At 49.1% G+C, this 71,564-nt stretch overlaps 3 long non-coding RNA genes across 3 annotated transcripts; 1 reads left to right on the forward strand and 2 right to left on the reverse strand.

The window, feature by feature from the left end:
• Window positions 1-10,502: 10,502 nt before the first annotated feature.
• LOC311598315 lies at window positions 10,503-16,324 on the reverse strand. The gene is made up of 3 exons (XR_014779528.1): window positions 16,179-16,324; window positions 11,914-12,078; window positions 10,503-10,650 (listed from the first exon to the last, which is right to left on the reverse strand). It is a non-coding gene; the product is annotated as an uncharacterized lncRNA (long non-coding RNA).
• An 11,650-nt stretch (window positions 16,325-27,974) lies between these two features.
• On the forward strand, window positions 27,975-33,559 carry LOC311597770. The gene is made up of 3 exons (XR_014779346.1): window positions 27,975-29,299; window positions 31,537-31,665; window positions 32,797-33,559. It is a non-coding gene; the product is annotated as an uncharacterized lncRNA (long non-coding RNA).
• Window positions 33,560-45,692: 12,133 nt separating this feature from the next.
• On the reverse strand, window positions 45,693-46,535 carry LOC311597632. Its single transcript, XR_014779288.1, has 2 exons — window positions 46,268-46,535; window positions 45,693-45,955 (listed from the first exon to the last, which is right to left on the reverse strand). It is a non-coding gene; the product is annotated as an uncharacterized lncRNA (long non-coding RNA).
• Window positions 46,536-71,564: the final 25,029 nt, after the last annotated feature.

Raw genomic sequence — 71,564 nt, forward strand, 5'->3', positions numbered from 1 at the left:
TGGGGCAGAGTGCTTAATGACAAGTGGCTCCATCCTCTGAGGCATGTCACCATCCCCACAAAGTTTCCAATTGAAGATATCTCATGTGACTATTTTTCCTTTATGGCTTGTGCTAAAAACAAAGAAAAGACAAGCCTCTGACAAAGGTCATATAAATTAGTGCCAAAATTGAAGAGAGGAAAAACTATTTTCTTCAAAGAGTTTCGTAGTTTTATCTCTTACATTGGTTCCATCAGTTTGGGTTGACTTTTGTACGCGGTGTGAGGAATTGATCCGGTGCCACCACAGTGCATGTGGCTGTCCAGCTGCATCTGTTGGAGAGGCCGTTCTTCCGCGATTGAGTGGTTCGACATCCTTACGGTAAAATCAAACGACCTTAAAAGTAAGGTCCAATTTATGGATTCTCAATTTGATCCCATTGATCTGCATGTTCTTCTTCTGTGTTCAGCTTCTCTAGACCGCAGCTAGGACTTCCCTTCACATCGCTGGCCCCTGTTGGGGTCTGGGTCCATAGGGAGATGCTAGGATTTTAGTCCACTGGGGCAGGTACCACACAGTGCAATAGACTGGGTGGCTCAGAAGGCTGATGTTATTTCTCTCACAACCCTGATGATCAGAAGTCCAAGACTAACACCCACCACTAACTGGGGTGTTTTGTGTGGACTGTCTCCTCATCTAACCAACAGCTGGCTGCCTTCTCCCCATATCCCAACAGGCCACTGGATATTTGCTCTAGACGTGGATGGGGCAGGTGTAACAGGCCAGGCCCAGAGGAAGCACACTTCCAGGAAATGAGAGCTGGTGGAGGAAAAACAGCAACGTCTCTCTGTTGCTCTCCTGGGTTCTCGTGAGCTCTCTCCATTGTCTACGCTCTGTTCTGCATGGTCTGCGGAAGCAGGGCTCTGAGCAAGTATCTCCCTGAGAAACTGCTCCACCCTCCTCACCCTGGAGACCCTCAATGCTACGCCAGCTTATCACCTGGGTTTCTCAAGAGCTGGGCGCGGGGGATGGAAAGGAAGAGTGCCGTTGAGCTAAAGGGAACTCTGACAGAAGGAGACAGGGTGAAACAGGTCTTGCAGCAGGAGCCACCAGCACCTCCCAAAGCACAGCCTGAGTGTGTCATGACGCTGGGTGCAAGCTTACTGTGAGGCTGTCAGAGGACCCAGCGGTTAGCACTCATAATGCTCTTCGTGGCCCAGGGCCTTAACTTGCTCACTGGGTGGAGGGAGTTCAGGTCAGGAGTGGGAACAGGTGCGCAGGAGGGAGAGCTGGGGACATGACTGTGAAGCCCTACGCTTCCCTCCTTCCCAGGAGCAGAACAGACAGGCAGCAGAGCTTGTGTGGACACCAAAGCCACTTGCCATCCTCCGAGTTCAGAGGAGACCGTTAATGTCACCCACTGTGGACTGTGGAGGCGGTTAGAGTCCCAAAGGCAAGTCCTGAGAGGCTGGGGTTCCTATCTTCCACCTCCTCAGAGGAGATGAGAGCTTTTTCTGACTTATTTCTTTCCCCCACAGGATGGGCCTCTGTGATGAGACATCGGCAGGTCTCAGCTGTTGAAGGCCATTCCATATGCTTGGATCCTTCTTCATCTCCTCATCTTCTTAATGCTTAGGAGGTTTTGTTTTATTTTGCTTTGTGGGGTCTGTGTGTGTGTGTGTATGGGGCTGGTACTGACCAGGCCTTTCAGACAATGCCCGTACAACTTTCAACCTTCCACCGAATGTAGCATCTCCTTAGGCCATGAGCAAACCTGAGGTGAGATGTGGAGAGGCTACAAGTCTTCACAACAGACAAGGCTGGGAGCACCAGAACCCAGGGGTCTCGGTGCTTGGTGCTTGATGTCTGTGCTCAGTGTTTCTCACTCCCTAAATATGGAACACTCCACTAACTTACAATAGTCTCTCCTTCATCTCCTTCCACAAGCTATGACATCTAGTAGGGATTTTTAAGAACAGCGGGAGGGAAATGCATCTTGAAAGTATTCTTTGTGAATCTGTCCCTGGGATCCTGGAATTAAAATAGGGCAGCTCTGTCTTGGGGAGGCGGGCATTGAAAAGACTAATGGATGCAACTGATTATAAAACATTGAGCAATAACTAGCCATCAGACCAGAGCGATAGATAAGTGAGAGATGGATAGACAGGAAGATAATAACTGCCTGAGTTGGAGAGAGGAGAGGGAGAGAGAAAGAGAGAGGGAAACTCATTTATCACCAGTGGAGGTGACTATTGAACCAATTCCTTATTCAGAAAATTAGTAATTGAAAAGGAAGAATTAGCATTTATCCATCTTTTGTAAGAGGAATTGTGGTTAATTCCTGTTGATGAGGGAAAATTCCTTTTTGTGAAAAACACTAGCCAATAAATATGTAAAGAATGGTAGAATTAGAAAAATCATCCTCTTTCAATATTCAAAGAAATAATCTATTCAGGCAAACACAATCAATAGAAGCCAAGACACCAGGTAAAATTGGTTGAAAAACAAGATCTTTCAGGTGGAAATGCTTTGCCCCCCAGTGCCTTGTCAGAGACAAGATAAACCTTCTTACTGGCTGGATCTGTCAGGGGACACCTTAATCAAGTGATGAAAATTAGTGGGCCAGCTTAATGCTATATGCTCCTTCTGATGTTTGTAATATGAATTTCACAGCATCGCCTATGACGTTGTGTTGTTTACTCAGGCTGGCACAACAGCCCACAAGGACAGGCTGTCATACATAATTCCCTAGGCCGAGAAGGCACAGATCAAGATGCATGCCAACAGTTTCTCTCTTCTGGGTGGGCTGTCTTCCTGGCTCCAGACAGCCCACTTAAGGCTGTGTTCTCACATAGGGATGGAGGAAGCATGCTTCTCCTCTGTTAGGCCACCACCCAAGCACTTAAACCTTCTCTAGCCATATTGCTTCCGTGTAAGATCCTACCCCAAATATGGCTGCACTTGGCCTTAAGACTTCAACATATGAATTTGACGGTGAGAGGGACTTGTGGAGAGCACGCAATTCAGTCTGTAGTCTACATAGCAAATACCAAGCAGCTTAAAGCAACAATCATTTATGGCGGCAGTGTTTCTGGGAGTCAAGAATCTAGGCTGCAAGAGTCACCCCCATATCTTCCCAGGAGCCTACCCTATCGTAGGTCTCCAGCTTGTACAGAGGTGTCCCTCCACCCATGGTTTCTCTTCTCTATGGTTTTTCTTCTCTATGGTTTCTCTTCTCTCTGCACGACCTCTGTCCTCCCAGCCCCTGCTTTTCCCACATTGATCTACCTCTTCCTGTTCCTTCTCATCAACTACTTCCGCTGTCTGTTCTATTTCCCCTTCTCAGTGAGGTTTAAGCATCCTCCCTTGGGTCCTCCGTGTTACTTATCTTCTTTGGATCTGTGGATTGTAGTATGGTTATCCTGCACTATATGGCTAAAATCTGCTTGTAAATGAGTACATATCATGTGTGTCTTTCTGGGTCTGGGTTAACTCACTCAGGATGATATTTTCTTTCTTTTTTTTTTCAATGTTGTCACTTCTTTGAGTCTAGCCTGGGCAAACAAACAAAAACATCATCATCATCATCATCATCATCATCATCATCATCATCAAGAACAACAACAAAACCCAAATAAATAATTAGTCAAGTATGGCTGTGCACCCCTTTAATTTCAATGCTCCAGAGCAGAAGCTAGCCAATCTGTGCTCAGGGCCATTGTTGTCTACATAGTGAGTTCTAACCCAGTCCATGTCACATGAAAAGACCCTGTAACAATAATTATTTTGGGGGCTGGAGAGATGCCTAGGGGGTTAAGAGCACAGAATGCTCTATCAGAGGAATCCCAGCATCCATGTCACCTGTATGCAACTCCATAGCCCAAGGGATCCAACTCCTCTGGCCTCTGTGGGGATTTTCATTCCTATGAATGTGGCCAGTAAACAAAAAAGTGGGCCAGTTTCTCATCTCTGCATGAGCCACAGCATGAAATATTCATTTTAAGAACTGAGATGGTTAGACATGAAGGTATATTCAGGAACTACCTTCAGTGGCTGACTTACTCCTGTTGCTGGATCTTTCCCCAGACCAAGCCAGGGGAGAGCCAACATCATCTTTGTTTCAGCCCATGCTTCCCAGAAGTGATGCTGGGCATCCTGCAAATTCAGCCCTTCAAGTTTCCACCTCTTAGGCCGAACCTTCTGTTTACTCAGCAAATCCACTCCATCCAGCACAGTCTGGAAGTTATCATCTTGGAAGTTCTTTATCAGGGCACCAACAGAGAGGCAGGGGTAGGGGAAGCTGCTACCATAGCCTTCACGACCTGTCCGTGTCACTTAATGAAGGCCTCCTTGAACACTGGTGGGAAGAGCACTGCGGACATGTCTCCCAGATCAGAAATGGCCACATCTTCACCACTCAGCAGCCCCTGCACTGCCAGCTGCTGCAGTGTGGGCCTGTCCTGCAAGCTCATCCTGAGAGATTCAGATAGAGGGATGCAGACACAGGCACTGGCGACTGGTCCCTTATGCTAGCAGGGTCAGGAGGTGACTCCATGACTCCAAGTGTCTTCTTACCAGGATGATATTTTCTAGACTCCTAGTAACAGGGTTACTAACTGATGGCAGGCCCAATCTGAGACCCACCTCATGGGAGAGAGAGGGAGAGAGAGAAAGAGAGAGAGAGAGAGAGAGAGAGAGAGAGAGAGAGAGAGAGAGAGAGAGAGAGAACCCAGTGTCCAGTGTGGCTCTCTCTTCCGTGTCTGCCATGCTCCCCATCGTGACAATAATGGTCTAAACCTCTAACACTGCAAGCCAGGCCCAATTGAATGCTTTCCTTTATCAGAGTAGTTGTGGTCATGGTATCTCTTCATAGCAATAGAAACCCTAAGTAAGACAACCATCAGCTCTAGTTCTTCAAAAAAGCCAGTATCATGACCAATGAGATGGTAAACATTGAAGACAGAAGAGGCTCACCCAAATCACAACCAGATCAACTGTACTTCTGATTGGGATCTATTAAAAAAAAGCAGCTCAAATGGAGACATCTGCGATAAGCACAGACATCTGGAGATGTCCAGTCTATGGCCTGTGAGCTACACACAGCTTAGGATAGATGGCTGCATTGCGATGGTTTAAAAAAAAAAATAAACGTAGGCACACACTTGAAACCTGCCAGCTTGGGTTCTTCTGTGATGTGACCCAAGACAACTCTTTGTCCAGAGAAGCCAGAAGTCTGGAGACCCTTGGGAGCGATTTCTTGGGTATAATAATGGTGTTTGGAGTTAGTAGCATGTCCTTATTTTGTTTTTAAAGAAACTAGGCTGAAATATTGAGGGGTTCATTGATTTGATGGTTGCAACTTATACTCAAAGGCTTAGAAAGACACAGAGCCGAAGCAAGTGTTGCGCAATGCTTATTTTGAGCACGTGGGCTATTCATTGAGCTTCCCTGCATGTTTTGAAAAAATATTTTTGAGGCAACGCTTACTCTGTAGCCCAGGCTAGCCTGATACTCTTGATCCATCTGTGTCAGCCCTTTGGGTTTTCTAGGCATGTGCCACTACACCTGATTTTATTTTCTTCCTTCCTTCCTTCCTTCCTTTTTTTCTTTTTCTTTGTGACAGGGTCTTATTATGTATCCTTTTCTCCAACTGGCCTGGAACTTGCTATGAGACTAGCCTGGCCTCAGATACACAGAGATCTGCTTGCCTCTGCCTCCCTAAGTGCTAGAATTAAAGATATACACCACCATACTCCAGCTAGCTGTAATACGCCTTTAAAATAATCTTTTTAAAAAATCTTATTTGTATGTGTTTTTTGCCTGCATGAACATGTATGCACCCTATGCAGGCAGTGCCTGTGGAGATGAGAGGAAGGTATTGTGTCTTCCGGAACTGGAGTTTCAGGGTAGCTGTAAGCTGCCACATGTGTGCTGGGAACTGAACCTGGATCCTCTGCGAGAGCAGCAGGTACTCTTAGCCACAGAGCCACCTCTCCAGCCTGAAATACACTAGAAATGTTGTTTATTTGTGTATGTTAGTATGGACGTGAACGCGTGGCCATGCACATGTATTGAGATCTGCAGATGACTTGTAGGAGTCAATTCTCTCCTGCACTCTGTCAGTTTTCAGGTCATCAGGTGTGAACATTTTTTTCTCCTCTGAACTTGCTGGTTCTGAAATACACTTTTGTGGTAAAAAGCTGAGAGGAGGCCCCAAGCCCCACAGCCTGGGGTGGCCAAAGACACCCAAACACCCACCTTAGCCCTGTGTCAGGTGCCATTACGTGAGTAAATATGTGATGGAGAGATGGGAAAGATGGAGTGCATGGTGGAATGAGGGGAGAGAAAGTGAAGCTGATCCGTTCGAGCACCGTAGAAGGAAGTGGAAATGGAACTATGAAAGTAGCAAGGAACAGGTAGATATGAGAAGCCTCTGCAATCACCTGAGGCCGTGGTGACATCTGGGCCCAGGCTGCCACCGAGGGCCGTGTCTGAGTCTATGGCTCTATGACAGCCAAAGTCTGTATTGATGTCTGTGGCCTGTGTTGCCACCGAAGTCCATACAGATGGCAGTGATCTGGGCTGCTGTTTGAGACCATGTTGATATCCAGGGGCTGTGCTGATGCTGGGGGTCAAACTGGTCTGCATGACCTATACTGCCACCTGAGGCCATGGTGACATCTGGGTCCATGTTGCTGCCAGAAGCCATGTCTGGGTCCATGGTCCTATTACAGCTGGGGTCTGGGTTGATGTCCAAGGTCCATGTTACCACCAAAGTAAAGGCTGCTGCCTGGGGCTATGTTGATGTCTGAGAACTATGCTGAGCTGGTGAGAGCTGGTTCCACTCCTCAATAGACACCAAACTCGGGAGAGCTGGCCCTGCCCTTCCTGGCATGGGTGTGGGAAATCTGGCTCTACCTCTGGCCTGGGCAGTGTAGGTGCAGGAAAGCTGGCCCTAGGGTTGTATGCATGGGAGAGCTGGTCTTGCTGCTTTCCTGGGCACTGCAGTAGAACTGGCAGGCTGACCAACTCAACTACCACCCAGGCCCAAATCCTGGGCTTTGAGCTGGCCCACCTTAACATCTACTCCATCTATGAGCAGCTGGAGTTCGTGAAAGGGCCGGGACTACAGAAACAAAGCTGCAGGATCTCCATGACTCAGGGCAACAGCAGGATATCCAAGAGGAGTCCCAGTGAGGATGTAGTATTGATAGTGTTGCAGAAGTCAGAGACCTTGAACCAGACCAACGACTCACTGCAATGAGCATTTGCAAGCGAGCTGTTTGGACAAACGAGTGCACTGTGACATGTGACCCACCTTTTGCAGGGGAGGTTACAAGAGTGGAGGGTAAATATGGAAGGACCAGGAAATGAGTGGCATTGAGGTACATGATGTGAAATTCACAAAGAATCAATAAAAAGAAAAAAGAAAAAAAATTACGACCGAGACAGCCCCCTCCAAATAAAACAACATAAAAGCTCCCCTCCAAAAGCTGAGAGGCTATGAAAAGCCAGGTTTCAGACCAGAACTGTTTAAACCTCAGAACAGAACTTCAATACATTTCTCGAGCTTAATGGAAAATGTCCCCAATTTTTCAGTGAGTGTCTATTTTCCAGCCTAGTCTTGTTCTAGAAAAGATTTAAAGGGACTCCTTCCCTCCCCTGCTATGGCTTGTAGGGCCTGGAGAGGACAGGAGTTGCCCCATAACTAGCTACTCAGCTCACTCCCAGAGCTGGCCTTGCACAGATGTCTGTCACATGAGGCAGATGAACAGGTAGACAAACTCAGATTTGATTCCTGGCTCTGCTGCTTGCCTAATCTAGATCAGACCTTAACTGTTCTGGGTATCATGAGTCTAAGAGACATAGTGGAGGGAGGGCTGAAAGCCATTATGGGAGTTCTTGGAGGATGCTGGCTGGGTATTATTTATATATGGAGATGCATGGTGATCTTGGTTAGATGTTGGGCAGGACAGGAAGGCTCTAAAGACTCCCTGAAAAACAGAGGGGCCTCTCTTAGGGACACTGAGGGTATTGGAATGCGTGGATAATCAATAGGAACTTCTTCCAGGTACCATAGGGCTGTGGACCACATCGATTGTGCGTCACTCACAGGACAGTACACCAGCCCAGGGATGTGCCTTAGAGAACGTTTCCCAGGTCTCTCACCCAGCCTAGCCTGGGATCACAGCACACACTCTCTCCTATGCCTGCCCCTCTCTGTGATGCTGTCGGTCACAGCTTAGTCTCTACCCCACCCCTCAGCTCATCTCTAGTGACAGGAAGCTCTGTAGCTAGGTAATGGCTGCTAGAAGGAGGGATCTGGAGAGGAGGAACAACTGACTCCCTCAGCTCATATGTTAAGGACGTTTGCTGCTTGAAGAGTGGGCCGGGATGGAGAAGCCCCAGCAGGATGCAGGCAGGGAATACATGAGTAAAAAGAACTGTCAGCTTCCTTCTCTTTTTCCAAATTGAAAAACCTACAAACAGGAATCCCAAATGAGTGCAGCCTGGGGCTTGGCGCTTAGCTGACAGGAGGCGGGCTGAGAAGCTAAGTCCAGGCATCAGGGAGCCTCTGTGAACATGGAGAGAAGCAAAGAGACCCAACGTCCATCACAGAGCCACGGAAGGGTCTCAGAGCTCATCTGAAATGGCTAGGAGGCAAGACTAGGAGAAAGCCTTCCTGGAGCCCTTAGGACATAGGCACAGATGGCTTGAGAAGGGTCAGGAAGAGTCCCAGGGCCACAAGTGCCTAAAACTCCATTAACAGGGTCTGCCTTTGAGCTAGGCATCTCCCCTAAAAGTCAACACATACTATGAGAAATAGGCAACGACGTCATTAACTCAGGCCCTCCCTAGAGTCCACCGACAAACACTTCCCAACTCCCTGGTTCGACCAGGCCAGTGCCAGGCTCTGAGGATACCACAGGAAGAGCAATAGCTCCTTTCTCTGCCTGCCAGCCCAGTGGGTAAACAAGCCATGGCAATGCTGATGTCATAGCCTGGCCCTGATGTGTTCTGCAGAAGCCTGAGGCTAAAGGCCAGTGGGGGAGAGGGAGTTGGGTCGGGAGGAGGAAGGAGAGAGAACTGGGGGAAAGGAGGCACAGAAAGTAGAGGGCACAGGAGGCCTAGCCATCATCTTTGTTTAAATTCTCCCCCCAAAGCCTGCCAGGAGTAAGCTGGTGAGGAGGAGGCTTGACTTGCTGATGTGATCGAGGAGTCAAGAACCACACCATCTACTCTTTAACTACATGTGACTTCAAGGAGAAGGGAAAGTCCCTTCTCCTAGACCTTTGATCAGTTTCACGAAACAAAGAACCTGCTGAAGTGACTTTCATGGGCCTGCCAAAACCAAGGTCTCAATTTTGGGACCTTTCAGAGTCTTCTGGGGTTGCTTGGCCAGTCCAGAGTTACCCACGTCCTGTCAGGAGGGTTGGAGTCTCCCTGTCAATTACTCAAATATCTCCCCAAGTGACCTGGCTGAGGTAGGGTTGAGGCCCGAGGTTCAGCATTGAGGAAAGTGGCAGAGATGAGAAATGGGGAGGGGACACAAGGAAAACAGAGGACATCTTCAAAGCTTTGAAATCTCAGGACTTCTTTGTGTGACTACCCAGAATCCAAAGGAGTCCCCTGAGGGAATTCAGAACCTCCTACTGGTGGATTGAATAAGAAAATGCCTCCAAGTGTGGCACATTTACACTGAGCTCAGTAAATATGCATCTTCCTTACTCCAGTACATCCTAGCTGAATGGCTTGGGGGCCGGGGAGATCAGCACAGAAATATTTAAAAAACAAAACAAAACAAAACACCTTCCAGAATCTTCCAGGAGGGACTGGGAGGGAATGGCAGCAATCGCAAAAACCCTTTCTGAGCTCTCTAGGCAACTTTAAGTTCAAGACCAGTGGCAACAGGTTCACTGAGAGGAGACTCTGGGTGAACTCCCCATTATCTGAAAGGTGGGAAAGGCATCAAAGACTCCAGAATTCTACTGGAGCTCTGGGGAGGGATGAGGACAGGGAGAGAAAGAGCTTTAGATTTCCGAAGAACTTGGGAGTCCTGACAAGGAGGCAGCATCTGCTTAGGGTTCTGAGGAGGACTATCACTCAGTCCCAGCTTGCCCCTGTTCTTAGAGCTGAGGCTCCCTGGAGAGAAAAATCTCCCAGCATCCATTCTGTTGCAGACCAGCTTAATCACAGTAGGGGTTCAGTAGATTCCAGGTAGGAATCAGGAAAGCTGCTCTCGGGAGGGCTTTATAGGTAGGGGCGACTCACCCATTTTACAAATAAGGAAACAGACACAGAAGTAGTGGCTTTAATGCCCTGCCCCCGACCCCAAACCTGAACCGTAGCAACAAATTTCTATTCTTCTGAAGATGACTCCCCAAAATTCCTCAGGCACTGGGATCTGGAAGCTGAACTCGGGGTTAGACTTTCCTTGGGGGTTCTGTCTCCTTTACTTATACCTCCCATCTCTTTCAGTATACTCCTCATGTTGGAGTTTGTCCCCTGTGTAACTGATCTATCACTCACGCTGGAATCATCTGGGCATTAACATCAAATATTTATTTAAAAATTTTTCTCTCATGTCACCGTTTTCAACTGTAGGCGGTTGGAATCATGTGCGCTTCTGTCTCTTTGACAACACGTCGAGCAGATTCGATAACTTCTTCTCTGTTAATAAATAAATCAAGTTTCAGATTCTGGAATCATGAAGGATTGTAGCTCAGCCTTTTGTAGACTGAACAGCCTAGGCCCTGGGGTCCAGCCTTCCCTAGGAGTGAAGAGAGAGAGGGGAGATGGGGAGTGTGTATGTGTGTAGGGGCAGCTTCTATCTGGCATGACCTGTTACTTCACCATCAGAGGTCCCCTGTATGTGAGAGGAGGGAGCGTGACAGGTGTGTCACATGTGTGCTGACAGACAGACAGTGGGTACTTCTGTGTCTCAGGCTCATGCTTTCTCCACAAGCTCTCCAAAAGAGTTCCAGGCCAGCTCAATGTGCTCTAACCCTATGATCTCCTGGCCTCTTCCTTAGGACAGGATCCCTTGCCTCACAGGTTACCTTCGTGGGTTGGCGACCACAGTAGTGACTACCAGCCACTACCTCCTGCTGTGTTCCTAGCCTAGGAAAACTCATCTGTCCTTGTCATATCAATGGCATGGCCAGCCACTCCATTCTCCCACTTGTAATCTTCTGTCTCCTGTGCAGGTGAAACATAAGAAACTCAGCCAGTATGTTGCTTAAGCACATGCTCTGCCTAGATGAGGGTCCCCAATTTCTTTCTTGCAGCTCCACCCATCTCTAATGCATCTCTGAGAGCTGCAGCCAACACGACATCCGGTGAGTGAAACATGGCCCCTCTATTATACCTTCTCTCACAGAAAGGGAGGGTCAATCCTTGTACTACCTCAGCCTGGATACTTTCATTTTGACAGCACACCAGGGCCAGGGGTCAGGACACAAGGCAGCTTCTGGTTGCTCTGAAGAGCAAGATGCATCCATTTATTTGAAGACACCAGGCTCTTACTGCTCTGGTTTGTAGCCTTGGGTTTCAGCTGCCCACTCTAGGGTAGCAGAAGGCGGCAGACTTAAAACTCAAGTATCCAAGACTACTGCCCCAGGGAAGTTGGACACTTGGGGACAGGCTGGCTCCTCATAGCTCAGGGATGATGACACTGGCTCACCTTTGACTGGACTCAGTGCTTCGGCTGAGGGAACACTTCCTGCCATGTCCTGTGAGCATCTCTAAGAGATAGATCAGGTACTGAAACAGACCCTTCTGGTGTGGGTCCTAAGCCCATCACGCACATCCACATCATCCTTCATCTGGCTCTTTCTCTCCTCTCTGCCTGGGCCTTATGCTTCCCTTATGGGCCCTTCTGTATCTTTTTCGAGGTGGCCTCCCACAATGTCCCTCCCACCCTTCAATGTGCACCTCCATCGCTTCCAAGTAGCTGTGCTGCTTCCTGCCTGCTCTTCCTCTTTCTGTTGCTCTGGCTCCTACAGGTAGGATGAGCAGGTCAACCTTGGTGGAGCTGGCTCCACTTCTGGAGAGAGATGCTCTATGGTTGCTTAATTGTTCCATTTTGGAGGCTCAAGCCTGTGGAATCAAGAAGCGAGGGGGAGAGAGATTGTCTAGTGATTGTGCCTCCTGGCCTGGAGCTCACTCTGGGTCCCACTGGGGTGAGCAGTTCCTTCCTTGAACCTGCCAAAGGTGCGGACACATCCTAGTGGCCTGCTGGTGCTGGATCTTCCATGTTCTCCTTCAGGGAGGGAGGGAGGGAGAGATAGAGAGGAGGGGAGGATGGCAGGCGCCAGGAAGCAGTACAGTGTGCTGGAATGTTGTAGACAGAGGAAAATGATAAGGTTCATTTAGAAAGCAGTAAAGTGGAGATTTCAATTTCCTTTGAAAATCACAGCACAGTTACTCTTCCATGGCACTTCTCAGGAGCAGTGGGGGCCTGCTCTGCCTGTACCCGCTCAGGGGGAAGCTAACAGGGCGGGGGGGGGATGGGCCAGGGTCAGGGGTGTCCCACAAATGTGAGGGTGACTTTCTGGAGGTCAGGGTGGTTCATAAAAAAATGGCCGATGTCAGGGACTTGCTTGCACACTTTCTGCCCCAGAACTGGAGCATGTGTGTAAGTGTGCGTGTGCGCCACACCGTTACAGACTAGAAGGTCTGTGCGTGTGGATCTTCATTTGGACAGCGTGCTGGAAGTGTTCGGTGCTGACTTGGTTGGGGGATGGACACGTACTTCATCCGCTTTATGGCCATCCCCTCCTTTCTACATTCTCCCCCACCCCCGGCTCTGTGTGTGCTAAAAGCAAACATGGAAACTGTATCTGGGAAAGCAAAGACAGCAGGCCAAGCAAACATCTGTCCATGAGCAAATGAAGAGGGCAGAGGCTTTGAGGTTGTTCTAATTAGAGGAAATTGACTCAAACACTTCTGGACTCTGAAGGGAAAAGCTGGGCTGACAGAGTTGGTGACGTTGGAAGGAGACTGATCACAGTGTCAGATGACCTTGGGTTTGGACACCCCCCCCCCCACCCCAGTACCTGCTGAAGTTTAGCTGTGTGACCTTGGGTAAACCACTGGGCTTCTCTGGGCCTCCATAAAATGGTAACAAACATAGAGCTGTCCTGAGTTTTTCATGAGATACTGTGAGGACTCTTGATCTAGATGTTAGGTTGGAGAAATGGCTTTGGGCTACTTGTGGACCCTTTTTTTTTAAAGTTCAGAATTATTTATTATTAATATTCTCTCTGTGTGTATATGTATATGAGCATGTATGCCTGAACCTGTGTGTAGAGGTCAAAGGACAACTTTGTAGAGTTGGTTCTCTGCATCCACCCTTATGTGGCTTACAGGATTTGAACTCAGGTCACCAAGTGTATGTAGCAAAAGTCCTTAGCACAGAAGCATCCTCCCAGCCCGACCTGTGGGCCGCTTGAAAGAGTGCCTATGCACATGGAGGCATTCCCCAAAGCAGTTTTTGCTGTTGATGATATTAGAACTGGGCTACTCTTGTCTCTGGCTCCTGGGGGTCAGTTGTCAGAGGACCTGCTGGCTTCAGGCCCTTGGAATAGGTGAGACTTCTGTTAGCGCCTTCTCACTGAGCAGCAGAAAAATATCCAGCCCCTTTACACGCACCTAGGCCATCCGCTCTGTGTCAATAAGCTTAGTGGCTTGTGACATGACTGATAGGGAACTCAGCTCTATATAATCCATCTGTCGAGCAGGCAATGGTGGCAGCGTGTCAGGTTCCAGGAAAAATCAGCGACACAGTTGCTGGTGCCCTGGACTTGGGGGTTGGAGAGTGGGAGAGCAGTAGATTCTAGCAAGGTTTACCCCAGCATCCAGCCTAGAGCAGACTGGAGAGATAGAGCCAAGGGGAGTCAGGAGCACTCCCTCCTCTCTCTGCGATGCTTCCTCTGTGGGGCTTAGGGCAAACCATTAGCCTCTCTGTGGCTTTTGTTTCTGTCTTGAACATCACTGTACCTCTGTATTGACTTCTGCTTCTTTATGCCCTGGGCTTGTGGCTCCACATATAGCCCTTGGCACATTGTTCTAGGGCATCCGAAACCCTGCAGCTTGGCAGCTGGGACTTTACTATAGATCTTCCTTTGGCCGCAGTTCTTGGCACAAAGCTCCCTTTCCAAGGTGACCTGTGGGAACGCGAATGTCCCACCCTCAAGGTGGTGCATAGAAGCATTGGTCTTTCCCATCTTTCTGTGCTAGAACCAGCCACAGAGAGATTCTTCAGGGCTAGAGAGACCCTCAGGGCTTAAGAGCACCTGTTCTTACAGAAGACCTGCGTTCAATTCCCAGTACTCACATGGCAGCTCACAACTGTCCATAACTCTGGTTCTAGGAGGTCTGATGTCCTCTTTTGATCTCTGTCTTTAACAGGCATTCACTTGGTGTATATGCAGGCAAAACACTCAAACACATGAAATAAATAAATCTTAAAAAAAAAAAGCCAGCCAAGGTCAAGATGATAGATACTGAAAAAGAAGAGAGAAAGAAAGAAAGGAAAGGAAATCCCAATCTGCTCTTGTCAAAAGGAGAGACCATCATAGGCATTTTCTCAACACAGAGGGGTCACACAGTCTGCCTGTGACCCCTGTCCCACATTTATGCCTGTGAAATACAGGCTCTGTATAAACGCTCATGGATAATGTGCTTTAGGGAGCTTCCAGGTGTCGGGGTTCCTGGAAGGTGCTGAGACTACAGGAGACATGGAAGCTCACACCCTTCCCCCCTACCTTACTCTTCCCTTTCTGTGTCTTTCATCATGAGAGGCTAAGAGAGGTTCCCTGAGTCCTGTGAGCACTTTAACAAACAGTAGAGATAGGAGGCATTTGTAGAACCCATATTTTTGGCAGAAGCCCAGGCAAAAAACAACCCGAGGAGGGTTCAGGGGAACTGAACCCCAGTCTGTGGGATCTGAGCTGATACAAGGGTAGACATTGTTAGGACTGACTAAAATTCTGGGACCATCCCATCCCACACCCACTGGGTTTGCTTGGTGGGTTTAGACAGAGGTCTTCTGTATTGACTTCTGTGTGACGGTAGAGGGAGAAATCAAGCCATTTTGTTTACCTCTGCAAATCCTACCAGGGAGATGTGGTCCCTTCATCTGCACCAGTCGATACTGGAAAGGGAGTAAAAAGCCTTTACTTTAATGGGCTTGAGTCAAGATAGGAGGGGAAACATCAAACCTACATGATGTTTGCCCTTTAGGGCTCTGTATAAGATCTGCCTAAGGTGGGACTCTCCAAAATCAGCCTTTTGAGGCTGCCTCTCCCTGCTAACTGTCCCTACCTGCCTCGGTCCCCTCAGGTGGTGTTCCACTACTAAATTCCTCAGCCATTTAATTTCCTCCCAGGGTCTGCTTCATGGGAACTCAGAATATGACAATACAGAAAAGGGTCACGACTAGTGACAGCTTCTGTTTCTGTCAGCTCATAGTGTGACAAGCTCCCGTAGTGTCCCATGACCAGCGGACCCTGGGAATAGAGTTCCAAGCCTGGTTCTGGGAGGCTTAAAAACAATTTCACAACACATAGTAATTGTACATATTTCCGGGGATGCAGTGTGACATCTCAGTACACGTGTACAGTGTGTCATAATCAGAACAGCTAATTGGCAGATCCGTCACCTCAAACATTAATTTGTTCTCTGTGATGGGAACATTCAGAATCCTCTCTGCTGATCTGAAATATTCAATTAATTGTCGTCAGCCTTAGTTACTCCACTGCGCTGCGGGAATACTGGGAGTTACTCCCTTGCGCACCTGTGCCTGTTAACTCCCTTCTCCCCATCAACCCCAGCTCCACCTTTCCCTGGGAGGATTTCTACGGCTCCTGGCAGCCCTTGCTGGGTTTGCTTTCTTTGTGTACTATGCTCAGTTATCAAGTGAGCTAGCATTCCCTGGCAAGCACTGGGCAGCCAGAGTATAGGTCAGCTTGTTGAATGAAGGGACTGTCAGAATAGAATCCTCTGGGGGAACGAACAGGGGGACTCCGGCCTCAACTTAAACACCCGATATGGACAATTGAGAGAGGATTCACCACATACGGTCAGTTGAGAATTCATTTTAAATACAGGCTGGTTTTCTCAGTCGCGACTTTCCAGAGCACTTCTCCCCTCCCTCCCCCCCCCCGCCCCCCGCCCCCCCAGGGAGAGCAGCTCACTTGTCCCGTTGCATAATCAATACTTGTTGGGCATCCAAGTGCAGAGTCCTGTTGCTGCCACTCTTCCCTCATCCTGCATGAGGCAGCCAACTCCCAGTTTCTCTCTCTGAAAAAGATTCCTTTCTTTGCCTAGTTTCTTTTAGATAGCGTTGGCTCCACCTCCAAGCAGACACGTGATCAGGCCTGACCAATGAAAGCACTGTATCTCCATTGTACTGTACAGATAATCCTTGACCTAGGATGGGGTTAGGAACAGATAAATCCACTCTTAGATGAAGATAGTGTAAGTAAAAATTCATCAAGTGCACCTGGCAACATCAGAACACCCTCCTTAGCAGTACTGTGTACTACAATGCACAGGTGGTTTGTTCTGGCCGTCTTGGGCTGACCGGTTGCTTCTGCTCACTGGCACAGGGCAGCCTCAGGAGAGAGGACTGCCCCACCTTTTTTGAGCCCAGAACTCAAAACATGCTTTGTACCAAATGAATATCACTAGCACATTCACACTGTCGTACGGTAGAAAGATTGTAAGCAAAGCCATTGTGACCTGGGTCGGGTGTAATTCACTGAAGGGTGGGTATGTGACAAACGCAGATCACTGAAAGTGGATTTTGATGGTGTTTTGTTTTTCTTTTGTCTGTCACAGAAGAACTTTGACTTCAATTTGCTAGATGTGAGTTGAGATCAGGACATGTGTAAGTCTCTTTGGGCACATGAGTGGCCAGGTCCCGCCTCCAGGCTACTCTTAACTACTCTTCCCAGGCAGCCAAGCGCCACCCTACAGTGGGGGGTGAGGGGGTGGGGGAGGTGAGAGGGAGTAGGGTGGGGTGGAGGGGGGTAGGAGGTATGGGGCAGAACCCAAGATTAGGCCACAGAACTCACCAATCCCTGAGCTTGCCTCAAGATCAGACCACAGAATCCCACCAATCCCCGAACTTGTCTCAAGATCAGGCCTACAGAATCCCACCAATCCCTGAGCTTGCCTCAAGATCAGACCACAGAATCCCACCAATCCCCGAACTTGTCTCAAGATCAGGCCTACAGAATCCCACCAATACCTAAGTTTTCCTCAAGATCAGACCACAAATCCCATCAATCTCAGGCCACCCTGGAAAGCTCCACTTCCCCCTCCCTCCAAGCAACTCTATAACGCCTGCCTCCTGCTCAGTTTTTTATTGCTTCTCTCCTGAGACCACTTGGGTCTCTCCCAGTAGATCTCTTGTGTGAAGTTTGCTGTGCCATATGACTTCGTGGTCTTCCTCGGCCCTTGACTGCCAGGATACATTCTCCCCAGAACTGTAACATGATATGTGTCTGGGATTGTGGGCCAACTCCGGGTAACTGGGTGGTGGGGAAACATGGAAGACAGTATAGGGAACCTCAGAGTTGGCTCAAGACACTCCAAGACCAAGTTCTCAAGGAGGTTTATTTGCCCCAGAGGGACAAAGTACAGGAAATAGGTGCATAACCTGGACTGGATGAACAGTGGTGAATGTATGAGTGGTGGTGAAGGGTGGTAAATGAAAGAGCAGTGGTGATGGGCAGTGAATGGATGAGTGGGTGGTGAATGAAAAAGCAGTGGTGATGGATGGTGAACGGGTGAGTGGTGGTGATGGGTGTTGAGGACCCACAGACCCTGGCATGGAAATCTGGAGTCCTTGTTAAACAGAGGTGACCTTCTGCAAGTTTCTCTGGGAAGTAGTAAGCACAGGTTGAAATGGGCTTGCTCGCAAACACATGACATTTACTTTAGGCTTTGCTGCGAGAACCACTTTCTGTCTGTGACCTGCAATCTATGACAGCTGGGGATCGGAGATGTGGAGGCTTGCAAGGGTAGAAAGCTGAGTGAAGACCACAGCCTGGAAACACTCAGCTTCCCAGGCTATGCCCAGATGTCCACGATGAGCTCCCTTGTCTAGTAAAAAAGGACCCAGTTGGGGTCAAAGGGCTCAGTCATCTCCTCCCATCATTCTAGATCAGTATTCCTAGTGTCTTTGGGGAACTGGGGTGGGATGGAGTGATCTGCTGGCTGGGAACATGGCTGAGTGCTGGCCAGGTTGTGAGCTTAAAGCCTATGGGCTACTGAGAGGTGGGGCTTGGTATTAACCCAAGGAGCAGACAGAATCAGAGCCCACAGTTTACTGGAGATCTGAGAGAATTCTAGAGGAGAGCACCATCTCTGGTCTTCTGTCTACTGCAGACACTCATCTCACAAGGCCCACAGTGGCCCACAGGTCTCCACTATCGCATCAACATTGGACAGAGGACTGGTCCACACGTGGCCTTCAAAGACAGTGGACAAGGGAGGTCTCTTAGAAGTCACTGTAGTGAAAAAGACCCTTGCTGTCTACCAGGTGCCTTTGGGAATGGTGTGTGCAGTGAGCTTGGGGTTGGCAGTGCTATTCTTTGTTGACATCTCCTCACTCTAGCACTGTTGAAATCACAGGTGGTAGTAATTGTATCATAGACATGTCCTTCTCTAAGAGGCCACACCTGCAGCTGACAGAGGAAAAGGCACAGCACGCGAGCCAGAGTGACAGCATTAATGTCCTCCCCCTCACATCTGTTGGCTCACAGCTGGTTATCTCAAGCAAGATTCCTCACATCTTCCTGCCTCTGTTTCCTCACTTGTGAAAGGGGTTAAACCTTGAGACATATTTGTACTCTGGATCACGTCTCTTTGGCTGCCATCCTGTTACCACTTGGGCACCACAAGGAAGTCAAGCATGGAGGAGAAGTGGGGTGATACCAGGTATGCCCAGCATTGTGTGAGCTCCAGGCTCACACCTGAACCAAGCCTGTGGCTCCCTGGTCACTTAGAATGGAAATACATTTACTGTGTACTGACGAGAACTGAAGGGACTTCCCCATCCCCCTCGCTTTCAATCAAGGCCTGCCAGCTGATATACCTATGTGTGTGTTAGCTACTGAATTCACAGCGTGGCTCTCAGAAGCCTTCAGGCTGAAGGAGGATGCCATAGGGTTTTGCAGTGGAGAGAGAGACCTGAGATAAGGGAAGTCTGAGGTGGGGAGTGAGGGGTATCCAGGATAGAGACGGGGGTAGGGTCACGACAAGCTTGCGGAACATCTTGGCTGAGTCCTGGAGGAGCCTTGTGGCTAACTGCAGTGTGGTGAGGGAAAGAGAGCCAGTCCTGAAGGCATGGCTGGTTTCATGCTTGCCAGGGATTTCAAGGATGGGATGGCATGACTTTCTGAGGATGTAGAACACAGGCTTTCCGCTTGACTAGAAGGCTAAACTGAATAGTTAAAGCAGAGAATATGGCCCCCCAGACACCACCAGGGCCACTGCACATGGGCTATCACTCTCTCCAGCATTGTCACAGCCTCATGACGCCTCAGTGCTTTGGCTAGGCCCGTGTTTTGTTGGGCCCGTGTTGCCTTTTCAAAATGGTTTTGTAATTGCTGTTACTTTTAATGTTACTAAGATCTAAAATTGAGGGTGCTCCCGTGAAAGGCTAAATTGGGGTCTTCTTTTTTTTTTTTTTAAATCTCAGTGCCTAGTAGTACCAGCCCTACATTCCTACAGGCCAGTGGTGGACTGGCTCTGAAGCCCAGCGCTGCTCTGACACAGGACTTGCATGAATTTGAGCCCACTACAGTTCTCACCGTGTCCTCTGGTCTCACAGTGGCCCACCTCACCCGGGTCTTTACGATCTCATAACAGACATGTGAGGCCTGCTTTGGAGGAAGCACTCAGTAGATGTAGATTGGGCTGCGATAGGCTGATAGCCTATCAAAGGAGCCCGTGGGAACCAATGTCCCCTTCTGGTTTCTGAGCTGGGTGGAGGGATGTGTCTTAGGAGGGAAGGGCAGCTGCTGGGACTGGGGTTTGGGCACTAGGAGCAGGAGCAGGCATGAGGGCATCTTTAGTTTACCCTTTCAAGGCCCCCCTAACTTAGCAAATGGAACCTTTCATAGAGCCCAGTCTAGCTAACTGAAACTCAGAGTGGGTTTGGGGACACATGAGGCTGGTGGAGACAAAAATTCACTTCTTGCCTTGTTTGCTCTTCGTGTTATCATGTTATACAATAGGTCATATTTGTCTTGCTGTGTCGCCCAGACTGGCCTCAGACTCACAAGAATCCTCACACACATCTTAGGTTTCAATTCTTGAAATTATAGGCATGGGCTACCATGCCCAGTACAGCCTGTATCTTTGTTTTGGTTTGGTTGGAGACAGGGCCTCACTATGTCGCTTTGACTGTCCTGGAACTCACCATGTAGACTAGGCTGGCCTTGAGCTCACAGAGATCCGTTGCCTCCCAAGGACAGCCCATCTTTTGACGGGACTCCCTGAAGGTGCTATTCAGGTGTTTCTGGGTCACCAGCAAAGAGTCTATTATAATGGCTTCTTTGTGTATACATGTGAGCACATGCATGTGCATGTTAGAGACATGCATGAGTGTAGTGTGTAATTCTTCTTTGAGCATTCATCTGACACTTGTTTAAACCTTATTAATGTAAACCCACCCTCCTCCCCTCCCCTTACCTCCCCCCCACCCCCCTTTAAATCCAAAGTGAAGGCCGTTTGTGATGACCTCACCCACAGCCTCTCTCCATCTCTGCGGAGGTGTAATTTATGGGCCTATTTGAAGCATGGTGAACGCGGTGGGGTTTGATGAATGAAGCCCTCACAAAACCAGCACCACAATCAAGATACCCACTTTCCCATCACCCCCGAGTGTCCCCCCGTACTCTTTCCTCCTCAATCTCCGCATCGCTCCGGGTCCCAGGCAATCACCGATCTGCCTTCTTGCCACAAGAGATTAGGTTTCTCTCCTCTAGAGGTTCAGATAAATGGAATCATACAGGGCACGCTTCTTTATGTCTGTCTCCTTTCACTTGCTGTATTTTTGGCACCCATCCATTGTGTTGTGTTTAATATCGCTCCCTTTTTTTTTTCCAGAACAATGTTCCTTTGGTTACATAGCTACAGTTGGATTTGTTTATCCATTCCTTGGCTGAGGGTGGGCATTTGGGTTGCTTCCAGTTTGAGGTGTTAGAAATAAAGTCATTAAAACGTGCGTATACTGGTCTTCATATAGTTCACAGCTTTTTCCTTTCTTTTTTTGAGACAAGATCTCAAACTCACAGAGATCTGCCTCGCTTTCCAAAGTGCTGTGACTTTCAATATCTATCTATCTATCTATCTATCTATCTATCTATCTATCTATCTATCTATCTGTTATCTAGTTGTCTGTCTGTCTTGAGTCAAGGTCTCTTTATGTATCTCTGTCTGGCCTGAAACTTGCTCTGTAGACCAGGCTGGCCTGGAAATCGCAGACATCTGCCTGCCCTGCTCCCCGAGTGCTGGGATTAAAGGCTTCCTCCACTGTGTCTGACTTGCTTATAGCATATTTATCTTGGTGCTACCCATTTTCACTTATGTAAAAACAAAATGAAGCAAAACAAAACTGGGGCTGGAGAGATGGCTCAGTGGTTAAGGGCACTGTATGCTCTTCCAAAGGACCTGGGTTCAATTCCCAGCATCCACATGGCAGCTCACAACTATCTGTAACTTCAGTTTCAAGGGATCTGACACCATCACACCAAAGCACATAAAATAAAATGAAGTAAATTATTTTTTAAAAACTGGGAGCAGTGAAAGATTTTTGAACGGGCAACAACTAAATATTAGTTCAAAATCAAGTATGAGGTGAATCTGAGGTGTTGCTGGCAGCACTGGCTCATCCTGCATCTCACGAGCTCCCTGGAGCCTTGCCTCTGGACTCAGTGTGCACACAAAGGTCATCAAACCACAGAGCACCACAGAACACTGCCCGACGCCCCTCAGGCAGCCATGACGCTGCTGTATGGTGTGAGCTGCCGTGTTTCCACTGGGCACCCACAGCTTTCTGCTCTCACAGAAATGTGGTGGCTTTCTTACGGGAAACAAACAATTGAAATATTTTCTTACCTTCATCCCTCAGCATTGCATCCAATCAGTACACCTTTGGATTGGATTGTGTTTGATTTTTAAAATTGTTGTTTAAGTTGCGGAGGTGAGTCTCATAAAAAAGGAAAATTCCCTAAGTGAATTTTGGCTTGAGGTTAAGGCAAGATTCCTAACAATGTCTGAAGCTGCCAAGGCCTATAAGTGTATTTCTGCAATTTGGGTTTATGGGAAGCAGGATTTTCATCATTAACAATTGTAAATGCAAAAGAGCAATCCACTCTCAAACATTTTGAATAAGTGTGTGTGTGTGTGTGTGTGTGTGTGTGTGTGTGTGTGTGTGTGTGTGTGTAGATGTGGGGTTCAGAGGACAACTTGTAGGAGTCTGTTCTCTCACCCACCTTGCGGGTCCTGTGGGGCGAGCACAGACTTACGCTCTGCCGACACTTAACAATTTCGTTCTTCATGCTGCAGCCACTCTACTGAGTGTGCAGTGGCATCTCATTGTGCTTTCATTTGCATTTCCCTGGTGACTAGCAACACTGAACATCTTTTCATGTACTTACAGACCATTTGTGTGTCTTTTTGAGCCTAATAGCATCTCAATGCCAACTCTTTCAACCCCTAATCGAGGCAATAGAAGATTATGCAGATAATTGGCACACAGTGCAGTAAGTCCGCCTGATGAAAAGAACTGATCAGCCACAGGAGAGGGAGCATCCACTTGATCTCTGAGCTGTGGCTAGAATGCTGGGACTACGTGGCTAGGGCAAGTGATAGGCAGGGTCCTCAGACCTGCTCTGGTCATGGGGATGATACAGAACTTGATTGATGCTCTGGTGGGCAACCCTGCTGGGCAGGTATCTGTGGGCAGAGTGCTGATAGATAGAGCAGCAGGCAGCAGCTCCAGAGAGTTTTGATTAGATTTCCTTGTTCCTGGTCAGAAGGTCTGAGCCGGCCTGGACTTCCCAAGTCTCTGAAGCTAGCTTTGTCCTTGGCTGCAGAGTCAATACAGCATTGGCTCTGATCCTGTCTCTTCACTGAGGTCCCAGTATGCCTGGCTATCTGCGTTTGCTATGGCTCATGCACTGGAAACAGGGGCTGCTACACTCTGATGGCTGAGCTGAATTCTGCAAGTTATATCCATAGCTGTGTGTGTGCGGACATAACCCAGACACCACTCTGCAGTCAGCACCAGCGCTTGCCCCTGGCCTGGATGAATGACTGACTTGAACTAGTCAGGCGTGCATCAACTGACTAGTGTGATCAGTTGGAAAACTGCTTTGATTGATTTTTCTCCCCTCTCCTTGACTAGGACTGCTGTCTGCTGGCCCCGGAGTATCCTAGTGTCTGTGTCCACCCTGCTTATCTCAGATTGCAAGGACTCCCAGAACTGGCATGTGCAGCAAAGCGCTTGAGTTTTCTGTGCTGCCAACAGGTTTTGTTATTAACGTTATCTAGTGCAGGAGGTCCTGGTTCTAGAATGCACTAGAATCTGGGTTTAGTCAAAGCTGTGTCACTTAATAGCTATACCACTAAGACCTTTGGCTGAGTCACTCCTAAGACCCTGGTCTTCTCTCCATCAGGAGCAGTGACAGTTACCTCCAGATGTTCTGAGGATTAATGGGGACAGTGCACCCCATGTTCTTGGGTTCTGGGCCTAAGGCCTCCACCTCTAACAGATAGACTAGTTCCACGCACCTGCAGTGTACGTTATATTGGTAAATTGTGTATTTTTAAGCTTGTCTAAAGTGCTCTTTGGGATTGAGGAGGAACCTCCTGTCTCAAGACTCGGTATGTTTATTTCAAGTGTTCTCCAAAACATCTTCCTTGGGCAAGCTGGCTCCCTAACTCTGTGCCAACAAGAAGGAAAACAACAACTAGTTAAGAGTGTCGAAAACACTGTGTCCTTACCAACAGCTAGGAGGCAGCTTATTTCCAACAGAAGTTACTAGCACTTATCCCATGATATGAAGAGGCCCGCAGTGCGATCTGGAAGCTAGAAGTTCAGTTATGGGAAAGTTATCAGTGGAGAAAAGACCTTCCACCTGGGACTCTGTCCACCTGCAACACAGGCTGGCTGCCTCAGCTTCCTCAGTTTCTGTTGGCTGTTTATAAGATCCAATTTGATGGTATTGTCTACCTATCTGTCACTTCTCTATAGCTCTACTGCTACTTTTTCACTTTTGCTTGTGACAGACTTAATAAACTTGCCCGTTCAAAGCAAATACATGGCTACGGTAGCTCACTGTCTAGACCGTAGGGAACAGTGCCTTTGCTGTATGTCTAGGGAACAGAGGGAGAGGTACTTTTATATAGAGCACAAAGTAACCCGTCCTCACAGCATATTAAGCAAAATCTCAAGAGAGAAGGACACAGTGTGATAGGTGACAAAACAACAACAACAACAAAAAAACCAAAACCAAAAACAAACAAACAAAAAACCCTGTATAAATAAGGGAACCCTGAACCTTAGTGACAGCTAATTTGATAGCCACAAAGTACTAGCCCTGAGCTAAACTGCTTTTTCCCTCAGGCCATGACCCCGTTCAGTGGACTCCCACACTTGAACAAGTACTCAACAGTGCCAAAGCCAAGTCTTCAACTCAGTGGTTTTCTCTTTCACAGACTTGGAGGCATACCCCATGCTGCCTCAGTTTCCCTTTAATCTCAGGAGTTCTATCTATGGTAGAACATTCTTTCCAGGGTCACAAAGCTGTAGTTATTCTCTCAAATGCCCTCCAAAGTCCTCAAGTGGGAGCTGACAGAATGAGCAGCAAGAATTATTATTAATTAGTGAAAATATGTATAATGGCATAATTGGAGTGCATAATTGATGCTTCACTGCTGTAGGCAGAAATGAAAGCTGTAGAGATGAAAGCCCAGGAAAAGGAGGTGGCCACGGGTCCCAGCTACTGAAAAGGCAGGAGAATGTGGAGGGGTTGGCATTGTAGGTTCTCTGCAATGCGTATATTGAATAAAGGTCATGAGCTGGGAGCCAAGAAACACACACACACACACACACACACACACACACACACACACACATACGCACGCACACACATGCACACACGCGCATACACGCACACACATGCACACACACATACGCACATGCACACACACATACGCACATGCACACACATGCACCCACACATATATATACATACGCATACCACATACACACGCACATGCACACACAAAAATGCACATGCACATGCACACACACCACACACACATATATATACACATACACCCATACCCACATATCCACATATACACACACACACACATGCGCACACGTACACACACATGCGCACACATACATGCACACACATACACCACACACACACATATATAAGCATACATACACTCCACACACATACACATACATACATGCATGCACCCCCTCCACAATGTGCATATACACATGTACTTGGACACCCCCATACACACATACACACCTACACCCACATACACCCCCACACATACATATACTTATACATACATGTGTATGTACACACATACTCACACACATGTACACACACACACACACACACACACACACACACACACACACACACACCTTTCCTAGGAGCTCATTGGACGCCCACAGCTTGAAGCTTCTGTGTATTTCTGCTGTTGTTTCTAGCAGCACCAGATTCCCATGCAAGGGCTTACTTAATTGATTGCCACAGTCAGGGGAGAAAAGATGGTCCCTAGCCTTGGGGCCGACCTCTTGGCTCTCCTCCTCGTTTGGTCTTTGAGTCCTCAATGCACCATCAACATCTGAGCAGAGCTCCCTACCCTGCCTGCCCTCCACAGGAGATTCCTTATCTGGGCTCTATTTGTTTCCGGGTTCATTTGCTGAAGGAGAAGCAAGCACGTAGAAACTGAAGTGTTTTCTCAATAATGCACTGAGGTTGCCTTTTGCTTGAAGGAAGGACTGTGGCTGGGGACAGGAAGTGAGTGTAGGTGATCTTGGAAGGGCATCATCACGAGACTACCAAGAATAAAGACCAATGAGATGGCTCAGTGTAAAGGCACAGGCCTCGAATCCTGATGATCTGAGGTCAATCGCTGGAACCCACAGGTGAAAGTGAGAAGAAACAAGCACCCAAGCTCATCTTCTGAGCATCACATGTGCACCATATCACTGGAAGGTACACACACACACACCCCACATACGCACATGCACACACACCCACACACCACACACACACATACATACACACCACACACACATGCGCACACACATACAGTATATTTAAATTTTTTTAAAAATCCAGTAGCAACTGGTGCCATATTGTGTCATGTATGCTGAGTTAGTACATGGTGTCACATCACACGAGAATGTGGGTGCTGTAATCATCCCCACTTCATAGTAAAGTGAATGGAAACAAGGGAAGGGAAGCCAATTGCCCAAGGTTGCCCAGCTGGTTAGTGATGGAGCCAGGACTCCAGCACAGGTCCTACTCCAAAGCCATCTCTAGAACACCACCTGCTCTGCTCCCCTGGCACCTGAAACCATCAGAGCCGACGCTGCCCGCCAGCACCTCCTCTTCCCGTCATTCCATTTCCTGCACCAGCTCCCACCAACCCCACAGGCTTGTTGGCAAGATGGAGCCTGATACTTAGTAATAAGTTCTTAGAACAGTGGCTGGGCATCTGGAAGCGGGCAGCCCTTATGAGGCATTGTTCTTTCTTCTTGTGTGCTCTTACGATTTCTCTGTGCTAGAGACACAGCACTGAGTGCTTCTGAATTAGAAAGATGAGTCCCTCCTCTCCTTGGGCTTGGCCATTAGAAATAAAAGGCAGAAGCTGCTGGATGCCACCACGTGGCTCACACAGGAAAGGCAATCCAAGTCTAGAGTGAGGAGCCAGGACCTACCTTGCTTGGGTTGAAGAGGAGTTGAGATATGACCTAAGACTGAAGAGAGGGCTGGAAATTTCAAAGTTCAAGATAGAACGCATGAGACCAAAGCGTTCAGATGGGAATAGGAACAAGGATGTCAGTGTCCCCCCACCCCCCGCCCCCGCCCCAAGAACAGGGGCTGGGGGCAGGGTGTGAGGTTTTGGTTGGCTTTGTGTCTGTGACATCTCCAGTGCCTAGACAGGGCTAGCTTTAGTGTCAGGACACATGGTTTGAAAGGATGCCTGAGAAAAGAGAAGATGGGTGGGGAGTCGTATATGTCTGGGTGAGGTCTACAGATCAATTGGCCAGTAGGAAGTGGGTGCTGGGAGAGAGCATGCCGAGACAGGGTTTACATGGAGCTTAATACATAGCCAGGGAGGGATGACAGAGCGTGAGGCTTTGAACAAATGCCTGGAGAACAAGTGGAAAAGTCCACCATGCGCCAACCTGGCAGCGTTTCCCACCCTCGACACCTGGAACCGATGAGGGGAAACGGGAACCGAAGCCTCCCTCAGAGAGGTGTGGCTCGCGGGCACGCTCGGCACACAGACACCTGCTTCTATCACCCGATCAGTGCGCATGTCCCCCATCATAACCTACAGCGCACGACACTCATCTGCTTGGCTTTATGCAGCATCTTCACAGTTGCCAAAGGCAGTTTCTGCCGACTCTCCAAGGGCCTGCTTGGCAGCTGCTCAGCGGATTCCATGTTCCCCCTTCCCAGCAGCTGCTTAGGGACAGCTCTGTACATCTCTCATCCAGTGCGAAGACTGAACTGCTCATGTGCAGATGCGGTTCCCTGGTTAAACCTTTGCACGGGGGTTGGGGGGGCGGGTGTGGGTTCTACATTACCTTTTCTTGGGAAGATACTTTAAAAAAAAAAAGTCTACCCCTCCCAGATAAAGTACTAGTGACAAACCAAAGTAACCAAGCTACTCAAGTCAGCAAAGCAACGCGTTTATTAGGCTTACATGCAGAGCATGAGTAGGAGGTTATATGAGCCTAGATGATCCCGGAGCAGCCACAACACCACAAAGTCTCAGCCCAGGATGGATGACAGCTTCTCCATAGCTGTTTAAATGGAGCCTCCCTTCCAGCTAATCTTCCATACTTTATATATACTCTATTACCTAAGACCCCAGGCCAGGTGCGGCTGGGGCAGAAATACAGACCAGAGGAGAGAGGTGCAGGAAGGGAAGGCAAGAGCCTCCCTTCTCTCCCTACAAAAGGACATGAATAGGCTTGATCCTGAGGGTCTCTTGTTGGCAGTCACAGCTGTTCCGATGAAGACGGCAGGAGGACAGCACTCCACAACACTCAGCATCTGTTTCCTGTGTGCCTTCTGCTTGCGTTGAAGTTAGTGATACTGAACCTCTGATTTGGGGAATCCATCATGTTGGACCCAAGGTAAGGCTTCTGGTGGTCGTATGGGTAGCCAGAGAGTGGGCTAGCCCAGAGCAGAGCAAATCTATTAGCCCATTTCAGCAACCCATAGAGAGGATGGCATGTTGGGGTGGGGAGTGGCAAAAGTGGAAGACATAATGACATGGTCCTGTTATTTTCCCAGATGAGACTCTCTCAGATGGTTGTATGGGGCCAGGAGAAAGAGAAATCTTAGATGCTGACAGATCTGAGTTCAGTCTCTGCTGCTTACAAGTTGATTGATTCCTGGAAAATTCCTTTAACAAAGCAGTTTTCGATGGTGTGTGTGTGTTAATTCCCCCCTCCTCCCCTCCCCGCTGAGCACATTCAGTAATATCTGGATACATTGTTGCTGCTGCTGTGGCCACAGTCCTCCGGAGGAAGAGAGCTTCCTTCCTACTATATCAGCATCAGAGGCCAGGGCTGCTACTGGGCTTTTCATATAGCATAGCTAGGACAGTGCTCACGTTCCCCAGAGGAAGGAGCATCCATCTGTCCACAGTGTCATGAGGACCAGGGAAACTATCAACCCTGCTTATCTGTCCAGCGGGGGTAAGGAGCAGCTGGGAACAAAGAGCAGTCCCTGCACACAGTAGGCCCTCAGTGCAGTTCTCTCTGTTTCTCCCGCACGTCCCTCCTTTGTTCTAGGCGTGGAGAAGCTGGAGAGAATTCAGAGGTGTTGCCAAGCTAATTACAGGCCAGGGAGTTACATTTTGAAGGCACATGAAAGGACCTGAAGTTATTTAGCCTGGAGAAGAAAGGTGCCTCAAAGGTGACTTAATGATGGTGTTAAAGCCTTGGCGAGGAGGCCATGAGCTCATGAAGTCAATCCATTTCTTCCCATCTTCGCTGGGGAGTGAAAATGAGCTCCAGGTAGGCTGGAATGGGGCTGGATGTGGAGCAGAATTGTATTTCTACGAAGGTTATTGGGAAAGAGAGCCGTCTGCGGTGTCTCATACCTGATCTCAGGATGACCGGCGTTTGTTGGTGACGTCAGCGTGTAGGAGGAGCTATGGGTATGGAGGGCTGCGTGGGCAGAGTGGTCTCTGCCTTACAGAACTTACAGATGGGGAGTGAGCCAACACAACTGGTGAGCCTTAAGTGATGGCTCCTCAGAAGACGTCAAAGATCGGAGGATACAGGAGAGGCTAGGACAGCACTTGAAATGGACTTAGCGGATCCAGCAGCAGCTGGAAGATAACGAATAGAGCATGGGAAGATGGGAAGTGGGCGGGGCTGGTGGACGAGGGATGGAGGAGGTGGCAGTATGGAGGCGAGGGAGTGGAAGGGCATACTCTGGAGTCTGGAGCATACCTGGCCCAGGTAGGAGCAGTAGGGGGTCAGCTGAGGACTACGGCTTGAGGACTCAGGTCAGGGCTGAGGTAAGAAGAGGGTTGGCACCTGGGGGAGGTCCCAGGTCCTTCTTAAATCTCACTTGCTGGGTGTGTCTCTGGTCTCTCACAGAGAAGACAGGTTGGTTCCAAGCTGGGCCACCTGGTGATCTCATCCCTGGAAGCCATCCCAGGCTGGATCCTTTCCTCCCCACTTTGGAAAGCTGGCACATGTGTAGGTGCCCCCAGCTGCCACCCAGCTCCACTGCTGTACGGGCCTCTGAGCTCCTCTGCTCGTGGGAGGGCCAGAGGCGCCCTCAGACTGATTGGGGGAACCTGCTCTCCCTAGCTGCCATCCTTTGTGTGCCCTGTTGCTCCCTGTATGGTCCCTGGACCAGTTGGGCTATACTCCTTGGTGATGGTATAGGCAGGAATGTGCAAGTAAATGGGCCCGGGGTCGGGGTGGAGGGGTGGAGCCAGGCTCACAGAACCGTCAAGGCCTTGGAGGGCTGCTGGCAAAGATGTCCGTCCTGGCCCACTGTGCAGCTATCAGTAAATATCCGCAAAACATGTAGGTTGTGCCAGGTCACTCCCAGGGCCACTCCTGCCATCTGGGGCCACTGACTAAACACGTGGCTTCAGAGGTGGCTCCTGCTGCCTGAGGTCCCATGTAAGAAGCAGTATCATTGGTGCAACTTGGCAGCTCGTCTGCCCAGGACAGGATGGCCTTAGAGTGTTTCTCAAGACTAGGGTATGAGGGGAGGGCTTTGCAATAGAAGGCATAAAGATCAGGGTAGACCTAAGGGAGGATGTCCTGGTTCTATAAAGTGGATGCTCCAAGCTATGCTATCACTGCTACATGATGCCTGGGAAATAGCTAGAGAGCTTGGTAAAGACAGACTGAGGTCCCGGTCACAGTGGTCCAGTTAAAATGGGGGTGGGGTGGGGTGTTGTGAAGAAATTGTTCCTTTCCCGTCTAGAGTGGTGGGCTCCTGTCCCTGCAGAGAGCCACCTCTTCTATGCCCCTTTATCAACCTTGGCCGGGCAATAGCACTCTTTGCTGGGGCCATTAGCTGTCATAGTGAGCAGGACTCATATTAGGAAGATGTGGGGTTTGATTCTGGCCCTCTGGTATTTGTCCTGGGACCACGCACACAGTACAGAACTGTACCAAGCTTGGTTTCATCCTGCGTAATCAATGAGGGTGTCAGTTCCCATTCTATTGGATTACTGTGAGGATAAATGAAACATCAGAATGCCTCTACCTTGTTGGTCCTCAATAATTAATATTCCTTCCTTTTCTGTCCTTGGGGGCCAGTGCTGGAATGAGCCAACCGGGCTCAGTTAAAGAATATTCCCGAGGCTTGAATCCCAGGGATCCACCACCACAGGAGCCCAGGAGAATGCCCCTCCTTTTTTAAAATTTTGCATATTGAGGCCTCTCTTGCTTACCTTGGTCCCAGGCCCCGCTCTGCCTGCAAGCGATTTGTAATCTCCAGCACAGATTTAAAGGTTGACTAAAGCTCTGGAGGATCCTGCGGGGAGGGAAAGGGGGGGGAGGACTCTTAGAATGTAGCAGGTGAATGGACAGACATACCTGTGCAGTGTAGAAATTAGAGGAGGAGATGAGACCACAGCGGCAGGGACCAGGGGTGACATCTGATTTTGGAGGGACCAGCCGAGATGGAGAGCGTCACAGCGGATGTTAACTGGCATCACAAACATCCCTGCGATCAATCTGATCCCAGTCCAGTTCTCCGCTTCTCCCTTCCTCACCAGGAGGAGGACACATTAGCTCTGCCCATTCTGCAATCCTGATGGCCGTGCCTGCAGCTTGCCGACCACCTGCGCTGAGTGAAAAGCTCACCAGATCCTTCCAACCACCAGAGGCTGGCGTGGCAGAGGCAGGTACTGGCTAGTGTTAGCCAGCATGTGGCAGCCCCAGAGGGGGTGGGGGTGGGGGTCTGGAAACACACCTGGCTCAGGCTGCGACTCCCACAGCCTGCCTTACAGTGAGACCACTGGCTCCTTGCTCCTGGGAAGCAAAGATACTACAGGTTGAGCCACACCACTTCCCAGTTGTTTTGAAAGGAAGCTTCCTTGATGAAGGAGGATCGCAGAGCAGCTGCAGCACTGGGAAACCATGCCCAACCTCCTCCCAGCCGCCACTCTCCCCTCCTCCTTTAACTGTGTTCAAGGGGCATATGACGGGGGGGGGGGGGGGGGACCTTCTAGCCAGCACAAGTGCAGTAAACTCTGTGAGAGTGTGTATGTCACCGAGCCACTTTCATCCCTCCATATGTAAGGTCCATCCTCATCAGCAACTAACATGGGGATGAGGGGGCGCGCAACAGTGGATGAGCTTGTTCCCAGCCTTCCAGCTGAGCAGGGCTTCCTCACCAGCAGGGAGCGCTCTTCCTTCAACCCAGAGAGCAGTGGAGAGATCCTGAGGCACGTGTGGGGCCTGCTGTGATGTTTTCACACTGTGGGGCCTGCTGTGATGTTTTCACACTGTGATGTCTACGCCGGAGAGCTCCCTTTCTCTTCATCTCCATCCATGCCCTACAACCCACCACCATCTCTGGTTATAGCTTTATTTAAAAATGAACCCTCTGGTTAGCTCTAGTAGAAACATGTAGACTCAGCATAGTTGATGAGCAGTGCTGAGCAGGGTTGCCTAGGGATGGGAGGCTGAAGGAAATAATGGATGGACCTCTCTCCAGACTTTCTGATGCCATGACTAGAAAACAATTGATGCTGGAAGTCTGATGTCAGTTGCTGTCTAAGTGGTCCATAGTAAGGTCGGGTTCCATAGAGATGAAAAGGCTTTAAAGGCCATTGTGAACTTGGCCAAATCTAAAAACCACCTGGTGGACAGGCCTCTGGGCATGCCTGTTGGGTGTTATATTGAACACGTTAATTGAGGGGGAGACCTATACTCCACCCGCAGTGTCATTCCCTAGCTGGGAGCCTGGACTGTAAGCAGAGAAAGAGAGCTGAGAAACTGTGCATTCATTGGCCTTTGCTTCTTGACTACAGGTGCCAGGTGAGCGGCTGCTTCAAGCCCCTACTGCCTCGGTTTCTCTGCTATGATGGAGCGTACCCTTGAACTGTGAGCTCAGTTAAGCTCTTCCTCCCATAAGTTGTTTTCATCAAAATATTTTTATCACAGCAACAGCAAAAGAATTGGAGACAGTCCTGGATCTAATGGTAGCCTCTGTGTATGTGGCTTCTCAGTGTAGAGGCTCAGGGCTGTGTCCATTGGCTCTCACGTTTCCCTCTGTGGAGTAGAGTTCTGCACCCTAGATTGGTTCTCATGGGCTCAGGCTTTGCACTAAGTGAAGCGTAAAGTGGAATCTCATTCCTCTTCTACCACAGCCCAGATGATCCAGAAGGTTCCTGGCACAAACACTGATGCAGCTCTCTTCTGGAAGGATGGATTGGAAGTGAACTTTGGAGACCCACCTCAAATCACGCTTCTTCCTGGAGGAATTGGGCCAGCAACATGAACATCTCATCTCAGGGCCCAGCATGCTGGCTTATGAAGGTGTTCATCTATTCCAGAAAACTTTGTGTTATCCGTAGAATTCAGACTTCCAGTTGTAAATCGGCTGGCAGATCATTGACTCCACATAGACTCCTGGACTTAGGGAAAGACTGTGAGGAAAAGGAAGCAGAGATAACTCCCTTGGCCATCCAAGAAACATAAAGAAGAGTCATTGACATTCACTAGGGAGGCTGGAGAGACAGGGAAGACAGAGAAAATGGTGGAGCTATACCCTGGCAGTGAAGCAGATGCTTCTAGGGCTAATAAACCTTTCTTTTCTTTTCTTTCTTTCTATTTTTTTTTTCACAGAGTTTCTCTGTGTAGCCCTGGCTGTCCTGGAGCTCACTCTGTAGACCAGGCTGGCCTCCAACTCACAGAGATCCACCTGCCTCTTTTGGCATTAAAAGCGTGTGACATCACCCCCTGGCTGGGTTAAATATAACTAGGAGGAAAGAGGAGGGGGAGGAGGAGAAGGAGGAGGAGGAGGAAGAACAAGAAGAGGAGGAGGAAGAGGAGGAGGAGGAGGGGGAATGGAAGGAGGAGGAGCAGGAGGAGGCAGAATGATGATAATAGCAGAAGTCAAAGAGAGAATCACATGATGGCGGTGCATGTGTATGTGAATGTGAGTGCATGTATGTGTGCCCATCTGTGTGCATGTGTGTGAGTGTATGTGTGTGTATATGTATTTGTGTATTTGTGAGTGTGTATGTGTATGTGTGCATGTGTATGTATGTGTAAGTATGTATATGTATGTGAGTGTGTCTATACATGTCTGTGTGCATAGGTGAGTGTGTATATATATATGTATATATACATATATATACATACATATATATATGGCTCTGTGTGTGTGTGTGTGTGTGTGTGTGTGTGTGTGTGTGTAAAAGGAAGTTAGGAGTTAGAGGTTCAGCATAGGATACCAATACTTGTCTTAACTGGTCCTCTTGTCTTTCAAATGGAAACAAGGATGATTTCCTAGGGAACAAACAATGAATAGGAAACCATTTAGTGGAAGAACACCTGGAGGCCCATGCCTGCAGGGCAGATGTCGTTGTTCAGTGCACACAGATGTGTCTGGTCACCAGCACCTTCACTAAAGTTAAGCTAGATGTTTGCAAGAGTGGCAAGGTAGGCCTTGGCCTTATCAAGACGTTGCCTTTTGGGAAGAGATGACTTGCCTGTTGAGGTGACTGGGTCTGCAGGTCAACTTTACAGAAAACAGTGCCAGTCAGGCCTCAGCTCAGTCCTCTATCGCCCAAAGCAGCGGTGGCACTCTGCATTTCCTTTTCTCCCCAATAGTGCGGTTCAGACCTACAGGAGCTAGGGGTCTCTCTGGAAAGACCAACCCCTCAGGGAGAAGGATGTGTCTCCTTGCTCCAGAGCCTTCCAGTTCCTTTCCGCCCCACCTTTAGACTAGCTTTCCAATCTGTCAGTATTTTCCATTTCATTTCCTTCCCGCTCACCTTTCCTTGCTGCAGGATCATCTGGGGCTTTGCTTTCCTCGTGCTGGAGTGAGCATTTCCTCTCTCCTCCTGCCCCCACAACATTGTTAAAGCAGCTGCTTCCTGCACCTGGCTGTGCCTCCTTGCCGGGGCAGGAAAGGCTGGTACCCGGTGGCCCTGCTCCATGGGGGTGGCGCACTGCTGCTAGCAGCAGGAAGATGGGGTAACTTCTGTGTCTGGGATGCGTGCTTGGAGAAGCCTTCATAGCATCCCTGGTGGTCTGCCCAGTATCCTGAGAAGCAGATGCTTTGATAGTCCCACAATTCTCTGGCTAATGGAGATCTCAGCCTCTGTCCTCTTGCCTCAGGGAGGACTGGCCCACAGCCAGTCTGAACAGATTAAAGAGGGGTGGTGGCGTGGAAGAAGTCAGCTCCTTGAAAAAGTACAGAGAAAGAAGTCCTTCATCTATCTTCCATGTTCTCCAGTTCTGGAATGTTCTCTGGGGGAATGAATTGGTCTGTCTTAAATCCTGCTTCTGTCATTTTAAATGAACTTACCTTAGAAAGATAGATCTGGATGTGTTCTCTTGTGCCATTGATCTTCAAGGCTGGTCTGGCCAGTCACCTAAAGGGATCTCTGTGCTTCATAATTGTATCCATCTGACTCAGGAATTTGGTTCAATTCTTATAGACATTTTCGTGTGTGTGTGTGTGTGTGTGTGTGTGTGTGTGTGTGTGGAGAGAGAGAGAGAGAGAGAGAGAGAGAGAGAGAGAGAGAGAGAGAAACAATGGGTGAGCACATATGCATATGTGCATATGGGGGCCAGAGGTTGATGTCAGGTATCTTCCTCAATCATCTTCATCTTTTTTCCCTCTTGTTTTTCTCTTCTTTCTTTCTTTCTTTCTTTCTTTCTTTCTTTCTTTCTTTCTTTCTTTCTTTCTTTCTTTCTTAGAGAAGGCCTCTCATTGGCCTGGAGCTCTCAGGTTTGTCTAGACTGGCTGGCCAGTGAGCCCCCAGGACCCACCTGTCTCCACCTCCACAGTGCCAGGATTATAGGCATGTGCTCTTGGGCTCAGCTTTTCCACATGGGTTCTGGGGAACCAAACTCGGGTCTTCATGCTTGTATGACAAGCATATTACTGACTGAGCTGTTTCCCCAGCTCCTTTTTTGTTCATCTCCCACAGTCGTCAGCAGTAACAGATGACAACAGTATCTCAGAGAGAGCAAAATGCTGGGGACTGCTTACTGGATGAGGAGATCATGATATCAATGGAAGCAGGCTAAGATTCTGATCTGTGCTCCATTGCTAGAGAGACTTCAAAGTAAGGGAAGGTGCTGGTCTGTTCATTCTCTCATTTACTGAATTATTCATTTGAAAATAACATCTGGCTTTTTAGCCTCAGCAAGGGGGGGCGGTGATGGAGGGGGGACTGGGGTGATGAAAACATGGCACTTGTTCCTAAGACACTTGAGTCTTGAGAGAGAAACATGTGTACAAGTGCATTCTCCAGTGCTGTGTGATGGGTAAGCCCACATATGACAAAGTGCCAAAAGATGACTATGCCTGGGGCTTCAAGGAAGACATTGGACAGAGATGGTGTTGGAACTAGGCCTCTGTAGGAGCTCTGCAGATGTCAAGAAGAAAAGGTTGGGGAAATGGGGAGGCTGGAGAGATGGTTCAGTGATTAAGAGCACTTGGGTACCTAGTACCCTTGTCTGATAGGTCACAAACACCTGTAATTCCAGCTCTAGGAGATTCAGGGATCTGATGTCATCTTCTGGCCTCTTTGGGTGCACACGTGCACACACACAGACAGACAGACACACACACACACACTTTTCTTTTAAGTACAGAAGAGGAAGAATGGTGCAAATAACAGGTTCAGGACATACTACCCCCAATATATAATACCTTGGCATATTGAGTATCATCTGCTGAAGGAGTATGAGAAATTGGCAGCAGAAAGGTCACTTTGGCCTTCCCTTGTCCTCCCTTCCCAAAGCAGGTCATACACCGTCATGTGACAGGCGCCCCTCCTATCCCATTTCTTCAATGATGCAGAGGCACAGAGGGCTTGGCATGGGTAAGCCTTGCAGAGTTCCCCCACCCCATCGTGTTCATCTTAGTCTCTGCCCTGTTCCCCCATGGCTGCCCCCTCTGTGTCACTCCTGCTGGATGCACACGGAGACTAACTGGTTTGCTAGACTTTTCTTTTCTTATGAAAAATCTCTATTAAGTTTAAGATTAGGTTTATGGGTTCCCCCCCCCCTTGACGATCCGTCTTCTGTTATAATGTGAGCCAGCCAATCTATTCTGATATTATAATGTGGACTAGCTTGTCTATTCAATGTTATAGTATGAAATAGCCAGTCTATCTGATACTGTAGTACGGACCAGCTGGGCACATCCTGGTGTTGTGGTGTAGATGACCCAATTCATCTTAATCACATGCCATGGGGTTTGTCTCCATGCGCCAAATGACAGAATTTGAAGTCACAAAGTGCATCATCGTCAGTTATTTCAATCCGGTGATGTATGTGACCAGGATGGCCAGTTGTGCTGTTTTAGGTTTTTGCCAATTTGACACAAGCTGGAGTCATCTGGAAAGAAGGACTTCTGTTCAGAAAATGCCTCTGTCAGATTGGCCTATGGCCAAGCCTGTGGGGGTATTTCCTTGATTAATGACCCAGCGTACCGTGGGTGGTGCCATGCCTGGGCAAGTGGACCTGGGTTGTATTGAGGGGGAAAACAGCAGGCTGAGTGAGGCAGAAGGAGCAAGGCAGTAAGCAGCACTCCTCCATGGCCTCTACTTCAGTTCCTGCCTCCAGGTTCCTGCCCTGCTTGAGTTCCTTCCTTAGCTTCCCTCAATGATGGCCACACAAGTCAAACCAATCCTTCCTTCCCCAAGTCACTTTTGGCCATGGTCTTTATCACAGGAACAGGAAACCTAACTCATACATCAACTCTGTGTGCTGGATCACTTTCCACATGGTAGTGGCTGCTGTTTATAAAGGCTGGGGATGTCCAGCCACCTGACTCTGAAGCCAGGACTCTTCCTCTTGCCTCACTGAGCCAATGCAGAAATCTTCCCAGAAGAGAACACAGAAAGAGCTGCTTATCGTCTGAGCCCCAAGTGCCCCAAATGTGTCCTAACTCACGATTTAAAGACAAGGAGAACATAAATCCATCCAGCTCTGGGGCCAGACGAAGGTAGATTTGGTGTTTGCTCTTTAATCAATAGCATTAGGCTTTTCAATGGATGGATCTTAATTTGATAATCTCCCCGAGGAGTCATTGCTTTTGACATGGACGTATTACATGTTTTCCTGGCGACCAGGGAGACTGGGCCAGCTTCCCAACGGAATGGGAAATGTTGCTCTCTTCATGTTTTCTTTGTTTCAGAATCCAGGAAGGGGCTTGGCTTGTATCATAGCTTCAAAGATTTAAAGCTGGAACAGATCTTGGTTAGGTCACAACTCTGCCCCCAGGAAGACCACACAAGAGTCTGGTAAACCACCCTTGCCAGGTAGTTTTTGGACATACCTCGCTATGTCCAAAAAGAGCCAGATGTCTCGAGGTGGGCTGGTGGGGGGACATTGACACCGAGAGTGAAGAGGGTGGGGGTCAGTGCCCCGCCCCCAGACTGAGGTGAAGGAAGGAACCAGCAGGTGATGTCCAGTCAGCTCTCAAGGTGACCTCTGACACCTTGCAGGGCCCCACCCTGCAGCTCTTGTCTTCCTTCCACCATTGCTAAAGCTATTATTCTTTGTTTCCCCACCCCCACCCCCCTGAGGTGTCAGCTCTGCAAGAGCAGTGATGGGGTCTCTGTGTCACCAAATCCTCTGCTGTGCCGGTGGTGTGCAATAGACATATGAATGGGTAGTTTATGCTTCAGGTGAGGGTAATGAGGGGAGAATATATAGAATATATAAAGAATCACAAAATTAACCCCCCTCAGTCTTCCAATCAATACGCACGTTAATGAACAGAATAGATACTAACAGTTCTTAAGAGATGGACCACAAAGGGTCAGTGTGTGTGTGTGTGTGTGTGTGTGTGTGTGTGTGTGTGTGTTCAACATCCTTGGTAGTCAGAGTCGGTAAATTAAAACTATTTGACAGTTTAAGTCTAGGCAGAATGGCTACCATCAAGAAAAAAAAAAAAAAAGACAGCCAACCATGGTGAAGATGTGGGGCAAAAAGAACCCTTATTCACTGCTGGCGGGAGTGTAAACTGATATAGTCATTATGGAAATCAGTGTGGGAGGTTTTAAAAAAAACTAAAAATAGAAATATTATGGCCCTTGCTATACCATTCCTGGGCATATACACAACAGACTCTAGGTCCTACCACTGAGCGATTTGTTCATCTGTGATCATTGCTGCATTCTGCACAATGGCTAAGAAACAGAATGGACTTAGATGCCCATCAACAGATGACTAGGTAAAGAAGGTGTACACACACAGACATGCACATACGCTCACTTTTATTCATCCATAAAGAAAAACGAATCATGGTACTTACAGGAAAATGGATAGAACAGGAAATTATTATGTTAAATGAAACAAGCCAGGCTCAGAAAGACGAACACCATGTTTCTCCCCAATGTAGATCCAAGATTTTAAAGTATGTGGGGGGCAGTGAGGAGAGAGAGAGAGAGACAGAGAGACAGAGAGAGACAGACTGACAGAAAAAAGAGGGCTATGTAGGGAAGTCAAGGGAGTAAGGGACAATCAGGAAGAAAAGAAGAAGAAGAGGGGAGTGGAAGAGGAGAATTAATGAAAAAACAAAGTATTATGAAAAAGCCGTAATGAGGCTTGGAGAGATGGCTTAGCAGTTAAGAGTGATTGCTGTTCTTCTAGAGACCTCAGTTCAATTTCCAGCATCTACATCAGGTGTCTCCTAATCCACTGGGTATGTATGTCAACACACACACACACACACACACACACACACACACACACACACACACACACACACACACACACACTGAAAGGAAGATGCACCACAGTGAAACCCATTACCATGCCAATGTAAAAGTAATACAAAGAAAATTGAATTCAAAAAACAAAACAAAACAAAACTGAAAAAGTTATATGTAGTCTCTAAAGTACAAGACAGACGTGTATTTTCCTAGATCCATGGTTCAAAGATTCTATCTTAGTCATTTTAAACTTTTTTTTTTGTTGTTACCTGACAATTTATTCTTACCAAGCCTCAGGTCGTTGTCTGTGAAATACACCCCTACCCGCCAGGGCTGCTGCTGTGAACAATTGCTTATGCAAGATGGTACTTGCGGGCGCTGCTCCCTAAGCTAGCACACGGTGTAGACATGGAGCCTAGTAGATTTGCAAACCGTGTTTAGTCCCATCTTAGTATTCATTGTTCTCCTTCATTTCTCAGTCATAACGAAAGGCCACAGAGACAGCTATATGCTCAAGGCCCAGACAAGCGTCCCTTCATTTGGGACAGTGACTGCTCAAAGAACTAAGCGCAGAATCCTAAAAGGGCTAATTAGGGTTCTTCTGTGAGAACTCTATTTATGCTAAGAGGAGTGGGGGTGGGGGTGAGCTATGACTCAGAGCAGTTCAATCATAGCAGTTTCCTGCAATAAGGAAGAAAAAAAAAATAAAGCTTTCCGCAGATGAAATAGAGACAAACAGAAGACAGATTTCTAGCCCCAGTGGCTGCCTCGGCACCTAGAGCTCTTCTTTTAGCCTTTGACACGACAGTTGTCTTTTTAAATACGTAAGCCCATGCTTTGCTTAGAGTCAGCTTTCAGCCATAGTCAATCAAAAAGTCACTCTTGGCCTTGTGTTTATTAGTCTCTGTGATGTATTCATTCAAGGGTTATTGAACGTTAACAGTGTTGCTATGAAGTAAAGCAGTCAGCCCACCTTTGGAGCTTTCCAGTGATGGAAGTCCCTATATTATCAACATGTACCCTGGACCACATCTGAGTTCATACTGAGAAGATGACTCAGGATGGGGATGCTTGTGCTTCAGACCAGTCATGGGTTTAGAGAACGGGGTTTCAAGCCAGATAACACAATGACCTCCTCCAGGGAGGACAGGGCTGGAGACTGATGTCAGTGATTAAATCAGGCCTACATAATAAGGCTCCGGGAAGAATTCTGGACACAAGAGCCCAGCACAGCTTCTTGGTTGACAGTTATGTCGATGCACCAGGAATCTGATATGTCCCAGTTCTAGGAAGAGAGGACAGGGACACCCTGTTGTGAGCCAGCATCCCTTCCTTCGGCGGGTTCCAACGTGTATCCTTTGTTCTAAAGCCAAATGCACATAAAATCAATCTAGAGAATCATACAATCGGACGACTTTTTGTGGACTGGCATTTGTAGCCAGTTGACCAAAAGTTGTGGGTGCCATTGAAATGGGAACAGTTTATTGGAAATTATGTTCTTGATCTGTGGAGTCTGTGTCAAGCAGTCAGTATTAGATGATCTCGTTGCTATTATGACCATGGTGTATGTGATCCAATCATCCCACCACATGTCTCAGAGAGAGAGAGAGAGAGAGAGAGAGAGAGAGAGAGAGAGAGAGAGAGAGAATGTATGGCTTTTCATCAAGTGAGAGATTTCTGTAAAGATGTTTATAGCAGCTTTGCTACTAATAGCCCTGAACCAGAAATAACCTATTGGTAGGTGAGTAGATAGATAAATAGTACTATAGCCACTCTGGAATACTATACTGCCATTAATAAAAATGACTGAATTAAGGAATAAGCAACATGGATGATGAATTCCAAAATAATTATGACAAGTTAAAAGCTGGAGAAAATACATTTATACCACGTGCTTCTGTGCTTTCATTTTTATAAAACTTTAGGAAACATGACATAATCTACAGTAACAGAAATAGAGAACACACCTAGGGTGTCAAGGAGGAAGGGCAGGGGAAAAATTTCAGCAGAGAGTTATACAAACTTTTATTTTAAAAATTTGATTCCTGAGCCCCAACTGCTAGCAAAGGAGCTATCGACAGTTGATGGCTTTTGGAGAAGGCACAGTCATCTTTCTCTATGGGTGTGGCTCCTGGTTGGTCAGCCGTGCTTTGGCGGATGACTCAGTGTCCATGCATATATGCACAGCACAAATTGGACTTGGGGAATGTGATGGCTACTTTTATGCCAGCTTGACACAAAAGTCATCTGAGAGAAGGCAACCTCAACTGAAAAAAATGCCTCCATAAGTTTGGCTTATAGGCAGACTTACAGGATATTTTTTTAACTAGTGATTGATGGTTGAGAAGGCACAGGCCATTGTGGGCAGTGGTCACATTGCCCCCACACACCATCCCTAGACTGGCGGGCCTGGGTTCTGTAAGAAAGCAGGCTGAGCAGGCCATGAGGAGCAAGCCGGTGAGCAGCACCCCTCCATGGCCTCTGCATCAGCTCCTGCCTCCCGGTTCCTGCTGGGTCTGAGCTCCTGCCTTGGTTTCCTTCCAATGGACTGTGATGTGCGTCAAATAGCCCTTTTCTCCCCAAGTCACTTTTGGCCGTAGTGTTTCATCACAGCAGTAGTAACCCTGACTCGGACAGTGGGTCACTGAAAAGTAAAATAAACAGGACATGAAGTTGGGGGTGGGGTGGGGGCATATACCTAGAGGAGGGGTTGGAGAAAGGAACAGGAAGTGAATAAGTGTTGTAAACATGTATGAAATTCTAAAAAAAACTAATAAAATATTACATTAAAATTTTTTTTATTATTGTGAATGTGTTTGATGTGGGTATGGGTACCCATGTAGCGATCAGAGGACAACCTTGTTAAGTCCGTTCTTCCTTTCCACTTTCACATGTGTTCTGGGGGTGGGGGGGGGTTGCAGCACTTTTCCCCACTGAGCCATTTTGCTGGCCCATGGCTGATGATTGTGTTCGCTGTTTTCATTACAGTCAAAACTTATCAAAGTGCACACATCACATATAGTTTTGTGTCCTCTGATCACCTCTCTATAGAGCTCTATACAAATAACACCGGCAGCATCTATAAAAGGGCTGGAACTCTCCCTCTAGCAGCTCCTGGTAGCTTGGACCTAACCAAGTGGGAGCTCCTCTTCTGACAGGCCTCCTGCTTGTGCTTGCTCTGTTGGTTACAATCACTCAGAACCCAGACTGTGGAGCCATTCTGCTTTTTCCCCCTTCTCCTCCCGCCAAGAGTCAAACAGAAATTCAATTCTAGCCCTTCTCTTCCCATAACAGCTTTTAAATCTAGCTGTTCCTCTCCAGCCTAGCTGAGGTGGCCATTCCCTTACATCTAATTTCTGTCTGAGTCAGCTTTTTGTTACTGTCATGAAATGCCAGAGGCAAGCTGCTCATAAGGCAAAGGGAGCTATTTTGCTCACAGTTTTGGAGGTTCCAGGGTGTAGTGTGCCTAACGTTAGATCCATTCTGGTGAGGCCCCCTGTGGCTGCATCGCATCATGGCTGTGATGGGAGTATGTGTGGAAGCAGGAGATTGCACTGGGATGCAGGAAGCTAGGGAGATGGAGTTCCCACAGTCCCTTTTGAAGACACATTTCCAGCTGGCCTGAAGACTTCTCACCAGATGGCACCTCTTAAAGATTCTATCTCAGCCTTGCCCAGGCCTTCAGCCTGCAGCCATGGATCCTTGGGGGACCCAAACCCCAGCAGCTCCCTAACTGATTTGCTGGTCTTTGATCTTACTATTTATTGTACCCCATTTCCTCTGCTCTTCCCTCCCTCCCTCCCTCCCTCCCCTGAGTCAATGACTTTATGAGTTTCTTGTCTCACACCCAAGAAGGATAAAAAACCATGGACAAGGAGTAAACAGAGAAAGCATCGCACTGATTTCTTTTTTTAAAATTTTATTAATTTATTCATATTACATCTCAATGGTTATCCCCTCCCTTGTATCCTCCCATTGCTCCCTCCCTCCCATTTTCCCCTTATTCCCCTCCCCTATGACTGTGACTGAGGGGGACTTCCTCCCCCTGTATATACGCATAGGGTATCAAGTCTCTTCTTGGTACCCTGCTATCCTTCCTCTGAGTGCCACCAGGTCTCCCCATTCAGGGGACTTGGTCAAATATGAGGCACCAGAGTATGTGTGAAAGTCAGACCCCACTCTCCACTCAACTGTGGAGAATGTCCTGTCCATTGGCTATATCTGGGTAGGGATTTGAAGTTTATGACCTGTATTGTCCTTGGCTGGTGCCATAGTTTGAGCGGGACCCCTGGGCCCAAATCTGCCTATCATAATGTTCTTCTTGTAGGTTTCTAGGACCCTCTGGATCCTTCAACTTTGCCATTCTCTCATGCTTATTTCATCTAGAGTCCCAATAGGATGTCCTCCCCTCTGTCCCAGTTTCCTGGTAAGTGAAGGCTTTCATGGGACATGCCCCTTGGGCTAGTATGCAGATATAAGTGAGCATATACCATTTGACTCTTTCTGCTTCTGGGTTAACTCACTCATTATACCCAGAAGATGCTCCAGCACACAACAAGAACATTTGCTCAACCGTGTTCATAGCAGCCTTATTCATAATAGCCTAAGTGCCCTAAGTGGAAACAGCCTAAGTGTCCCTCAGTAGAAGAATGGATAAAGAAACTGTGGTACATATACACTATGGAATACTACTCAGCTATTAAAAACAAGGAATTCCCGAAATTTGTGGACAAATGGATTGAACTAGAAATGATCACCAGGGATTTCTTAAGGAAAGGTGAGAGTGGGAGGGGCCACAGTGCTGGGAGGAAGGGAGAGAGGGAGGGAGGGAGGGAGGGAGGGAGGGAGACTGTGGTGCTGTTCTGCCTAGTGGGCGTTTATGGATCTTATGGGGGAAATGAGATGGAGACTGAGCTCATCTTTATTGGAATTGGTCATTTTTGAGCTCATCATAGGCTGAGCTGGTGAGAAATCCCCCGACTTGTGCGTGTTCCCCGAGCCCAACCAGACCACCACTTGCCCATTTAGGGGATGACTCACTCCTACTACAGGATGAGCTCACAGTCCACCATGCGCCCCTGTCTTTTACTGCCTAAGGGGAACTCTCTTCTGTCTCATTAGCCCCTTAAACTTCTCCTTCTCAGCCTGTACTCTCATAAATGCTACAATCGTGAACTTATGGTCTGTCTTCCCACCAAGCCACATTCCCTATAAAAGAGGGGACTGGGTCTGTGTAGTTATCAGGAGTACCAGGAAATCTAGAACCAGTGTGAAGAGAACATCAAGGACGTTAGAGGTACTCCCAAAATACAACACTATAGTGCATCAGAGGAAGACAGGGATCTTGTGAGCGGAGGAAGGCTTCCAAGAGGGAAGGCACACAGGAGCAGGGCCGGGCCTTTTATGTGGTGGCGATGAACTGGGGAGGTGAGCATGGAAGTGTTCAGCCGTTGTGGAGGCATGAGCAGCTCGTTTTCCCCAGCTGCTCGGCTTACACAGTGGAAAGACAGAGGGCAGTGGGACAACGCCTTGAGGCTAGAACTTGGAGGGTGTGAAATATCCAATTAGTTGGTGGCCAAGGGGAGCCACTGAAGATTTTTTGAACAGGTGAACTACATAATCAGCTAAACTTCTCCTGCTGATTCCTCCCGTCCCTCCCCCTCCCTCCTCCCCCTCATCTCTTCCCCCTTCTCCTTTTGTCAATCCCTCTCTCTCTCTCTCTCTCTCTCTCTCTCTCTCTCTCTCTCTCTCTCTTTCTCTCTCCCCCTCCCTCCCTCCCTCCCTCCCTCCCTCCAAGAATCATAATGAACAACAGAATAGAGACGGGAAAGGAATATAGACCGGAAGTGGACATCAATAGCTCGAAACACTGTCTAAACATTTGGGTCTTGGATTTGACTAGAAAGGAGGGGGAGTCCATTGTGAGAGCGAAGGTAGAAAACAGAGTGCACAGCCCAGGCCCGATATCTGATTACTTAAGGAAGATGAAGGAAAGAGACCACGGGAGAATAGTCTTTCAACTCTGTTTCCCCTCAAGGATGACGGTATCTTTATTAAGTATCACCAAAGAGCAGATTTGGTGGGGAGTCTGGACTGAGTCAGGGAGGGGAGAGAGAGGAAAGCATTTGGGATGAGCTCAACCTTTATAGCCACATGAATGCAATTCCTCGTAGTCTTTGATCAAGAAATTCAGAGACCTCTTCCCTGCTGTGCTTGAGTCCTCTGGGAGCCTCTGCCAGTCAAGAGGATGGGAGATCTTCTTCACGGAGAGATTTTTTTTTCCCTCTCCCTGTAATAAATAACAATGCTAAATTGCAAGTGTGTGGGGGAGCATCAGGCCTCAGCTCCTCAATCCTGCTATTGTGTTCACGAGCTGGGTAATTAGTGTCTGATAGTTTTAAACAGATGGGTCTCTCTGGCAGCAAGGATTACAGCTTGAAATCAATCCTGAACAAATATTATATTAATTTCTCAACTCCCTCTCTCTGTGGACAAAACGTGTTCTTTGCCTGCGAATGCTGTAATGACGAGAACATTAATATTAGATCAGTTAGAGATGAAATGGAAGTGGTAGAGGAGAAAGAAGGGATGGGACTTTACCAGGGGCCGAGGGGACGAGGCGGATGCTAAAAGTTTCATGGGGCTGGAAGTGGAAAGGGGAATTCTGAGAACACCCTGGGTTGGTAGGGTTAGTGCGGGCTGCTCTGCAGGGTCCTCATGCTCCCCAGCTGTTCTGGTTCAGCTTGACACCGGCACCTGCTTTGATAACACAGAGGGCTTGTCAGGCAGGCTGGGTAGCCTCTGATGTTTGTTTCGTCTGTGAGAAGAGACCAGTTGCACATAAATAGGTCTGCAGGGGGCCTGGCTAGACTTCTGACTTTCCAATCAAACTCAGCAATCTACAATTCAAACACAAACCGGGCTGCCTGGAGCGAGCCTGCAGCCTCTCCCTCCCCCCCCACCCCCTTCCCCCACTTCCACTACCTGAGCAGCTCAGCCTTTCTCCTACCTTGACAGTTAAAAGAGAAAACCTGCTACCTAAAACTCCACCCCTACTTAAGGGTGAATGATGGACCTTTTTCTTCCTGCCTTAGGTGAGAGCTGAGCCGGGGGAAGGTTTAAATGTATGGGCTGCTCTCGAGAAGGGATGCTAATGTAGTTCCCTATCATTTCTCTTTAGCTCTGCAGACTCCTTTTTGCATCTTTCATCAAGCCTTACCTACCTAGCCACGTATGGCTCAGGCTGACCTGAAACACAGCCTCAGGCTGCTGTGAAAAGGGCACAGAGCTCGGGGGTGACCCTCCTCTGCTGATGTGTACCTCAGTTTCCCCTTTGGCAGGATGGGAACTCTGCCTTCATTCTCACGAGTGGGCTTAGGAAGATCCAGTGTGGCAATGCACGCCTAACTTCACAATGATCTGTGCAAGTCCAAGGTCAAGCGGGGTCACGAGAAAGGTACTGCTGCCTTCTAATACCGACCTCTGGGGATAGGGAGTAGAGGAGAGAGAATCTTCCTGCAGGTGACCACAGAGCCTGGATGCAAACAACACCACTGGGGAGTCCGTTGCAATGACTAGAGGGGCCTGGGGGACAGGCCACAGAGGGGAACAGATTAATGTTCCAAGAGGGAAAGCCTGTTGATCAACTGTTATGAGCCCTGAGTCGACTTGCAAGCTGACATGACAGCCTGCCGTGATTTCATGCATACTGGCAGAATGCATGGGCCTCCTGGGTCAGAGACAAAGCGTTCTATTACGCAGCAAAGGAAGCAGCCAGAGGGTTAAGGTTGAAAGGGTTTCCCTGCCCTAATTCTAACAGCAGGACTGGAAGATGGTTAGGTGACCTGTGCCCACATAGCGGGGTGTGTTCCTGGAGAGAACTTAAGGGAACCTGGATCTCTTTTGAGGGGAACAAACCTGGCCTGACTTTTGCCCCTCGCCCCAGAAAGAGATTGTTTTTAATACTAGTAGGCACTTAGCTTCTTTCCCTTTGCTTTGGAGAGATGCCATGCCCTCTCTGTCTCCCCAAGGCTGTTGGCTATATAAAACATCCTTGAGGAGATAGTTCTCAACAATTAATTAGCAGGCTGTGCAAATGCAAGAGGCCTAGGGACAATTCCCTCCCAAGGGAAGGCCATCTCTAGAAGTAGGGAAGAGCCTGAGAGCCTGTTTGTGACTTTACCTGGGAACCACAGGAACGCGGGAAACACACACACACACACACACACACACACACACACACACACACACACACACACACCTACCATCCCACCCCATCTTAGGGAAAGGTCTTGACCACTTAATGTGGCCTAGAGCAATTTGACATTGACCTACTAATGGGCATCACCAGGAAGCTTTAGAAATATCAATTCTCAGGCTTGGAACTAGTGGAGCATCAGAAATTCTAGCAGTGAAGGGCATCCTGTTCTTCCTGGTGAGTCTGATGCTCAGTCCAATTTGAGACCTCCAGACCAGATCCTTCCCAGTCTTGTTCTTGCTGGCCACCACTCTCAACAGTTCTCAATGGCTAGTGAGATCTTCAAAAGCCTCAGGTTCTCTGTCAACTTGAGGTCTTTGCCAACTGTGCTGTTCTTTGCCTAGAACACTGCTTCTTCCCAAAAGCTCTCGTGCATGAGCCCTACTTATTCTTATCTTCTGGCTAACAGTTACATCCTCCAGGGAGATTTTTTTTCTGGACCCCATTCACAAGTCTCTGCAAGTTCTCTTCATTTATTGATTTACTTATGTGTTTGTGTGCATGCAGGTGCACGTGTGTGTGTGTGTGTGTGTGTGTGTGTGTGTGTGTGTGTGTGTGTGCATATGCATACAGGTGCACAAGAATGTGTGCGCATGTAGGTACATGTTCACGTATACATGTGCATACAGGTACACGTGAATGTGTGCATCCAGGTGCACGTGTGTGTGAGTGTGCACACACACACATACACACACGTATGCGTATGGAGGCCAGAGGCCAGAGAAAAATCTCACGTGAGCTATTGCTTAGGTACCATCCAGCTTGTTTTTTTGAGACAGCTCTTTCCTTGGCTTGGAGCTCACTGCTTAGTTGAGGCTGGCTGGCCAGTGAACTTCAGAGATCTGCTGGTCTCTGCCTCCCCAGTGCTGGGATTACAAGCACAAGCCACCACAGCTGTCTCTTTTCTGTGAGTTCTGAGGAAGAAACGCAGGTCTTCTTACTTGTGCATCAAGTGCTTTACCAATGGAGCCACCTCCTCAGCCCCTTCACTTAGTGGTTGGGTACCCTCTACCTTTCTCCGCCCACTCTCTTTGTCCCCATTACCCAGTCACATCCCGCAAAGGTCCCATCTCCTGAGACCATGGTTTTGATGGAGATTTGGGGCTGGCAACAAGCATCATGCCTCCCTCAGCATTCTATTTTATGCCAGCCCTGCCCCTCCACCCCACTCTGCTTCACACCCCTCTCATATGCAAAGTCACTTAGTCCATCTCATAAATCTTAACTCATCCCAGCTTTGACTCCAAAGTCTGAGTCCCATCTAAATACCATCTAAATCAGATATGGATGAGACTCAAGGTATGATTCATCCTGAGGCAAATTGCTCTCCAGCTGTGAACTTGTGAAATCAAACATTACTCGCTTCCAAAATTCTATGGTAGAGCCGGCATGGAATGCCTGTTTTCATTCCAAAAAGGATAAATAGAAAAGAAAGGGGTCACAGGTCCCAAGTAAGTCTGAACCCCATGCAGGGTAAACAAGAGTAAATCGGAAAGCTCTCTCTGGCTTGACGCCCTATTTTCTACGAGTGGGGTCCTGGAGGCTCTGGGTGGTCGTACTCTGAGGCCTTGCTATGGAGGTAGGTATGCATTTCACATTCGCCGTGTACTGGCAGGGGTGGAACTGCACAGGTGCACATGCTATTAATGCTTGCCACAGGGGCAGCCACCATGCCTACACCACTCCTGGGCCTGCTGGTGCCAACCTTAGGACAGTCAAGGGATGTGGACTGTGGTCATGGGCAGTAAGCACCTGGGCCCCTTAGACATCTATGGCCCCTCCTTTGGAGTCATTCTGCTTGTAGGGGGTGATTTTTCTGGGCCTGCGATAGGAGATACGGCCCAAGGGATTTTCCAAAAATACCTTCTGGGCCATCCCTCAGTGGTCGTGACAAGCCCCACTTGTATGCCGTCTTTAAGTCTCATGAAGCAGACACTTGGCCACACCCTGGGTATTTTGTGTCTGACATCTTTTTTCCTTTTCCTTTTTTACAACACAGGCTGAGGATTCTGAGGATTCTCTATGTCCTACTTCCCCTTTGATTAGAAATTCCATCTTTAAGTCATTTCTCTCGTCTCACATCCTATCACAACCATTCAAGAGAGTTCAAGCTGCGCCTTCGATACTTTGCTTAGAAATGTCTTCAGCCTAACATGCTATTTCATAGCTCATAAGTTCTACCTTGTACAAAACACTAGGACACGAACACAATTGAGGCAAGCTCTTTGCTGTTTTATTACAAGAGTCTCACTTCCTCTTGTATACACTGACACATCCCTTATTTCTAAGACCCTAGAGAATGGCCCTTACTGCCCATGTTTCTCCCAACATTCTGCTCACGGCCACTTAGCTGTTCTCTGAGAGACTGGCATTCCCTCTAAAGCTCACCTGTTCGCTGAGCCCTCTCTATGATTGCACTTTACTGCGCTCCCAAGGCAATGTGGGCTTTGGCTGGCAAGTGCCACACGATTCCTCTCTCTCTGTCTCTCTCTGTCTCTCTCTGTCTCTCTCTGTCTCTCTGTCTCTGTCTCTGTCTCTGTCTCTGTCTCTGTCTCTCTCTCTCTCTCTCTCTCTCTCTCTCTCTCTCTCTCTCCTCTCTCACCCTACTGCCAAATCCCCAAGCTGCTCCCACAGCTTTAGGTATTTGGCACAACAACATCAACCCCCACTGCTAGGTACCCATTTTTCATTTCTAGTCTACTGAGCCTGCTATCCCAAAGGCCACAGACTGGGTGGCTTTTAAGCAACAAGAATGTATATTATTGCTTGTCATCGCGTAGATCAGGAAGTCTAAAATCAAGGTGCTGGAAAATCCAGTGTGAGGTGAGAGCTGATGCTTGGTTGGATTGTTCTTTCTCACTGTGTTTCCCCCCCCCCAACCCCCCCTCCCCCACAAGGGCAGAAAGCAGGAAGGGACCCTTTCCCTGGGCCTCTTCCACAAGGATACTAATTAACTAATTAACTAATTAACACGTGAATGCTGCGGTGGACATAAAGTCAGATGACACTAGACTGTTCACCTGGTAGCCCAGCGAGAGCAGGGGCCACACTTGTCACTCCCTCCTGTATCACTAGCGCCAAGGAGGTGCTCAGTTGGTATTTGTTGAAGAAGTACCATATCATTTAATCTCAAGCCAGTTGGGATGGAAACCGTGGAGGATGCCACGCATGGGGTAGGGCTCTAGACGGGAATGCTAAATTGTCTACATAGAGGTGTGACCTCCTGGGAACACAAGGGTGAAACTTGAAGGATGGTGCCAGACTCTGTCTACTGTAATCCAAGGGCTGTCTAAGAGAAAAGAGCAAAGCCCCTAACCTCCCACTCTTTGGGACACACTGTGCAGGTCAGTATGTCTCCTGGGGCTATGGGTCATGGTCCTGAGGGTACGAAGTAGCATCTCGATTCTAGAAGATGAGGAAGAGGAAATGGAAGGGAGAAAAAGAAACTCCTTCTTCCTAAACTGACAGTGTGGCTCCGGGACTGCACATACTTGTCTCATTTAGGCATCACTTATCAACCTTGTACGAGTTAATCCTTTCTCTTTCCTGTTAACAAGAAGAACAGAGGCCCAGAAGGGCCAAGACAGCCTTCAAGAGCAGAACTTCCACATGGCAAAGTCAGTGCTGTAGCCAGTTCTCTCCAACAGAGGGCTTTACCACCCTCCTCTTCTCTCTGGAGACACATTTGATGAGGAGCTGTCAGAAGCTAACGGCTTTGTTGTGCCAGTCTGAGTGGATGAGCGAGAAGACCCGAGGCAAAGTCTCCTACATGCGACCGGTGCTATCACCCTCCTCTGTGTCTTCACCTATAGAATGCAAGTGGCATTAGATTTTATGAGTTTTAACATCACCTCTCCCAGGGCTGGCATGCCCCAGAGCCCAAGTGGGCTCCTTCCATATGCTACTAATCCAGATGAGACTAGAGCTGGGCCAGGCTCACTCTGCCTAGCAGGGAGCTAAGGGTGGATCCTTGACATTCATCATAGGCCAATCCTGCAGCTTCCTACTGCGTGTCTAAAACAAAGAATAGGGAGCGACGATAGGTGGGTAAGGAACTTGAGAAAGATGGGCACCCTTATCCCAGCCTCCATGTGTTCATTAATAGGTGTGGTAATGCCCAACATTAATTTGTAAGCCCCACCTGCCCAGGAATCAGGTAACTTCCTGGAATGCTGGGAATTGTAGTTCTGGGAAATAACAAAGCCTCATGGGAAAGTACGGTGGCCATTCCAGCTGGAAAATTCCTGGGAATGGTCTTGAGTAAAGTCCATCTCTTGGTCAATATTTAATATTTATTAAAAGCTTGCTTTAAATTTGGCACCAAGTGGTGGGGTTGGTTTTTCTGGTGGCTCTCAGGATGAACAGTATAGCCTGTTAAACTCAACTGTGGCTATTCAGTGGAGTCACGTGGAAAATATGAGCTCAGTTTGGAAAATGTTGGTAACCAAGTCTACACACTAAGATGCTGATTAATTGTCCTGGTCATTGGGAGTTTTGAAAAAGAGTGACTGGGTCTTTTCAAACTGCATGGTTTTCCAAAAAAGAAAAAAAAAAGTGTGTGTGTGTGTGTGTCTGTGTGTGTGTGTGTGTGTCTGTGTGTGTCTGTGTGTCTTTGTCTGTGTGCATGTGGAAGCCAGAAGTTGATGTCAACTGTCCAACATTTTTTTAGACATTTTTTTTTGGGGGGAGTGGGAGGTGAACTCTCCTCCTTCTACTATAGTGGATCCTGAGGACTGAATTCAGGTCATCAGGCTTGGCAGCAAGTACTTTTACCCACTGAGAAGACAAGGTCTCAGTGAGCTGGCTACACGGGCTGTCCCACAAGCTCCAGGGGATCTTGTGTCTGCCTCTGTGTTGAGGTTATAGGCACACACTGCATGTGCCACAGAGCCTCATGTTTACCCAGTAAATACTTTGTCTCCTGGGGTTTTTGTGTTGGTCTGTCTTCTCAAATGCCAAGGTTTGTTGTTGTTTGTTTGTTTGTTTGTTTTGTCACTCTAGGGTAATGGCCAAGAAAGACAAGTATGACAAAATGTGACAGCTAGGCAGGCATGCCACTCAACAACCAGGTCTAGGGAAACTAGGGCCCTGGGGTGGCAGACTCAGTAGGATGAGGGTGTGGGTTACTCATAGCAAGCAAAAGCCATTTTCCTGTGCCTGGGTGTCCTGGAGACAGCTGTTGGCAGTAGGCAGTCTTGCAATTCTGATCCCTTCATTTCGTCATCAGAGTGTCAGGGTTTGGGATGGAGACAGCTCAGTGCCAGTGGAGCCAGGGACCCCTTGAGAATGTCTGTAACAGGAGGCCCTCCCCATAGCACTAGCTAATAGGCCACTCCAATGCATGCAGTTGGGACACAAAAGACTTAAAATCTCTGGCAACAGCTGCCCCGAGTGTGTTGGTGGGAAAGGACAAACTAAATCCTGTTTCCCTCCTTCCCCCCAAATGGAGCTCACGTAAAGCCTTTAAACCATCGGCTTTTATCTGTTTTTAGTGTCCAATTTAGGGCTTTGCAGGGGCTCCCTCCAGGGCTCTCTCAATGGATTTATATCACAGCCAGATAGCATCTTCGAAAGCTCATCTGAGCTGGAAAATAGAGAAACATCCTTCTCTATTGTCAAGTGACAAGTGATGGTACCCAGGCTGCCAGCAAGAGTGCACAGGGGGATCCACTTTGAATGCCTTGGCTGGGGTGTGCCTTACCCAGGGAGGAGGCACCTGGGTAAGAGAGGAGGGGGACACTCCTGACAGAAGTCTGAACTGCCTTCCCTTTTTTGGGTATAGACTTTCCAATCCTGCAAGTCTTGAAACAAAGAATTCACTGTCCTTTGGGCTTGTCACCTGTAGGCATGAAGATGTCAGCTCCCTGGCCAACCACCAGGTGCCATTTGCAGAGAAGTGTGCAGGGAGGGAGAGCTGAGGGTGTGTGTGTGTGTGTGTGTGTGTGTGTGTGTGTGTGTGTGTGTGTGTGTGTGTGTGTGTGTGTGTGTGTGTGAAGATGCCTGCTCAGGCTTGCCTGGCAGGAAACAACAGCTCTCTTCTGTGTTGCTAACCTGGCTTCTTTAGCTTCCTGCAGGAGCTGCCTTAACCTCTTACTCTCTGCCCCGTGTTCTCTGGGTAGGGCACTTTCTGAGCTTGTTCTGTCTATTTCCATTTGTTGAGCATCTACTATGTGCCAAGTAGTATTGGGGCTGGATTGTTAATAATGAGCGTGAGAGGTGGGGAAAGCAAAGAGGTGATGCTGGACCAGCAATCTGAGGTGACACAAGCCCTACAAACAGAGGTAGTCAGAGCAGAGCCTGGCTTGTGGGCTCAGGGGTCTCCGCAGAGTGACAGCCCAGGGACTGTGAGCATCCCTGGCAGGAACGTTCAGCAGAAGCTTCTTTACCTGAGACTGAAGTCTTGAGGATTTGTAGGATTCCCAGGGCATTCCTGGTTTATGCCTGTTGTCTTGGCAACACTTTCATTCTGAAAATGTCAGCGCTGGGCTGACAAACAGGTGTAAATCAGAACCATTCCTGAAAATGTATGAATGCTGTATCTGCAGGACACGCATCATCCAGGCTGAGACTCTTTTGTGTGAAGCTGAATCAGTGTGCTTGGTAGGTCTTTGGTGTGTGTGCATGTATATGGTGTATGTGGAGTATGCACATGCATGTATATGGTGTTTGTGTATGTTGAATGTGTATATGGTGTGTGTGATGTGATGTGTATATGTGTGCTGTGTGTAATGTATATGTGTATGGGGGTATTTGTATATTTATGTGTATGTATGCATATGTATGCTGTGTGTATCTGCATGTGGACGGTGTGTATGCAGTGTGTGGTGCATGTGTATATATGTGGATGATGTGTGTGTAATATGTTGTATATGTATATGCATGTATGTGTATGGAGTGTGGTGTGTGTGTATGTGTATGAATAGTATGTGTGTGGTGTGTGTATAGCATGCATGTGTGTGTATGCTATGCATGTGCACATGTGTTCAAGCATGTATGATAAAGGAGTGTCTTGCAGAATGTATGTGTTTGCTCTAGTAGAGATGATAAAAGTGACCTTGTGGTTGGGAACAGTGATCACAAACATGAGAGAATCCATGAGAGCTTCTCTGACTTTTTCAGATCAGAAACAGGGGAAGGAGAAGGAAAATAGGGAAGAGAGCTGTGGGGTGTGTCTAGTCGGGGCCACAAGCCCTTCCTCACGGGTCATACCCGGCCTCCAGCTCATTCTTACCGCGAATCTGGGAAGTGGGTTAGCACATACATTTTCCAGATGGGAAAACCGAGGTTTGGGAGCTACTATAACTGTGGGCCACAGGAGGTGAGCAGCAGATCTGGCCTCTAGAGCTGACTTCACACAGTGTACGGTGGCTTGGGCACTCGGTCCTAGGCAAGACTGTGCTGGCTCCAGCTGCCTCCCCTTCTCGTCCTGCCACAGTCCTCAGGTCCCAGGGGACTCTCAAAATCCCCTGGGGATCTCATTTCCTGGGAATGTCCTACAGAATCCATCTTAGCCTGCAAATTTCTGGTCCTTCCAGATTTGATCCTAGGAGTCTGAGGTACAGGAGGAAGAGAGACCTGGCAAAGTGGAGGTTAGGGACATCACGAGGGGCTACTTTTTAGGTCACACCAATCACGTGCTCTTTCCCCTGCGCCTTATGAAGGAAAATGAGCAATGAATGGGTGGCAGGATCCTTCCAGTTTTGGTGTGACCGTCATGTCCCTACTCATCCTAATTCTGGCGGTGACATGTGGGAAACTGGCCCCTTTGAGACCTTTGCTTTCTCACGGCAAGATCTGTCATCAGGCTACCTGGGCACAGCTTCAGATGATCCCACAGCCTTGGCCAGAGGCCGAGAGATCTTCTAATGGGCACGCAAAGACCACCTTTGCCACCAGGGACACCTGTGCCTGTGTGTCGCTTGGGCCCTGGATCTTAGAAGGGTCAGGTGTAGGAGCCTGGTGCAACCCCTGCAGGAAGCATCCTTCTGGGTCAGAGCCAGGGAACAGGCCTCTGATGCTTGTTGTACACGGCTGAGCAAGTTGCCCTGCTGGGACTTGCTTCTGCTAAGTCCCAGTGGTATGAACCCCCTTGGCTGTAACCACTTCCTGACGTCAGACCCCTGCTCTGCCCCCTTCAGTGACAGGTCTCTGGCTGCAGGCATCAAAACACCTGCCTTGTCCCTCTCCTACAGGGCTCAAAGGTTTCTGATTGTTAGTGGGGGTGGGAAGCTGGGCGTAGGGTGGGGAGGGGTGGGGATGGGGGTGGGAAGCTGGGTGTGGGGTGGGGATGGGGTGGGGATGGGATGGGGTTGCCCAGCTGGGGACGATGAAGACAGGAGATCACAAAGAAACCCAGACTCCTTGCTCAGGTGGTGGCGATGGGGGTGTGCCACACCTGAGCACTTGAGCGCTTCTGCCAGGTGTGAAAGCTGCCCTACTGTGTGCACCAGATGAGGCTCCTCCTAGTTGTTCTTGAATGGGACTATGGCTCAGTCTGGGGAAGGTGTGCTGCCCACATACCTAAGGATCTGCCACTGTCATTTAGGGCCTGAAGAAGGACAAAGGAAGTCTGATGCAGTCTTCACACCTCATTGTTGCTGGCTGGGATACCAGCCTCTAGCCAAAGGTGTTTGCAGTCCCAGAATGCCCTTTGTAAATCGGGGCCTTCAAACTCTACCCTCTGAATAGTTTCACACATATCTTGGTGTTTGTGATATTTCTTCCTGTGACTTCATTCTGGCGTGGTCCTGTTTGGTAAGAGCCCTCTGCTTCAGAGGGCTTGCCCCAAAGTAACCGGATCAGCTCAGGCCTGGCAAGGGGCTCCTGTGGCGTTGCCATTTATGGCTGTGGAAAAGAAACAGCTGTGTGTATCTGGATCCTCAGTGCTGTTTCCACACATGCACCATGGTGCCAGGGTTCTCCAGCCCCCTATGGGATATGATCCGCCTACACCTCATAGATGAGGAAACGCAGGAACTTGAAGGGGAAATGACTGATCCGCTAAGGCAGGAGTGAGACATGGAACAGGATGAGAGCACGGGCCACCCTGAACAGTGGGCAGCCATAGACTCCCTACTTCTCAGTGTGGGTTCTGGGGCCAACCTGGGACCAGGAGACCTGTGACTGTCAATCTACCGGTGCTGAGACCTACAGGAAGGTTCCAGAATGGAGCAGCCTGTGGCTATGCAGGCTATGCAGGACTGCAAGGCAGTGGTGTCCAGTGGAGAGGCCAAAGGGAGGGGTGGGGTGAGGCTGCACCCAGCCTGCTGCTTGGTACAAGGTGGAGATGCGGAGCTCTGTTTGCAGGTCTTGTCACCCCCACGCTGAGAAGGGAGCGGGGAGACACTGAGCCTGAAGGCAAGAACACGGTGCAGTGCTGGGTAACACAACCAGCTGGTACTTATATAAATATTGACTGAGTTGCTACCCTGGTCCTGGCAGTGGGTGGGAGCCATTTGATAGTGAGAGAATGCGTCATTCAAGTGAGGTGAGTCAGACACAGGGGATGAGTCTGAGCATGACAGAACTGTGGGGTGTACAGGGTCACAATGTGGACCCCAACCTGCTCCTTACTACGTTTCCACCTTCTTCAGATCTCTCTGGCTTCTTTGGAGCTGGCTTGTCTGACGGAGTCTACTGCTGCTGACCCCAAGCAGCTTACTCTTGCTGGCTCCTGCCCACCTGCTGCTCCTGTCAGGTCTCCCTCCTGAGCCTCGCTGCAGCTCCTCCTTCCTTCCCTGCTGCTCACTGGCCCCTTCCCATCTTCCCCTAGTTCATCTTCTGCTGTGTTGACATCATGGCGCGGCCTGATGATTGCTCCCGGCATTTCCTGCCTGCCCAGGCTGCTCTCAGCTCCTCCAACCTTGGCCTAATCCTGGCCTGGGAGTGCTCTGAGGTCCCCACCACCTTTCTCAGCTCCAGGATCAGGGCTCAGCCCCTGGAGAGAGGTCTAGCCTCCTGCCATGCCCTCTCAGTGTCAGCAGCAGCAGGTGGCCTGGCAGTCGCCTGGGCAAAAGGCCTATCTTCAATCTTCACTTCACAACCCAGGTTTTCTCTGTTAATGGTATCGATTTCCTCTGCCGAACTGCTAGGATCAAAGGCTGCCCGGGCAACTCGGTAGTTCATTAAGTCCTGGCTGCCCCAGGGGACTGGCCAGAGGATAAACATGTGCATTGGAGGCCAGGCCAGGGCCTGGAGGACAGCCCACTACAGGGGTACCTGGCAGTGTGTTGGATCAGGACTACGTGCAAGGGAAGGGCAAAAGGCTGTCAGGCTGTGCTAGACTCACTTTTGCGTGACTGCAACGCCAAAGCTAGGATCAGCCATTATTTCGTGATCAACAGGACACAGCGCCGCCTTCTGCCTCCTGCCCACCCCTCCCACCACCATATTGACAGCTCTCCCATGAGACAGACACCTGATGGGCCCTGTACTGGGCACACAAGGCCAGACACCCAAGACTATTCCCTGCCTGAGGCAGGGAGTCCCTAGGCTGGGCAGTGCGGCCTGTACTATAGAAACTATTTGTGAGTGAGAGGCCACATTTAGGTTTTCCTGAAGTCTTTGCTCTTGTTTCTTAAGTGAGAAACTTTAGATGATTTGGCCTTAGAAGTACCAAGTAGAAAATGAGGTTTGCAGCTATTGGGCCTGTTGGTTTTTCCACGTCCTTCCTCTCTGCCCCACCAGGGAGTTGGCCTAGGGACAGGAACACCTGGCAACCCCAGACGAGGAGCATCGCCCATGGTGAGTGATGTGCGACAGCAATTCAGGAGGGAAGAAAAAGAAGAACCGAGAACGGGAGAAATAAAAAAGCGCAACGGTAAAAGTGCGACTGTTCTCCTGGTCCCCCACTCCTCACAGCACACTGCCTCTTTCTGAGTTCCCACGAGCCTCTCATCCCATTTGTTGTAATTCACAGAAAACATGAATACTTACATAGATAGAAGGACATTCTGGGGAGAGAATGGGCCCAGACGCTTGTTATGTCTTTCTGAAGACCAAGGGGATATGAAAGGTCAGTACCCCCGCCCCCCCCCCCCCCCGAGGCTCAGTATAGGCCAGGGGACAAGGGTACCTGACAACAAGAAAAGACACACAGATCACAGATCGGGGAGCGCTCTCCCACCCCCAGGCTGCACTGTGTGCATTTGGCACCTTTGTCCAGACAGGTCCTACGGTTTCATGAGGCAGGCAGATGAACAGAGAGGAAACAGCCTGAGACAGGCCAGGCTGTCTGGGACTCTTTTTTGAGTGAAGCCTAAAGCAGAGACACAGACAAGTCTGGGGCTGAGGGAGCTGCCAGATGGGAGCAGGTTTTTTTTTTCTCCCAAAGTTCTAGTGATGCAACCAAATAGGCCCCTCCCTCGTTCCATAGCTGTTGCCAGCAGCAGTAGTGTCAGAGATCACACCCATACTGTCCCTGTCCTCCAGCCACAGGGAGGGGTGGATGACATCAGTCAGTCAGTCAGTCAGTCAGTCAGTCAGTCCTTCAATCAGCAGCTGATTGTTAGGTGCAAGCCATCGTGTTGGTCCTAGGGATGCACAGGTAGGCAAAATCAACACCTCTCTCTCTCTCTCTCTCTCTCTCTCTCTCTCTCCTCCCCTGCCCTTTGTCAGCTTGAAGCCTCCCACAGTCTAGGGATAGGACAGACAGATCTGGATAGGTAGGAGATGGAAGCTTATGTCAAGGCTGTACAGAGCTAGGGGTGGAGCTTGGCTGTGGAGTGCTTGCCTCGTGTGTGCAAGGCCCTGGCTTCAGAGACAGTGTGGGACCCTGATGTGCCCTGATGTGCCCATGCACAGGTCTCCATGTTCTTTATCTCAATCATCAGCACACTCCGAGACTGAAATAGCATGAGCCCCCCTGTTTACAGACCCGGAAGCTAGGGTTCCCAGAAGCCAATGAATTCACCCAGAGTCCTGACAGCCTGGGGCAGGCCTGCCTACACTTGCTCCAGCAAGGGTTCTCGCTAGGAGACACATTCTCCTTGGAAACTCCAACCTCTGACCCTCAATCTCGCTACCCTGCGGACTCTCTGATGCTGTGACTCCCTCTCAGGCTGAGAAGATCACCATGGAGAGCCAAAAGCAAACTTCCTTCCCAACTTCCTTCCTCCCTACAGTCTGTATCTGTTCCTGGAAAATCCCCGTTGTCCCCACCCACCTTGCCCCAGAAAAATCCCAAGAAAGCTTCGCAACTCTATTTAAGCACCACTCAAGTGCTCAGAACCAGCTCTGGGCTCCTGGTACGCTCCGGGTCTCCATCTGGTTTGGGGGCTATTTTGATCTACCGGATGCAGATCTGTTGCTGAGATCTGGCGCGGAGCGGGATAGAGCAGTGCCTTTATCTACAGAGGGACAATTTAGAACTAACCAAAGCCCAGAGAACAAATAAATAAGTTTCTCTTTCCGTTCACGGCGCTCTCTCTGTCCTGTTTCTACAGGTAATTGCGACAGGATTTTTCACTTCAAACAGTCTCTCAGGTGTATCAAGCACTGTGAAGGGGACTGAGGACAGGAGATTGTGGCTAGAGATGCTGGTGAGGGAGGTATTGTCCTGGTGGGGGACAGGAGACAGACACCTTCTGGACTCCAGAGCTCTGAGGGTGGGATTAAATCTTCATTCATTCGCTCTAGCTGGGGTCTTCTTAGGGTAGGAATAATGGTCTCCTTGTCTAGTCATGGAGGGAAAGGCTGTCATAGATGCTCTAGCCTAAGCCCAAAGAAGGCATTGTGTTTGTGGTATTCGAAACTATGCACTTTGCATGTCTCAGGCAGGTGGTGGCGAGAGCATCCCGACTTGAGAGGCAGAGCAATGGGCAGAGGTGGCAGGGAGGAAAGAGAGTTCACAGCTTCTGAGAGGCTTCAGATACAAGGAGGAGGAGGACAAGAGGAACAGAGCCCGAGCCTCGGCAGGCTCACGACCTCCTTCGCTGATGAGCTCCAAGGCTGTAAGTCTAAGTTCACCTGGAAATAGCAGAGACAGAATTCAAATGCACACATTCTAGGAGAAGTCCTGCGTCTGTGCCACACTGCTCCTTGAAGAGTGGCACAGAGTTACACAAGGTGCAGATGAGCCGGGAGGAATGAGAGTGAAAAGAGGGGACGGAGGATGCTTTCTCCCTTCCCCCCCCCCTCCTCTCTCCCTCCCTCCACTACGCTCCACTCTGCTCTCAGCTGGGGAAGCTGCTGACACCTCTCCAGATTGCACATGCCCTGTGTCATCCCGACCAGAGACAGTTGTTCTTAGGGTGTGGCCAGCCTTGGTAGGGAGGGAGTGGGGGGCAGGGGGCGGGGAGATGAGTCCTGCTCTTTCAGAGACGTTGGACTCAGGATGGTTACAGCCATCATCGAAAGATATGGGCCACCCTGGGCTGGGCAGAGTCAACAGAAGTGGGGATACTATGGACTTGGGCCCATGTGGGCTAGCTGTGTGTGTGGCCCCTTAGCTCAGACACAGGCAGCAGATGAACATGAGAATATTAGGGACCTTACTCTGGGATCCTTGTCTGATTGGCCACAGTTATCTCTCTCATATCAGTAAGAATACAAGGCCACATACATGGTAGGTGCAGATTCAGTGTTTGCATCAAGTTCTGTCTCGGTCCTAGAATTTCTACTGAAAACCCAACCAACTGTAGGATATGCGTTTGGAGATTTCTCTCATACTCTGTTGCACACTTGGAAGATATGATCCTCACACAATCTTTGCCTGGCTTGGAGATAAGAACACCGACATTGAGATAGGTTCATACGTTACCATGCGTGACAGGAATCTTACGCCAGGGCCAGCCTCAAAGCCTATGCTTTTAACCTGGTAAGCCACTCCCTAGCCCAAGTGGATACCCGAAATCAATGGGACAGTGGGCTTCAAAATTACCAAAAGAGATTTGAAAAACTTTAGTTCCCATCCCCAGGGATTCTGAGAAGGGTGTTGATTTTGGGGATCAGAGTTGGGGATCAGGTGGGTGCACCTGATGCGTGTGCACATGACGGGAGAGGTCAACATCAGCTGCTGTTCTCAGGAGCCATCACTGTATCTTTTGAGATACCTTCTCTCTTGGGTCTGGAGCTTGCCAGGTAAGCTAGCTAGGTGGCCTGGCCCGCAAGCCTTAGGGATCTGCCTGCCTCAGTCGGCCCGATCACCGAGATCGCAAGTGCACGCCACCATGCCTAGGTTTTAAAACGTGCTCTCTGGGGATCAAGCTTGGGTCCTCATGGCTTTGCAGCAAGCGGTTTACCTAACTGGCCTACCCCTCCCCCACCCCCAGTGCTGCCTTAAGAACTCTCCTTGGTTGTCTACATAGACTGAAGGCCAAGGACATAACGTGAGATGCCTGCCCCATCCTCAGCTGCCTGAGACATTTATGAAGCTCTCTCAGTACCTAATCCAGAAAGAGAGAGAGAGAGAGGGAGAGAAGGAAGGGGGGTGTGATGGAAGAGGAAGGAGGAGGGGAGGGAGAGGAGAGGAAGGAGGAGAGAGTAAGAGAATGAAAGAGTGAATGAGAGAATGAGAATGGAAGAAAAGACGCCAAGTAGGAAAAAACGGAGAGTTTAAAGATAAGCTGGAAAATTCCCATGTGGGCTTTGGACTTAGGCGGGTCTAGCTGTGTGTTCCGACTACTCCAGTGATATCAGGTATGTCTAACCCAAAGCAGTTTTGTATCTTCTTCGATACTGGATGAATCACATAAATGATGCTAGGAGTTGGGATCTCAATATGCTGTAGTAAGGTTTAAATGTAACAACTCCCGTAAAGAAGGTAGTACAGTTAGCTAGTGCACCTCAAGCTTCTAGGAAGTATAGATTTGTAGCATCATCTACCATGCAGCCGGAAGCCAGGGTGAGCTCGTGGTTGGCGAGGCTCGGGTGGAATGTTCCTCGGGGCAGAGAAAGAGCTCATTAACCAGCTCAGGATTCAGATGGGCAGGCACTAGGGAAGAGCAAGGCTCCGTTCTTGTGCACACCCAGGGGAAGGGGCTCTTTCGGAAGAGATTTGCAGTGGCTTTAGCTGATTGCAATTATGCTGTCCTGCACCGTGCTGAAAATGAAATGAAACCCTAACAAAGTTCCCGGTTTAATTGAAATTTCCTGGGATCTGTTATTACATCGCTGTGATTGTTCTGTGCCACTAATGAGCCTGTGCTAGCTGATTAGCCAAGTGTCTCTCCAGTCACTATTCCATTATTGCATTATTAATGATCAGATATGATTGTCACAGCCCAGGGCTTGAACATCCAACAGGCAGGAGACAAGCCAGACAAGCCGGCAGATGGACAGATGGCCCAGTGAGTGGGCAGGTTGTGCTAGATGACAACCTGGAGCCCAGAGTAGAAGAGGCTGTGTCAGTGGGCTGGAGAGCCAGGTGTGGGACAAGTCAGTGACAGAGGCGGTGTGAGAGGACATGGCGTCAGCTGAGCCTGGAGGCTCTGTGGGTCTCTAGCTCTTACTCCTGTGCTTGTCTGGCAGAATAGTCAAGGACTCTGGTTTTGCTATTTGTTTTTCTAGTCAGCGTACAAAATACTATATTTCATTATGACTTGTTCCTATGTATGTATATCTGTATGTATGTGCGCATGTATGTATGTCCACCTACTCATAGCACCAACCCTGAACCAGCCTATCCAGCAGGGGGCTGAGCTGCATATAATATATAGCTTTGTTTATAGTCGCCCGTCCCCCATTACTTTATCCCCTGCAGCTTTCTCACATACACATGTAACATGCATAGAGCTAAATCAAGGGTTACACGTGAGAAATAACACGTAGACTTTGTCTCTCTTCCTTCCATTAGTCTCTCTCTCTCTCTTGTTTTCAACCACTCTCCACTTAAAAAAAAATTTTTATTTATATATTTATTTGGGTTTCCCTCAGAACTCATAGAGATCCACCTGTCTCTGCCTCTCAGGTGTTGGAACTAAAGGTGTATGCCACCACACCCAACTTCCATCTCCCTTTAGGCTCCTTCCTTCTCACCTCAGAGTTCCTCTTCTACTTTCAAGTCAACATAAAGAGACAAACCGCCCCACCCCCCATGTATGCATTAGTATCATCTCAGAGCCTGGAAAGCAAGTGTGATGTCAGGGTCAAGGGCAAGGAGGAGAGGGCAGGAGGGGACCAGCCGGCCTGTAAGCTGCAGCCCTGGCAGGCATTCCAAACAGCTGGTGTGCTTCCCCTAGTTCATGAGTCAGGGTGGGCAGAGCTTGAGAAGGCTAACAGTGGCGGGGCAACTGCCCTATGCCTGCAAGCCCACAGCGCTCATTTTTAACCAGTCCCTTTCCTACACGGGTGGAGGGGCTGGAAGGGAAGGGGTCAGCTGCGGGAGAAATTTGAGGAGTTGTCAGGACACTGCTGCTTGGCTGCTTCACGCTGATGGTCAGATGGGTAACGAGCCAGGGGTTGAACCAGGAGTGCCCACAAGCCACACTGGGCAGCATGCCCATTTTCTATTTACACACCTTTGCTCCTGTTTCTAGCCCTCTTGCCCTAAGCCTCCCTCCTTCAATCTAGAAGACATCTTTTCTGAAAATGCCAGACACTATGAGGTCATACCAGGCCCCCAACTGCTGCCAAATTTCATTCTTCAAAGACCAGTGTTGCGGCCGACATGAAATGCAAGCCTGGAACAAGAGAGGAGGGGGATGGATTGATGAAATGGAGGGAAAAGCTCACAAGCGGGAGGGAAGAAATTGACATTTGAACATGGGTTTTTAATCGGAAAATTGATCCCAAGGCTGCTACCTCCCCTAGCAAAAGGCCAAGGCTGCACTGTGGTTTCCTGGAGCCCGTGGTGGGGGCCACCTGTTCTGTTACCCTTGCTGCCTACATCTCACTGTCTCCATGGCAAAGAGGCGAATGACTGGGGGCTCCCGCAGCCATGGTTTCCCTGGCAACCCTCAGGCGCTCCCACCTCCAGCCATATGACTGGCCCCCACCCCACTGCTGCACAGAGGAGAGAAGGGGGTGGCCCTGCCCATCCACCCACAGTCCTTTGAACATGGACACAGGTGTCTCCTCTGTGGACTCTGGGTGTCCACCCACCCATAGCACCCACCCTGAACCAGCCTAACCTGCAGGGGGCTGAGCTGGCTAGCCAATCACAGAAAGATGCTTTAAGTGTGGGATGAAGGCTCACTCTAGGCACAGCCTGGGTACCGTCTCCTGTCTGTAAGGGAAGACTGAAGAAGTTAGAGGCAAGAGCACTAATAAGGAAGATATCTTCTCCCCTTATGCAAGACTCAGGGCCTTCATGACTAAGGGCCATGATGCTGTCATCTGGTGACTCCATCATGCCAATGTGTCCTCTAGAAATAGACAGAACAGCTCTTGCTAACACAGCTAAGTCATGGGAAAGGAAGCTGAGCACCACAGAGATAACGTGACCTACATTCTCACAGAGATGATGATCCTTGGCCAGGGTGTACAGTGGCTGCTTTGAGGGTGTCTGGGGGCAGATCTTTGCCCCTTGAATGTTGTTTTTGCTGTATGCAAGGGAGAGAAACAGGGAAAATCAAGACAGCATTGTCTTTGCCTTCAGGAAACTTCCAGAGGACAGGTGTGTATACACATGTGACCCACGTGGGCTGATGGGCTGCAGCTAGAGTCTGAAGCTACAAAGGCAGACACCCTTAGAGATAGCTTTGCTCAGTTCCCAAGAATCCTTCAAGGAAGACCAAGGCCGTCTGTGTTAACCAGCATTGCACTGAAGGCTGGGAGCTGTTCCCTGAGCCTTCCTCAGAGTCATCAGGGACCAGGACCTTGGAGGAATGCCCTGAGCTGAGCAAGGGAAGAAAGAGAAGAAGTAAAGGGTGGGGCACTATGGGGTGTGCTGGAGGACAGTGGCCTGGGAGGAGGTATGTGGGTGGACTTCTAGGTACTTTGGAGTTTTGTTTTGTGGGAGGCACAGTCTTACTGTGTTGCCTTGGCTGGTCTGGAACTCAGACATCTGCCTGCATCTGCCTCCCGATAGGGATTAAAGGTATGCGCCACCACGACCAGCTAAACTTGGAATTCTTTTAGTACCTTTACAGGCAGATTTCCTTCATAGCCTCCCATGCACATGAAGAATGGTCCTGAATGCATTCCTGGCACTTGCTGGAAGCTCTTGGCATTGAGAGTGAAGGGATGTGAGGATAGCTCAGTAGTGTGACATTTGTCTAGCATGTGTGGTGTCCTGGGCTCCATCCCCAGTGCTGAAAAATGACAAGCCAACCACCCCGAGCCCAGTGGTCTGCAGCAGTGGCCAGGCACTCAGCACAAGTTGCTCTCTGGATGCTCAATAGCCTCCCTCTTTCACCTGGAGGAAGGACCCTACCTCTACTCTAGGGCCCCCCACACACACAGAGAGAAAGAGAGAGAGAGAGAGAGAGAGAGAGAGAGAGAGAGAGAGAGAGAGAGAGAGAGAGAGAAACTTAGCACATTTCAGTTATCAGAAAACCTAACCTTGTGTACCTTGGGTGAAACAGTCCCAATAAGATATCAGCTGATGAGGATTAGAGGTAGGATTTGAACCCCTCCTCCTACCTCCCTGTTAAGAAACCCAGCACTTCTGGCAACAGTGTAACATCTTCAGTGTCCTTCTTCTGTTGGGGAGGGGGACTAAGCAGGACTAGGGCCAGCTCCATATCAACTGCAGCCACCTACCTCCCCAGGCCAGGGACCTGCGGGGAAGTCTGAGCGGGGCTGATTTGTACCTCAGCAAAACCACTCCTTAGCCAGTTGCCGGACTGAGAATAGAAAATAATCTAGATCTGCCAGTCATCGCCCCTCTGCCTGTCCCCATTCTCCTACTCTAGCCTGGAGATGTTGAGTTGATTATATCCCACGCTCAATCACCAGAAATAATCAATGTGTAATTAAGAGCACCCCCAGCCCATCCCCACCCTTCCACAGCCTCCCGCTCCTCCAGTCTCCCCTCCTCCCCACACCGCCGCTGCCTCCTCCCACTTGCCTTTCCAGCATGGAATCGTTTTTAATGAGATTTCTCTGTTACAAATGACCAGTTTGTAATAATTATATTTTGTGCGGCAATCGTGGTTTAAAAATGATTTAAAACAGGGAAGGCTCCAATTTATTAGGCATCAAATTTTCTGTGGTGAACTTTTAACTAGGAGCTGCTGCTCAGGCACGGAGGGGGCCATCTCTGCCATCCTGGGCTGAGCAGTAGTCCTGAAATATTGATGGTTTGTGGAAGGAAACGGTGCCGAAGACATCTAACTTTTATTAAAATAAAGGAATCTTGCAACAGCAGTGCAGTTTTCTTGTGCACCCTACTTATTGAAGTAGGTGAGGAAGGGACCCTCATCAGATGAGGCAAGAAGGGCACAAGCCTTAGGGCTCAAGGCTTGAAGTATTTTCCTCTCAGGACTGCGTTTGGAGGAGCGACATAACCATGTGTGGCTGTGGGCACTTTCCTCATAAATCTGTGACATGCTTTGGAGGCAGCCACTGCTGGGCAGTTCTTGGACTTAGCTTGGCTTCAGATCTGGACCTTTTAATTTTCTATCCATGTAGCCTTGGGTAAGCTGTCAATCTTTCCAAGCCCAATGGAGAAATAACAGGCACAAAACCCGTTGTCCAGGTCGTGGTATGCAGCAAGCACATAATAAAAGACAGACACAATTGCTAGTACTATGACTTTGTGTCTATCAAGAGGTTTTCACAACGCCATGCTGCATATAGTAGATGCTGTTGTGCCCCATGGAGAAATGAAGAGCAGGTAAGTAAAAGTATGGCCCCATTGGTTGGCTCCATGGTGGAATGGAGTCACAGCCACGGGACCCCATCCAGCCTTCAGCTATCTTCCCTCATAGTATATACATGAATGGAGGTTTCTAGAAAAAATTGCAACTGAAATGAGTGTGGTGCTGTTTTTAAACTGCAGCTATGGGGACTGGAGAGATGGCTCAGAGGTAAGAACACTTGCTGCTCAAAAGAGGACCAAGGTTCAGTTCCTAGGAACCATGGGTTGACTAACAACCATCTGTAAGTCCAGTTCCTGGAGAGCCGGTGCCATTTTCTGACCTCCATGGATACCAGGCATGCACATGGCACAGAGATATGCATGCAGACACAACACTCATATGCATAAAAAAATTAAAAGTGAACTGTAGCTAGATGGGTAGCGAGATGGCTCAGCATATAAAGGTACTTAATGCCAAGTCTGAGAGCCTGAGTTCAGTCCCTATGACCTACATGGTAGAAGGACAGAAGAGACTTCTGCAAGTGGTCCTCTGACTGTCACGCATGCATAGGGCATGCGCACACCCACACGAAATAAATAAATACATAAAATGTAAAATCCTTGCTCCTAAAGAGGGTCAGGTTGGACATCAGGACAACCATCTTACTACAAAGAGTACTAGAAAAAGAGAGGGTATTCAAGGGGAGTGAGGGGACACCTTCCTTTCCAGGATATAGAGGCTTACGTAGGTCACTGGCACTGTCTTTGGAGACCTATGCCAGCAGGTCACATCTCAGCTGGGCCTGCCATGTCTACCCTGGCCTGTGAGCTCCTGAAAGCAGGAGTCTGCCCAGCTCCAAGACAGATGCATAGCTAGCATGCTCTGACCCTTTATATCAGCTTCCCAAGGGTAACGAGGCACCTATGTGCTATATCCAGAGGCTAACCGAAGACCAGGCACATGTGGGTACTGGCTACGAATGCATTGAATGAATGAGTGAGTGAGTGAATGACTGAATGAGTGAATGAATGAATGATTTGCTGTATCAATTAGGGTCTCTGCCTTTGAACTTCACTCTCAAATGAGGCCATCATCTGGTAGAACATTAAGGACCACAGATGTTTACAAGGAAGAGCTGGTCCACACTGGCTTGCTCCATCTTGGGACTCTATGCCTGGGCTCCTCTATGAAACCAAAAGGGATCAGTGACCTGGAGGGTGGGAGGGAAAAAAACAGAGGAAACTGCCCTGGCAGTTCACTCCTCCCAGCTCTAGTTTGTCGGGGGCTCATCCTCCTTTTTGTTACCAGCCTTCTGGGCCACTGCTAAGACCCAGGTCTGTTCATAGCCACATGCCTGGTCCCCTGGAAGGGTAGAGGCCAGATGCTGGCTCCTGGTAGTGTGACAAAGGCTCAGGCCACAGGCTGACGCTCTACAGCCTACCTTGAAGGATGCTTTTGCAGTTACCAATCTGGAAGAAGAGCTGGTGCAGCCAGTTCCTCTCACCCCGGCTGCCTCCTGGGAACAGGAGAACTCCTGAAGGGCAAGGGGCTCCAGCAGCTGACAAGCTGCAGGCCTCCATTTGAAGGCCGGGGCCTTTCGCATCGTACTGGTTGAGTTGCTGTTTTGAATTCACACAAGCTGCTCATCCTCACAGGGGAGAAGCCAGAGGACAAGAGGTCCATCTGCCACCCCACCTCCTTCATCCTCACCTTTGTGCCTCTTTAGAGAATGTGTAACTAACTCTTGGCCCCAGAGAGGGTTCTGCTAGCATGCATTTCCCTGTCAGAGCTCTCCTCCTTCTCTGAGGAACTGGAATGACAAAGCCAAAGCCAAGCCTCGTGTAGCAGCAGTTTTTCGTGGTGTCTTTACCCTCAGAGGGTTATGAAGTTATCCTGCACCTTCATCTCAACCACGGTCTTGACCTGTGAGTGCCTTGCGCAGAGAGGTAGGGCCGGGTGCCCTCCATAACCCTCATGCCCCACTCCCTGCGTAGACCCTGGCCCAGCGTGAGTCTGACAGCTGAAGAATTCCTGGAAAGGAAGCAAAGTTGATCAGTGACCCTTGACCCATGGGAGCTCTGCGACAGAGGGAATCCTTCTCTTCTAGTTTGTGTCTTTCCTGAATATTCCTGACTCGGTCATATCTGATTTCTGGGTCCCCACCCCTCCACACACACCCCCACCCCCACCACCCCCGCCACTCCCCCACTCCACAGACCACACCTACTTCCCTTCGTTGCCCACCTGGTAGACTGGCCACATCCACACTCTGTTTTGTTCTTTTGCTCCTCCACAGGGTTCTTTTGCTCACTCTGGGGTGAGTTCTTTTGTGGATCCCCTCTCCATGTTATCCAGAGGGACCCCCTGGCTCAAAAGCCTTCACAACTGGTGCTATCCTCAAGGATAGCTAAAGCTCAGTTACAGTGCTGAGCAAGTTTCTACTGTGCACCGGGACCTAACTTTTGGGTACACACACAAGGTCTTCCATGAGCTGTGAGCCCCCACTCACCCACCCCTCCCTAGGCACAAGTGTGACTTGCAGGGCCCTGAGAGTTCAAAACATGCACACCCCTTCCTGTGACACCCAGGCCTCCTTCGCTCTTCCCAAATGGAAACACTGAAATTCTATCCTTCAGGAGATTCTATGAAGAGATACCCTTGAAGTATTGTTGGGACCCTGTTTCCTTCCAGGCTCTCTCTGCCTCCTTGCTACCCTGAGGTGAGCGGTCCCTTCGTCATGTGTCCCTCCCACAGGGCACTCTGCCTCACCACAGGCCCCAGGGCCACAGACCCGCTGGCCCTGAGCTGAGACCACTGACAACATGAGTCAAAATAAAGCCCTTGCCGCTGTATGTTGTTTATCTTGGGCACTCTGTCACAGTGCAATCCCTGATCCTCCTTTTCGAGAAGATGTGGGGGTTCCTGCTCCTTTTTCCTTTTCTTCACATTTTGGCCATGGGATGAGGAGCTTTTTGTGCCTTCCAGAACAGTCTACCTTGACATAAGCCAAAAAGCACAGGGCCAACTGATGTGGACTGAAATCTCCCAAGTTGTGAGTCATATTGAGTCCGTTTTGTATCATGTCCATTGCTTCAGATGTTTCTTACAGCCATGAGAGGCTGCTTAATGTGGACTGACTGACTAATGATGGCAGTTTCACTTATTAAGTCCCTACTGTTTACCAAGCACTTGGTAAACCCTTAACTCTTATCAACAGGCTCATCAAGTCCTCATCAAAATACGTTGTTGGTACAGTGCATTATTTTACCCATTTCACAGACTGTAATACCAAGGCTCAGGGAGGGTAGAAACTACCTTGTCTAGAGCCTGTATTTAGTTTAGGACCAAGGATGTTCAACTCCAAGGCTTGGGCATTTAACCACTGGGATAGACTGCCACTGGTCATCCCCGTGGATAGTCCTGGGTTGGGAAATAACCTCAGGTACCATGACTCTTAGCTGAGTCTTGCTGTCTGCAGCATGCTGTGGCTGCTGTCCCTCTGAGCTGGGTAACCCTGCACAAATACCAAGGAGAAAGCCTGTCACCTAGAGCCCCAGTGACTTCTTCCTGGAGGGACATGCTGCTCTTGTGGTGAGGGAGATAGTGTGGGCAGGGGAGAAGTGCCTAGGGCTTGTCATCTTGTCTCCCACTCTCTACTGAGTGACAGTCAGCTGGAGCACTGGGGTAGGAGGAGAGCTCTAAGGACCCGCGGGGGACTCTGTTAATTTTGGCTCCTAGCCCATGGTGGAGTTAAGTGACTGGAACGCTCCTAATTGGGGTGTGTGGGGGGTGGGGTGGGTGGGTTGTGGCCAAGGCAGCCGCAGCTGTGACAGCTCGACCATGTGCCAGCCCTGAGATCAAGTCACTTACCGGATACATCCCATGGGAGGTGGGAGAGGGTGTCTATGCTCAAACAAAGAGGAACTGCAGCCAATCCTATTCTGTGTGGGGCT

This window comes from Acomys minous (genome assembly GCF_964271855.1).
Source record: "Acomys minous genome assembly, chromosome: 5".
Classification (NCBI taxonomy): Eukaryota; Metazoa; Chordata; class Mammalia; order Rodentia; family Muridae; genus Acomys; species Acomys minous.